Raw genomic sequence first — 70,221 nt, forward strand, 5'->3', positions numbered from 1 at the left:
GTTTAATCTCCATATATACTTACCTCTGAACTTATGTCAGACATGGTTCAATTAGCGCATTCTCATTACTGAATCATAAAATTCTTTGTTTTGAAGTTCTACTCCAGAATGTGGACAAACAGCAAGACTGACAATTCAGTGAGAGAGTGCTACACTGTTGGAGGTGGGTTTTGTTTTTGGATGAGATGTTAAAACAGGGCCCAGCTTTATGCTCTCAGATGGGCATAGGAGATCCCAGCTCCAAAGATGTGTAATAGCATTAGAAAACATCTGATTTATCCCATGGCCATTGCTTTGAAGGGAAATTGAAGGATTCTTCTCAGTGTCCTGGCAAGATTTATCCTCAGTCAATATCACAAACACATGATCAGGTCATTATCGCACTGCTGTTGAAAGAGATTTGCGGTGGGCAAATTGATCATATTTCTTATAAGAATGATTGCAATTTCATTAATACTATTGACTGTAAAGTACTTTGAAATGTCCACGGGTCATGAAAGGTGTAAGACAAATACAAGGCTTTCTGGACTTGTTTGAATAATCACTACGTGCGTCACTGTGAATTTTGAAGCAATCTCGACACGTGCTTCAGTCTGAACACTGTTAAATAATGCTCAGTACCTGGTGAGATGTGAACAAGTGGACAGACAAGGACACAATTTCTGTTCAAGTTCCTCCTAAATATGTTACTATTTGGACCAGTAATTTGCTTGCGGCTGTTGATCGATCAAAAACGCAAAAACGGTAAATAACCCAAACTGCGTCCTAATGATCGATGCTATTTAACGAGATATGGACGTCTGACTTTGCCTGCAGGGTTAATACCGTGACATGTTGTGGGGGGCGGGGATTTGGCTTCATAAACGGTTAGATAACAATTGGAAACTTTCCTGCTTAATACTGTCATTGTTCGTGCAGATTTGCTGGATTTGATACGTTAGCCCAGAAAAAAACTCATTTCATTTCTGGAGTTTCACTACACACGCTTCGAAACCCTGGATTTGAGAGAATGTAACCGAACATTGTGTATTTGGATAATTGTCGATGTGAAGTCATGTAAACCTAATGGCCCATGTTTGCATTGCATATGGTAGATACCAGAGTGACTAAACAGAATCCTTGAGAGGATTGGGTCTTTTATTCATTTGCTTAAAAAGCCAGCTATTTTCACGAAGTCCTAAAACTCAAGAACATACTCTCCTACTGATACTATGTTGCACAGTGATACAACAAATTACAGCTGTCATAATGGTGGAATAAGCATTGATATCCAGAACGAATATACTACTAACCCTGAGTAGATAAGCTGAGCAGCAGGGAACATTTAAAAATGTGCAGAAGTCCTTACCCACTGAGTCCATCTGCTTGCATTCATCTCTTTAGTATTTTGCAGGATGGATTCTGTCATGAAGCAGTTATTCGTATTTATTCCACTGACCTATATATGGTTTTGGTCTGCATATGTTCCAGTTTCAAGACAAGAATTTTCTCTGTAGCCTGCTAAGTAGGGCTGGAGTATTTCATCACTCTCTCAATGTGTGCTTTGTTGAATGCTGAAGTTCCTGACTTTGACAAGTATTGTTGACATTTTAAAATGATTTTTCCTCCCTTTTTGCTTCTCTAGTCATTTCCATTGTGTGCCTGTTACACAGTAGCAGTGCATGCTCATAGCATAAAAAAGCACAAAACAAGAAAATGGCATTTCAACCTTTAAACGCATTTTTTCCATCAATCATGCACAATTTGAACTTTTATGGAGTCTGTCCAACTTGTTAATCTCTTGAATGAAGTTTGTGTCGTTTTTACTTGTCATCCAAAAGTAAATCAGCAAAATTTCAATGCCTATGTAAGCATACAACCACCATTATTCACCCTTAATAAGATTTTCTTCTGAGGAATTCTATGATCATAGCTCATAACTACCATGCTGCAAAGGGTACTTCATAGAAAATAGGAGCATTTGTAGACCACTTGACCCTTCAAACCTGCTCTGCCATTCAATATAATCATAACCATTCCTGTTCCCGCTTTCTCCCCATACTCTTTGGCCTGTTTAACCCCAACAACTGTATCTATGTCCTTCTTGAAAACATTCAATGTTTTGGCCTCAATGGCTTTAGGTGGTATTTAATTCCACAGGCTCCTCACTCTCTGGGTGAACATGATGAGGAGATGCCAGTGTTGGACTGGGGTGGACAACATAAAAAATCACACAACACCAGGTTATAGTCCAACAGGTTCATTTGGAAGTACTAGCTTTCGGAGCACTGCTCCTTCGTCAGGTACCTAGTGGGGCAGGATCATAAGACAGGGCAGAAGTGAGTACTGCAGATGCTGGAGATTCGAATCGAGAGTGTGGTGCTGGAAAAGGGTTGACTGAAGGGCTTTTGCACGAAACATTGATTTTCCTGCTCCTCAGATGCTGCCTGACCTGCTATGCAGCAGCACACTGTCAACGAGGATCATAAGACAGTCGATCTTGTCCCACTAGTTACCTGATGAAGGAACAGTGCTCCGAAAGCTTGTACTTCCAAATAAACCTGTTGTGTGATTTTTAACTTTCTCTGGGTGAAGACATTTTTCCTCATCTGAATCCTAAAAGGTCTACCCTATGTCCCTAGACTGGGACCCCTGTTTTTGAACAGCCTCACCATTGGGAACATCCTTCCTGAATTTACCCTGTCTAATCCTGTTAGAAGTTTATAGATACTCTATAAAATATCTATAAAATATGATTTTTCTATGAGATGGCAAGGTGGATCAGTGGTTAGCACTGCTGCCTCACAGCACCAAGGACCCAGGTTCAATTCCAGCCTTGCCCGATTGTCTTTGTGGAATCCTTGTGTCTGTGTGGTTTTCCTCCAGGTGCTCCGGTTTCCTCTCTCAGTCCAGAGATGTGCAGGTCAGGTGAATTGGTCATGCTCAATTGCGCATAGTGTTAGGTATATTAGTTAGGGGTAAATATAGGGTAGGGGAGTGGTTTTAGGTAGGTTACTCTTCGGAGGATCGGTGTGGACTTGTTGGGCCGAAGGGCCTGTTTCCACACTGTAGGGAATCTAATCTAATCTCACTTCATTCTTCTACACTCCATTGAATATAGTCCTAACTGATTCGGTCTCTTTCCTAGCTATTCTTTTAACCATGGAAGAATACAGTAAAAAAGGAAGCCATTCGGTGTACCACGCCTATTCCAACCTGTTTGTTTACTCAAAACATGCAAGCCTGTTCCTGACCAGACATTTATTGATTTTGCAAAACATAAATTAAATAACACAACATCAATTGGAACTGCGTTGCAATTATGTACTGTTTTATGAAAAAAAACTCTGTGACTTAGAGCTTGTAAATAAAATTCTCATGTAATAAAGTTATGCAAGTACCGTCCAAGTTACCTAGCCTACTTCCACTATAGTTATTAATGAACATTTCAAAGATGTGGATCATATTCTTTCTGAATGATTCCATCTCCAATGAGAAAGAAGTTCAGCTCTGCACATTTTTCTTCATAGTCCTAAATCCAGATGATCCTTGCTACTCTTTGAACTTTAATCAATGCTTCAGCATTCTTTTGAATTTAGGGTGCCCAAAATGTTATATGACCTCTCTAATTTTCTATAGAAGTTATGAAAACCTCTTTTCAATTAGAATCAAATGCATCAGAATATGTAGTTACCCTTGTTCATAATAGCTTCTTATTGATTAGATAATTTTAATGCATGCCCAAATGTCGCTATTTTCTTTTAACCTTTGCTAATATTTATCCCTTCAATTTCTAATCATTTTATGTCTCCTGTTTTAACAATTCTTATCTTATATTTGTGCATGTTAAAATCTCTCTGCCTAGAAACTTAATTCTGATGTGAAGAAAGTGAATAATTACAGAGAAAGAGAGTTTGATATCTTTGTTGGCAACTTCCTGGTGAAGATTTCTGAACAAGTTTGGCAGCTTGGCTCTCGTTACAGCCTACAATCCAATTCAGCCTATCTCTTCGTCAGTCATTGGTTGCCTTTCAGATGGCGATTTAACTGCTATTGTAGAAGATGCCACAAAAGCAAAAGCAACATCTTTTGATAAGATTCTCTAATGTCCTATTGAGAAACCATGTGGGGTTAAATCTGCTTCCATATGTAGAGATGTGACTAGATTGAGCATTTGCTTGTTATGACTGAGTCTTCTGAATCTTGCATTTGTTTCAACAGCCTGGCGGATATGCCACAAGAGGCATCCCTGCTTTACAGGGATGCTCAAATGCCACAATTATTGGATCTGATGTTAACTTTGTCCAAGTAAATGAATTTTGAATGAGTTAGAAGTGTTTTCCTTTGGATTTATTGCGAGGCATGAAGAGAATTGTTCAATTTCTGGATCATGAGTTTGGGAAAATCTCAGTTTAATTCTTTGAGACCCCAAATTCTCAGCTCATTCAGATCAGTTATCTGGAATCAGACATTTTAATGAAAACGCTTCATATTCTTGTGTCCATTGTAGGTCACCCTCATTGAGTTACTGCATTTTGACAGAATTCAGATGGATTACAGGAAATTTAATGATATTGAGGTGCCAGTGTTGGACTGGGGTGGACAAAGTTAAAAATCACACAACACCAGGTTATAGTCCAACAGGTTTATTTGAAAATACGAGGTTTCAGAGTGCTGCTCATTTGCTAGCTACCCGATGAAGGAGCAGCGCTCTGAAAGCTTGTACTTCCAAATAAACCTGTTGAACAATAACCTGTATTGTGTGATTTTTAACTATGGACATTTAATGTTGAAGATCCTCTTATTTTTGGAGTATAACCTATAATTCCAGCTTTAACAGAGAACTTGCATTAATTAAACACTTGCACACTTTCTTAAGTTGTTTTTAAATATCTCATAGCCAAGGTATTATTTTTGTAATCACTGACATTACATGGTAGTTACCTTGTGTGTAACATGTTCCCTCAAACAGCAATGAGGTAGATAATTGACTGGTTACTTCATTTTTGCTGTGCTGTAGAAATCCAACTTGTATTCACCAAAGGAAAACATTACTATTGTTTTTATTTCATGTTATAAATTTGGGGAAATGTTATGATCCCAACTGATGGTAATGCTGAACAAGTCAGATCCCAGAATGAAATCCTCCTAATAGAACATATGTTTAATTTTTGTAGTTGGTGACTATGATGGTTAGTCATTGAACATATGTACACAAGGCTTCAAATGGTTTTTAACAAAATAAGACAGGTTTATTACACAAAAGAAGAAAATCAAATAAAACGATGTATGAGAGTTTAGAAAGATCTTCACGTAAACAGCAAAACAAAGTTTCAACCTGTTTCCCAGCAATCTCCTTTATACATGCTCAGTCTCAGAGAACCATCACTCCTAACTCAACTCTTTAATTTCTGACTTACCTGATTCTTTTCTGTTCTCCTTCTTGAACAGCTGAGACAGTTTCATGACTTCTGTTCAGTTCTGACAACTTGAAAACTTCTACGCAAACTCTCACAATTTGGAGGCGTCACAAAATAAAACCCTTCCATTAGGGTGAAATTTTCTTCTAAACTGAAAACTTGATGCTTCTGTTTTGAAGTCAAAATAAACTTATGGCCTCTGACCTGTTTTCTCTTTCATTGTAAATTCAGCAGTTTTAACATTTTATCGATTAACATGTCAGATGTCCTGCTAGGCACTTGCGTAACTCACCTCCTAAGTTCCCAAAGCCTGTCCATGATCCAAAAGGCACAATCAGGAGTATGATGGAATGCTCTTCATTTGCCTGAATGGGTGCAGTTCCTATAGCAACCAAGAAGTGTGACACCCATTCAGGACGAAGCAGCCCACTTGATTGACATATCTTCCATATCTTAAGCATTCACATCCTTCACTATCACTGCGCAATAGCAGCAGGGTGTACCATCTACAAGTTGAGTGAGTGGGAAATTGCACGGCAGATGCAGTATAATGTGTATAAATGTGGGGTCATAGACTTTGGTATCAAAAACAGGAAGGCAGTTTATTATCCAAATAGCAATAGATTGAGAAAGTGGGAGCTGCAACAAGATCTGGGAGTCGTTGTACACCAGCCCTTCAAAGTAAGCATGTAGGTGCAGCAGGTGGTGAAGAAGGCAGTGGTATGTTGGACTTCGTAGTAAAGAGATTTACGTACAGGAGCAGGGATGCCTTGCTGAAATTATGTAGGACCTTGGTGAGACCACACCTGGAGTATTGTGTGCAGTTTTGGTCTCTTTATCTGAGGAAGAATGTTCTGGCTGTATGGAGTGCAATAAAGATTTACCACACTGATTCCTGGGATAGCAGGACTGTGTGAAGAGAGAATGGATCAGTTAGGACTATTTTAACTGGGGTTTAGAAGAATAAGGGTTGGGGGGTATTGCTTCGAAACCTATAAAATTCTAACAGGATGAGACAGGGTTAATGCAGGTCCCCTATGGGGAAGCTAGAACCAAAGTGACAATTTAAGGATACGGGGTAGACCTTTTCAGATTGAGATGAGAAGAAATGCCTTCACCCAGACAGTGGGGAGCCTGTGGAATTCACTGCCACAGAAAGTGATTGAGGTCAAACCATTGAACGTCTTCAAGAAAGAATTAGATCTCGTTCTTAGAGCTAAAGGGATTAAAGGTTATAGGGAGAAGGGCCCAGGAGACTGAGTTGGATGATCACCCACGATCGTATTGAATGGCAGAGCAGGCTGAAAGGGCTGAATGGCCTACTCCTGATCCTATTTTCTACGATGCATTGCAGTAACTCACCAAGGCTCTTTCGACAACTAGTACCTAGAAGGACTAGCTGCATGGAACCCCATCATCTGAAAGTTCCTCTCCAAGCCACTCCCCAACTTGACTTGGAAATATATTGTCGTTCCTTCACTTTCATTGGGTTAAAATCCTGGAAATCCCTCCCTAACAGTACAGTGGCTGTTCCTACACCCAATTAATGCAACGGTTCAATCAGGGACAAATTAGTAAGTTAACAAACGAATTAGGGATAAACAACACGTGCTAGCTTTGCCAATGACACACGCATCTTGTAAAAGAATGAAGATAAAGTTCCACCTTTCTCCAAACATTTCAGAATCAGTTAAAGGAAAATGCCATGTTGAATCATCAAATAAAATGTAATAAAAAATTAATATTTCTACACTTCAGAACATTTTTGAATCCCCGGTATTTAAGGTAGGTCTCGTACAATGTTGACATGCATCCCCCCTTTTGAATGAATTGTCTCATTGTGTCAAGATTTATTTCAAAAACTGAATATACGTTGTGGAAAGCAAGCGTTAGGCCAACATTCCATTTGCCTTCCGTATTACCCACTGAGCTTGGATGATAACATTTTGTGATTCGTGGATGAGGACTCCTAAATCCCTCTGTGCTGTAGCTTTCTGCAGTCTTTCTCAATTTAAATAATATTCAGCTCCTGTATTCTTCCTGCCAAAGTGCATAACCTCACATGTTTCCACAATACATTCCATCTGCCAAGTTTTTGCCCACTACGTTAGCCAGTCTATGTCCATCTGCAGACTTTTTGTGTCATCCTGACTGAAATAACTCCACAGAGACTGGTATCCCGTCACCAAGTCACCCTTTATTTTCACATGAACAGTCCTTGACTTATAATATCTTCTCATACAGAGTTGGGCACCAAAGTGTCAATATCTCTGACACTCACCATGTTTAACCTCCGCCATTTCCGTCATCTACAGTCAGATCCCATCACCAGAAATACATTTCCCTCCTCACCCCTATCTGTGTTTTGGAGAGACCATTCCTTCTGCAACTCCCTCGTTAGGTCCACGCCCCACACCAACCCACTCTCCACTCCCAGGACCTTCCCCTGCCGTCGCACGAGGTGTGAAACTTGCACCCACACCACATCTCTCACCTCCGTCCAAGGCCCCAAAGGATCATTTCAACTCTGGCAGAGATTTTCCTGCACATCCTCCCTCCTCATTTACTGCATCCGTTGCTCTCGATGTGGTCTCCTCCATATCTGGGAGATCGAGTGCCAACTCACGGAGCAGTTCAGGGAACACCTCTGGCTCACACGAACTAACCAACCCCACTGCCCTGTGGCCAACCACTTCAAGTCCCCTTCACACTCCCCTAAGAACATGCAAATTCTGGGCTTTCTCTATCGCCAAATCAAAGCTACCCACCAAATCCACTGGAGGAAGAACACCTCATCTTCTGCCTCGGGATCCGACAAACATCAACAATGACTTCACTAGTTTCCAAATCTCCCTTCCCTCCACCTTCTCCTAGATCCAACCTTCCAACTCGGCACTGCTCTCTTAACCTGACCTACCTGTACATCTTCCTTCCCACCTATCTTCTCCTTTAACCCCCCCTCCCCCCCACAAACCTATCACAATCATCTCCTACCTACATCCACCTGTCACCATCCCACCTACCTTCCCCCTCCAGCCGTACTCTCCCACCCCTATTTACCTCTCAGCCCCCTTTCCCTTCCATATTCCTGATGAAGGGCTTATGCCCGAATCATCGACTCTCTTGCGCCTTGGATGCTGTCTGACTTGCTGTGCTTTCTCCATCACCACACTTTTTGACTTTTTTTATATATCGACCAGAGCTCCCTGATTGGACCAGATTAACAGCCCCAATTGGGGAACTCATATTGTATGAGGTCCAGTTGGCTGATCTTGTTACAATCAGTACACTCACCATTTGCATTTCCCCTCAGTCAGATAACCTCTGAATTGCCAAAATCTTTTAATATCTGGATTTTTAAAATCTAAAATCAATTCTTGATTACACTGAACCAAAACCAAGCTAATGATCCTCAATATTTACACTTCCTGTCGTAAACCAGCACAGTACCAACAATCTTCCATTCACACTCTTGGGTTTCCTGCTGCATGACACACACTGTTATGGCAAGACCAAGTAATCTAGTTATTCTTTAAGTTTTCAGAAAAGTAATCAACCACATGCCATGATTTTAAAATCCAAACTCTAAAAAATTGTAAATATTTATATGATAAATCAGACATTTTTCATTACAAAAGAGAGGGCCAATTCAGACTTGGAAGAAGGAGGCTTTGAACAGACACTCACTCTTGGTTACTCTCATGCACTCCCTAGCAGCTAATTATAGTGGAATATTGGACCAAACGTTTGGTTTCGTCACCCTTATCTTCGCTGTGCTACAGTGGCTCTCAGTACACCAGTGCCTAATCTTTAAAATTCTTATCCCCTTGTCAACTCCCTCCATGGCCTCTCCCCTCCTTCCCTATCTCCATATAACCTACAGTCATTCAACATTCCAAGGATTTGACATTCCTCCAACTTTGGATTCTTAAGTATCCACCATTCCTTTTATCCAATCATTGGTGGCTGTGCCATAACAACTGATACCCTAAATTCACACCGGAATCTTTTCTAGGGTAGAAGTGACCTATACAAGAAGGACTTGAATTGGAAAGGGACCAATATCCTGGCAGGAAGATTTGCTCGTACTACTTGGGAGGCTTTAAACTGGTAAGAGGGTAGGGAGGGGACCCAGAGAGATAGTGAGAAAAAAGATCAGTCTCAGGCTGGTACAGTTGAGAAGAGGAGAAAGCCAAGTAGTCAAGGTAGGCGAGAGCAAGGCAGAGAATTAGGTAAGATTAATAAACTAAACTGCATTTATTTCAATGCAAGAGGCCTGACAGGGAAGGCAGATGAACTCAAGGCACGGTTGGGAATATGGGACTGGGACATCATAGCTATTACAGAAACATAGCTCAGAGATGGACAGGCCTGGCAGCTTAATGTTCCAGGATACAAATGCTACAGGAAGGATAGAAAGGGTGGTAAGAGAGCAGGGGGAGTGATGTTTTTCATCAGGGATAGCATTACAGCTGTACTTAGGGAGGATATGCCTGACACTATGCCCAGTGAAGTTACCTGGGTGTAACTGAAAAATAAGAAAACAATTGTCACCTTATTGGGATTGTACTATAGGCCCCCCCAATAGTCAATGAAAAATTGAGAAGCAAATTTGTAAAGAGGTCTCAGATATCTATAAAAATGAGTCAGTTATAATGGTAGGGGATTTTACTTTCCAAACATAGACTGGGACTGTCATAGTCTTAAGGGCTTGGATAGGGAGGAATTTGTTAAGTGTGTACAAGAAAACTTTCTTATTCAGTATATGAAGATATCTACTAGAGAAGGAGGAAAACCTGACCTACTCTTTGATTGAGTAGGGGAGCACTTTGGAGCCAGCGACTGTAAATTACTGATGGAAAAGGATAGACCGGATCTAAAAGTTAAAGTTCTAAATTGGAGGAAGGCCAATTTTGACAGTATGAGGTAAGAACTTCCAAAAGTTGATTGGGAGAGGCTATTTGCAGGTAAAGGGACAGTTGGAAAGTGGGAGGCCTTCAAAAGTGAGAAAATGAGAGTCCAGAGACAGTATGTTCCTGTTAAGGTGATGGGCAAGGCTGGTAGGTGTAGAAAATGCTGAATGACTAGAGAAATTGAGGCTCTCGTTAAGAAAAAGGAGACATATGGTAGGTATAGACAGCTAGGTTCCAGTGAATCCCTCAAGGAGTATAAGGGCAGGAGGAGTATACTTAAGAGAGAAATCAGGAGGTACATAGGGGGAATGAGATAGCCTTGGCAAATAGGGTTAAGGAGAATCCAAAGGGTTTGTCTCTGTGGGAAGCTAGGGAAGTGATTGCTGGGCCTCTTGCTGAGATATTTGTATCATCGATAGTCACAGGTGAGGTGCTGGAAGACTGGAGATTGGCCAATGTGGTGCAATTATATAAGAAAGGAGGTCAGGAGAAGCCGGGGAACTATAGACCAGTGAGCGTGACATTGGTGGTGGGCACATTGTTGGAGGGAATCCTGAGGGACAGGATTTACATGTATTAGGAAAGGCAAGGACTGATTAGGGATAGTCAACATGGCTTTGTGTGTGGGAAATTGTGTCTCACGAACTTGAGTAAGCTTTTTGAAGAAGTGACAAAGAAGATCAATGAAGGCAGAGTGGTGAATGTTGTCTGTATGAACTTCAGCAAGGCAATTGACAAGATTCCCCATGGTAACTGCTTAGTAAGGTTAGATCAAATGGGATCCAGGGAGAGCTAGTCAATTGGATACAAAGTTAGCTTGAAGGTAGGAGACAGAGGGTGATGGGGGAGGGTTTTTTTTTGGACTGGAAGCCTGTGACCAGTGGTCACAAGGATCGGTGCTGGATCCACTGCTTTTAGTCATTTATATAAATGATTTGGATGTGAACATAGGAGGTATGGTTAGTAAGTTTGCAGATGACACCAACATTGGAGGTGTAGTGGACAGTGAAGAAGATTACCTCAGAGTACAATGGGATCTTGATCAGATGAGGCAACGGGCTGAGGAGTGGCAGATGGAGTTTAATTTAGATAAATGTGAGGTGCTGCAATGCAGGACTTATACACTTAATGGTGAGGTCCTGGGAGTGTTGCTGAACAAAAAGATCTTGGAATGCAGGTTCATAGTTCCTTGAAAGTGGAATCACAGGTACACAGGATAGTGACGAAGGCGTTTGGTACACTTGCCCTGTTTTGGTCAGTACATTGAATATAACTATTAGGAGGTCATGTTGTGGCTGTACAGGATATTGTTTAGGCCACTTTTGGAATACAGTTCTGGTCTCCTTCCTACAGGAAAGATGTTGTTAAACTTGAAAGGGTGCAGGATAGGATTTAAAAAGATGTTGCCAGGGTTGGAGGATTTGAGCTAGAGGGAGAAGCTGAATAGGCTGGGGCTGTTTTCCACCCTTTTCCTCCTTTCTGACCCTCTTTAAAAGGTACCTCTGTGACCAAGATTAGGGCAGACCACCTGACCTAATCCTTCTGAGGCTTTGTTAGTTTTTAATTCATTCCTCCCCAATGTATCCTAGCAGGTTTTACCATGTTAAAGATATAGTGTAAATGCAAGGTGTTATTTCTTTATTTCGACAGTGGTGGAAAATCATGTGATTTGCAGCTACTGCTTTCACCAGCTTAGCATTTTTACATCAGTTACAAGAATAGATTTTGCAGCAGCATACAAAATATATCAAGTATATATGGCTTGTGAGGCTCTACAATGTATTTGCTTTTTTCTATTGAATATTGCCAGCTAGAGTACAATGGATGAGAGCAGATTATGCAAGTCTATTATACTGAGAGTTTATTCCAGTACATCCTGCTGATGTTGACACAGTTAATGCCTGGGCTTGAATTCTCCAGGCTTCTACTGGTTGGAGAACTAAATAAATACTGTCCGAATAGTAACATATCTCTGGCCTTTCTGAAGAGCATTGAATGTCCTCCAACCCCTTCTCCCTCTCAAAAAAATTGGTAATTGCCTAAACTTAGTTATATTCTTATCTCAAATATCAAAGACTCAGTGTCAATGAAACAGTATTTATTGTGAGCAAGATAATTAATTCTTCATAATTTAACCATCTAAATAAACCTGCAGTTGTATAAGGTCCTATATGATAGTGTGATATTGTGAGAGAACTGCATCACTTAGCATTGATTACAGTTTTTTATAAAGTGAGCAAGGCCACTTGCACCAGTCTGGTACTAATCCATGCAGGCCTCGAGGTTTCCTGATGAAGGGCTTTTGCCCGAAACGTCAATTCTCCTGCTCCTTGAATGCTGCCTGACCTGCTGCGCTTTTCCAGCACCACACTCTCGACGCGAGGGGTCCATGTTTGATTCCTGTTCCATCATGAGTTTACTGGCCAGTAGGGTTGTACATGTGGGCGGCACGGTGGCACAGTGGTTAGCACTGCTGCCTCACAGCACCAGAGACTCGGGTTCAATTCCTGCCTCAGGCGACTGACTGTGTGGAGTTTGCACGTTCTCCCCGTGTCTGCGTGGGTTTCCTCCGGGTGCTCCGGTTTCCTCCCACAGTCCAAAGATGTGCAAGTCAGGTGAATTGGCCATGCTAAATTGCCCGTAGTGTTAGGTAAGGGTAAACGTAGGGGTATGGGTGGGTTGCGCTTCGGCGGGTCGGTGTGGACTTAGATTAGATTAGATTACTTACAGTGTGGAAACAGGCCCTTCGGCCCAACAAGTGGACTAATTCACCTCAGCATTCTGGGCCAATTAAAGGAGAAACCCCTATTGTTATTGCTCTTAACTTTACTGTTTTTTTAAATTATCATGTATACCTAAGTACAATGAAAATCTTGGCTTGCGAGTAGTAGAGGCAGATCATAGTAAACAAGAACATACAGATCATAGGGTGAAAACACTTGGAAAAGGCATGCACAGGGTGTGCACGAAGTTACATTGCACAGGGTGTGCACACAGCAAGATCAATATTAACAAGATCAACATTACTTGAAGTTAGAGAGTCCATTCATCAGTCTAATAGTGGCCAGGAAGAAGCTGTTCCTGAACCTGCTGGTGACTGTGTTCAAGCTTCTGTATCTTATGGAAGAGGTTGGAGGAGAGCATTACTGGGTGGGATGTGTCTTCCTGATGTTGGCAACCTTTCCACAGCAATGACCCATGTAAGTGGAGTCCATGGATGGAAAGTTGGCCTCTGTGATGGTCTGAGCTGTGCACCCAACCTCTGTAGTTTCTTCCAGTCCTGGGCAGAGCAGTTGCCATACCAGGTCGTTATGCACCGGGACAGTCAGCTTTCAGTGGTACATCTGTAAAGGTTGGTGAGGACCTTGTGGACATGCCGAATTTCCTAAGCCACCTGAGGAAGAAGAGGCATTGTTGTATCTTCTTGACCATCACATCTACGTGGAAAGTCTGGGACAGATTATCGATTATCATCACTCCAAGGAACCTGGCGCTCTCCCCCCTCTCAGCCTCAGTTCCGCTGATGTAGGTGGGGGTGTGTTCTCCTTCTTTCTCTCTGAAGTCAATGATCAGTTCTTTAGTTTTGCCGACATTGAGAGACAGGTTGTTATCATTGCACAATGTCATCAAGCTCTCTATCTTTTTTCTATATTCTGACTCATCGTTGTTTAATATCCGGCCTACCATGCTGGTGTCATCAGCAAACTTGGAGATGGCATTCAGTCAGAATTTGGCAACACAGTCACGGGTGTACAGGGAGTACAGTAGGGGGTTGAAAACACATCCTTGGTGGGGGGTTCCAGTATTGAGTGTTATCATGGAGGAGATGCTGTTGTCTATCCTCACTGATTGCAGTCAGTGGGTCAGGAAGCTGAGGGTCCAGTTGCAGAGGGCGGAGCTGAGACCTAGGTCTCTGAGTTTTGAGATCAGTCTTGAGGGGATAGTGGTGTTGAAGACGGAGCTGTAGTCAATGAGCAGGAGTCTGATGTAGGTGGCCTTGTTGTCCAGATGTAAAAAGTGAGGTCTGCAGCTGCTGGAGATCAGAGCTGAAAATGTGTTGCTGGTTAAAGCACAGCAGGTTAGGCAGCATCCAAGGAACAGGATGCTCCAGGGATAAGTGCAAGGCTAGGGAAATGATGTCAGCTGTGGACCTGTTACGTCAATCTGTAAATTGGGGATCAAGGCAGGCTGGGAGACTGGAGTTAATGTGGGCCATGACTAGCCTCTCGAAGCACTTCATGATTGTGGCGGTCAGAGCCACTGAGTAGTAGTCATTAAGGCACATTGCATGTGCTATTTTACCTAACCACTACTGTGGTATCTGAAATAACTCCCCAGAGGCTGGTAACACGTCACCAAGTCCCCCTTTATTTCCGCGTGGAGAGTCTTTGCCACCGAACCAGCTCTCAGAGTGAACAGAACCTCTGACCCTCCTGTTTATCTTTATTTTTTAAAAAGTGAAGGGGAGGGCAGGGATTAAACATCTCCTGTTTATTTTTTTTCTTTTTCTTTTTTCTTTTTTTCTTCTTTTTTCTTTTTACCCCACACTACCGCAGTAGTGCTTATTTTCTCCCCAAACCATCCTGTTTATATCTGTCAGCCAGGACCCCCTAATTGGACCAGGTTAATAGCCCTAATCAGGGAACTCATACTCTGTGAGTTCCACCAGGTTGACCCCATTACAGTCACTGCAGTGTCAAGTGAGAATAGGATCAGAGGCTTTGTTGCTTGCAACGGTTAAATAGCCTGAAAATGTGTTGCTGGAAAAGCACAGCAGGTCAGGCAGCATCCAAGGAGCAGGAGAATTGACATAGCAGGAGAATCGACGTTTCAGGCATGAGCCCTTCTTCAGGAATAAATAGCCTGCCAATTTCACTGTCATGGTTCATACATTAAGGACAGCCATCTAGGTTCCCACAGAACTGTACCTCAGTGACTTCAGGAGTGGAGAGAGAATTGTGAAATCACAATTGGAAAAGATAATGTACACAATGTTAGGTCTCACTTGAGAAGTAAAGGCAACAATCCAGTCTCAGGGTTCAACTGCCAACAACTCAAAGTTTGCTTTCCTAGCTTATAATGTCTTGTAAATTACTTCATTAGTTTACTGCTAGTCATCCCTGGTTAATTAGGTTACTGCTAGATTACCCTGTCATTATACTTGCATAATTTACTTGTGAAGTTTTTTTAAAAACTACCTCCAGTATTAACAGCAGTGTGAAGTAAGAGTGTCTGTAGGTTAATGGTAGTGTTGGAAATTTATCTGTCTTAACAGAAATGTGAAGTTAAATGAACACCAGTAGTTTATAACATTTAAAAACATCAGACAACTGAAAGTAAAGTAGAAAATTGTCAGAGTGCTTGTCTTATTTCTTTATTAGTTATACAAATGAGGTAAAATGATGTATACAATTTAAATAATACTGAAAAAGTTATTACTGTTTAAAACTAAGATTAAAACTAAGATAAGATTAAAACTAAGTCAGAAATGAAATGTGGTGATAAGCTTTACTCGTTCAAAATCAACATACAAATTGATTATCACAAGAAACAGAGTTGTCTGCTATTTAATAATACCAGTAGTATTGAATGGGTGCAAGCATTAGCAGTTTACACATGCAAGTAAAATGGTAGCCTCTTTTAATATGTGGATCAATTGCACCTCTTCATACACGTTCTGAAATAATATCTCCTCCCTATGTTGTGTGATGATACACTGTCAATCTACCACAGCACAGATTGATGAACGATCCATCGCTGATAGAAAAGCCTTACCCCTGCATAACCTACCCCTTTGCTATAACACTGAAATGTTTTACTCTGAAGGAAAATACTGAGTGACATATCAGAACAATTTACAACACAGTTTCCACATACTCAGTAAAATGCTGCTCAATATCCCACACCTTCAGTACAAATCATATAATGAGGCACCATAGAACTGCCTTTACAGTTCACAGTAACTGATATACTGATGGCTCGATACAATAATAACTATTCGAATTTTCTGTTAATATCAAATTTGTCCTTTGTTGACCAATCCTGATGGGGCTAACATGGATGTCATTTCAAACTTTTTTTCAACAATCCTTCCAAATAGATCCATATCTAATATCTGTTATTAACAGGAGAATCTGTTTGATTTTGTTCAGTAGAGCACAAAACAGTTGTAAAATGTAGAATGCTTATTATGACCTGATATAAGACCATAAGACATAGGAGCAGAAATTAGGCCATTCAGCCCATCGGGTCTGCTGCTCCATTCAATTATAGCTGATAAGTTTCTCAACCCCATTCTCCCCGTAACCCTTGATCCCCTTGATAGTCAAGAACCTATCTATCTCCATCTTAAATATACTCAATGGCTGCTACAAGAATAGGAAAATTTAGATATTAGATAATTTATCATAGGATCATTGCAATGATTTAATAATCAAATCTCAACTTCTTGTGAGGAAAGAGTAGGCCTAAAAAGTTAAAGTTCCTTTCCCAAGAGCATGTCATGTTTCATTAACTGTTCATCCCTGGGAGTCGCGTTCATATCCAGCCCAAATTAGTGAAAATTAGTTCAATGGTAATTGTGAAACAGGGTATTCTCGATCTAATTCCCTGTGGAGATGAGTGGACAGCACAAAATCCAACAAGTTGACAATCCATGCAGAAGGACAAGAGAAATATTACACTCGTGCTCCTCCTAAGTCTGGGATTAAGGCTAACTGTTGAGTCAGAGTAGAATACTTTGGTGCTATATGCAAATTTAAAGTGCTTTAGACTGAGTGACAAATTTTGAAATTATCCTATTTCTTTAAGAAATCCAGAGGACTGGAGAACTGTAAATGTTACACCCTTGTTCAAAAAAAGTGCAAGGATAAACTGAATAACAAAAGGTAATCAGTTTAACCTTTGTATTGGGACGATTTTTGGAGATGATCATTCAAATTAACAGTCACTTGGACAAAAAGAATGGACCAAGTAAGAAAAGATTTATTAAGATTTATTGTCGAACTAACTTGCTGGAGATTTTGAAGAGGTAACGGAGAAGGTTGATGAGGATAAGGTAGTTGATGTGATGTACATGGACTTCCAAAAAACATTTTGAAGTTTGCACATTCTCCCCATGTCTGCGTGGGTTTTCTCCATGTGCTTCCACAGTCCAAAAATGTGCAGATTAGGTAGATTGCCTATGCTAAATTGTGTCCAGAGATGTGGATTAGCCACAGTAAAGGTGAGGTTGCAATAGAGTGGAGGGGGGGGATGGGGGGGAGCTAGTTTGGGTGGGATGCTCTTCAGAGAGTCAGTGCAGATTCGACAGGGTGAATGGCCCCATTCTGCATTATAGGGATTCTATGATTCTATTTGATTAGGTGCCACGTAATAGGCTTGCCAGCACAGTTAGAGCTCATGGAATAAAAAAAGCAACAGCAGCGTGAATATGAAAGTGTTTGAGTGATAGGAAACAGAGTGGTGGTGAATAGTTGATGGACTGGAAGATTATGGGGACAGCATTGGTGTTAGGACCCCTGCTTTTTCTCATGTAAGTGTATGATCTAGACTTGAATGTACCAAAAACAATTTCAAAATTTGTTGATGACACAAAACCTGGAAGCATTAGAAATTATGAGATGGTTTGCGGTGAGCTTCGAGAGCGCATAGAATTGGTGGACCCATGGCAGTTAGAATTTAATGCAGAGAAGTATGAAGTGATTCATTTTAATGGGAAGAATGAGGAGAGGCAAAATGAAATAAAGAGGGTGCTGGAGCAGAATAACTTCAGGGTACATGCGCACAAATCAGTGGAGGTGGGAGGACAGGTTGAGAATGTGGTTAATAAAACATATTAGACTCTGAATTTTATAAATCAGGTCACTGAGTACAAAAGGAAATTATGATAAACCTGTTTAAAGCACTGGTTCAGCATCCACTAGAGGATTTATTGTATTTATTGTATTCACTCATGGGATATGGCTGCAAATGTGTTGCTGGTCAAAGCACAGCAGGTTAGGCAGCATCTCAGGAATAGAGAATTCGACGTTTCGAGCATAAGCCCTTCATCAGGAATAAGAGAGAGAGAGCCAAGCCGGCTGAGATAAAAGGTAGGGAGGAGGGACTAGGGGGAGGGGCGATGGAGGTGGGATAGGTGGAAGGAGGTCAAGGTGAGGGTGATAGGCCGGAGTGGGGTGGGGGCGGAGAGGTCAGGAAGAGGATTGCAGGTTAGGAGGGCGGTGCTGAGTTGAGGGAACCGACTGAGACAAGGTGGGGGGGAGGGGAAATGAGGAAGCTGGAGAAATCTGAATTCATACCTTGTGGTTGGAGGGTTCCCAGGCGGAAGATGAGGCGCTCCTCCTCCAGCCGTCGTGTAGTTGTGTTCTGCCGGTGGAGGAGTCCAAGGACCTGCATGTCCTCGGTGGAGTGGGAGGGGTTGCCCTCAAGTAAGTGGTAATGCGCTGTCTTCTTGAAACACTGCCATCCATGTCCTGTAGGTAGACCCACAATGCAACTAGAAATGGAATTCCAGGATTTTGACCCTGTGACACTGAGGGAATGGTGATATATTTTCAAGTCAGGATGGTGAGTAGCTTGGAGGGGAACTTGTGGCTTGTGGCATTCCCATGTATCTGCTGCCCTTGTCCTTCTAGATGGTAGAGATCACTAGTTTGGCAGGTATTGTGAAAGGAACCTTAATGTGTTGCTGCATTACATGTTCTAGTTGGTACTCAGTGCTTCTACTGAATGCCAGTAATAGAGGGATTGGACGCTTGTGGCTATAGTGGGCTGCTTTGTCCGAGATGGTATCAAGCTGCTTGAGTGTTATTGGAGCAGCACTCATCCAGGCAAGTGGAGAATATTCACACTCCTGACTTGTGCCGTGTAGATGGTGGAGATTTGGAGAGTCAGGAGGTGAGTTACTCCTGCAGGATTCCTAGCTTCTGATCTGTTCTTATAGCCACAGTATTTATATGGCTATTCCAGTTCAGTTTCTGGTCAATGGTAACCTCCACAGTTCATAGAATTCACAAATTTAGTTTTTTTCCGTTCATAGGATTCCTACACTATGGAAACAGACTACTTGGCCCAACAAGTTCACACCGACCCTCTGCAGAGTATCCCACCCAAACCCATCCCCCTATCCCTTTAACTCTACATTTCCCCTGACCAATGAACCTAGCCTACACATCCCTGAACACTTTGGGAAACTTAGAATGCCCAATTCACCTAGGCTGCACATCTTTGGATTGTGGGAGGAAACCGGAGCACTCGGAGGAAACCCACGCAGACACAGGGAGAATGTGCAAACTCCACACAGACAGTTGCCCGAGGCTGGAATTGAACCCGGGTCCTTGGTGCTGCTAACCACTGAGCCACAGTGCCGCCCCACATCATTGAACATCAAGGGACAATGGCTAGATTTTATCTTGGTGGCAATGATGATGTGGTGTGAATGTTACTTGCCTCTTTTCAGCCCAAGCCTGGGTATTGTCCAGGTCTTGCTGCATTTGGACATGACTGCTTCAATATCTGAGGAGTGATGATTAGTACAATCATCAGCGAACATCAGCTGACCTTATAATGGACAGCAGGTCATTGATGAAGCAGCTAAAGATGACTAGGCCCCACACTTTAGAAAAGCTGTTAAGGCTTTGGAGAGAGTGCAGAAAAGGCACATGAGAATAGCTCCAGAGAATAGGTGTTTCATTTACATAGATAGATGGGAGAAGATTGGAAAAGAGAAGGCTCGTAGGTGATTGCAAGGAGATATTCATAATTATGGGGGCTGTGAACTGTAGCTTAGGTGAAACTGTACCAATTGGTGAAAGGATCAAGAATTAGAGGACACTGTTTTAAGGTGATTGCCTAAGCAGCAACAACAACGTGAGGAAAAACTTGTGGTTAGGAAGTAGAATGCACTGCTTGTGAGAATGAAGGGGCAGATGCAATTACGGTCTTCAAATGAGAATTGGATAATAAACTGGAGACAAAATATTTACAGAGCTACTGGGAAGAGGCAGAAGAGTGGGCACTGCAGAGAACAACATGAGCTTTATGTCCAAGTGACTTCCTTCTGAGCTGCAATCATTTTATGGTTCCATGATTTACTAAGAGTTATTTAAAGTGTTTTTAAAAGTTCAACAATGCGAATTAAACCATTGAACTTTTCTTTGGTCTATTTTTCATAATGTACCATTTACAGCAAAATTAAAGATGACTGATAATCTAGCTAGCAATTTGGAAAGGTTTTAAAAGACTTTGGGACAATTATTGCACCACGTCCTGTTAAGCAGCTAGGAGATGTCAACATTGTCATACTAATTACTATTATGGGTAAGAAGCTCTATGAATAATTGTTCAGTTTAAGACAGATGAAGACAAGCTTGACATAGAGTTTGTTCTTAATAAGATGATACAGGTTTGTTTCAAATAAATTTTAGAAACATTGCAACATCCCAGAGGTACACAGTGTCAAAAGAAAGGAGGCGTATCCTGCATGGGGTTAGAAATTGCGAGTACACAACTGTTCCTTAAAGTGCTATAGAGTGTGGAGTGAACCCTAAAGTAATAGAACTTGGCCCAATTATTACAAACTGCATACTTAACCAACTTTTAGCATTTTGTTAAAAGGAAACATTCATATTTTGTACAGATTTAAAGGAATTGATTATTTGGGGTTGTGTACACTTTTTTGAGATTTTTGAAAAAATTATTATTAAATCTTTGGCTTCCAGGTTTTCAAATATTTGTCAATCTTAGAGTCTGACCATAGAATTTCAGCTACTGGCTTTATCACATAACCCTTCTTATCTTTGGAAGATTGCGGAATAACACTGCATTTGATAAAAGCAAAATAGTGTGGATGTCGAAATAAAAGCAGAAAATGTTGAAAGTACTCAGCATTGTCTGTGGAGATGCAAACAGAGTTAACATTTGAGGTCATCGTCCTTGTTTAGAAAGGACGTTGATATGAAACTTTAACTCTCTCTAAAGATGCTACTAGACCTGCAGAGTATTTCCAGCATTTTCTGTTTTTAGTTGTAACATTACTTATACTTTTATTTCAGTTTTTGCTACCAAAAAATATTACTAACCAGTAAAGGATCAAGGGATTAATGACACAAAATATGTTTACTGGAGTTGTTAAGCTTAGCCGGTTCATCAAGTAACGCAGTGTGAAAATAGATCTTGTTATAAATCTGAAAATTAATTTGCTTCCTAAGATTAGTTTTAATGAGGATATTATGCATTTTCTTTTTAATTCACAAACAGTTTGAAGAGTTTCCTGTTCTGCTCTAAGGATATCAATGGAAACTGTTCCCTTGTACAACTTATCTCTCACTGTCCCACTGTAAAATACACAAACTATCCTTTACTTTCCACCCAGCATTTATCTCCTATTCTAAAATGTTGAGCTCTTGTTGGGGCATAGTTTCACTGGTGCCAACATACAGGTCCAGTGATGCTGGGATATGGTTTTATGAGCTATCTGGTGAGAGCGACAAAAGAAATACATAAATGAGCTGACTTTTCATTATTCAATGAGGCCAGTGTACATGGGAATAGTCAGTGCTCACAACCCTGTTTATGGGTCATTCAACCATGGCAGAATTTCAGCCCAGCTGATCTTCATTTACACACTTTCTAATCAACAAGAGCAGAAACTTGTTGTTTTTCTTAAGTGAAGTCCTGATAATAATAGTTGCGTCTGAGTTGGTGACCTTGTGCGATCAGCTAACTCAGCACACACTGGGGGATTTGAACTTGGAATTTTCTGGTCTATACGCCTCAGGACAATGTTAGCCAATGCATTCATCAACAACACCTCCCAGGGTGCCAAAACTAATTGTTAATGTTTGTGACAAACCATGTCTCTAGCACAGATTCAAAAAGACAACCCAGGCTATCTATATAGGTATGTGGAAAAATAAATAGTGTGAACTTTAACTGTGATCCTGCACTTTTGCAGTCTGTTTTGCTCGCATTGCAGACTGTGTGACTGTCAGTAATGATGAACGGGACACACTGGCGGTTTCCACAATCTCGATATCTTTGCATGTGATACAGGCAATGAGCTTTTCTTGAGAGGCACTGGAGGCAAAAAAGAACTCATAAGAAATGCCACCAAGGACAGCACCAAGGATTGGACCAATCCAGTACACCTGCAGGAACAATGAATAGAAAGTTACAATTAAGAATATGAGCACACAGTGTTTTATTGGGTGGTATATTTGTGCTACAATTTTTTTTGTTCTTGGGGTGTGCGCATTGCTAGTCTGGCCAGCATTTATTTCCCATTGCTGACCGGCCTAGTGGTGGTGAGCTGCCTTCTTAAACTCTGCAGTCTGGATGGTGTAGAGACACCCACAGTCCTATGAGAAAAGGAGTTCCAGGATTTTGACCACTGAAGGAACGGTGATATATTTCCAAGTCAGAATGGTGAGTGGCTTGGAGGGGAACCTGCAGGGGCTTGTGGTGTTCCCATGTATCTGCTGCCCTTGTCCTTATGTTTGGAAGTTGGAAGCGATTGTGGGTTTGCAAAATGCTGTCTAAGAAGCCTTAGTGAATTACTACAGTGCATCTTACAGATGGTACATACTGCTGCTACTGAGTGTCAATGGTGGAGGGAGTGAATGTTTAAGGTGCTGGATAGAGTCCCAATAAAGTAGGCTACTTTGATTGGATAATGTTGAGCTTTTTGAGTGTATTTGGAGCTGCAGACATCCAGGCACGCAAGGAGTATTCCCATCATAGTTCTGACTTGTGCCTTGTAGAAACTGGACAGACTTTGGAGACTGAGGAGGTGAAATGCTCATCTCAGAATTCCATGCCTAATGTTGTACAAGTCTAGCTTCATTCAGGTATGAACTACTTCAGTATCTGAGGAGCAGCAAATGGTGAATGTTGTATAGCCATTAGTGAACATCTCTATTTCTGACCTGATGTTGGAGGGAAGGTCATTGATGAAGCAGCTGAGGTGCTTGGTGTCCAACAATTATCCTTTGTACTACACCATAACTCCAACCAGTGGAGAGTCTTCTCCCTGATTCCCACTAACTCTAGTTTTGCCAGGACTCCTTGATGCCACACTCTGTCAAGACACTATCTCAATATCAAGGCAGTCATTTTCACTTCATTGCTTGGGTTCAGCTGTCTATGCTTGGACCAATAAGGAGGTCAGGAACTGAGTGACCCTAGCAGAACCCAAACTGAGCATTGGTGAACGGGTTTTTGCTGAGTAAATTCTGCTTGATAGGATTATTGGTCATACCTTTCTTCACTGCTGATGATTAAGAATAGAATGATGGGCCAGAAATTGGCAGGGTGGAATTGTCCTGTTTTTTGTTTACGGGCCTTGATTGGGGAATTTTCCACATTGCTGGATAGATGCCAGTGTCGTAGCTGTATTTGAGCAGCTTGATTAGATGCTTGGCTAGTTCTGGAGCACATCTTCAGGATGAATGCTGGAATGTTGTCAGGTTCCACAGCCTTGGCTGTATCCAGTGTGTTCTTAATGTAACATAGTGGGGTTGGTTAGCTCATTGGCTGGATGGCTGGTTTGAGATGCATAGTGATACCGATAGCATGGTTCAATTCCTGCACAGGCTGAGGTGACCATGATAGACTCTCCTTCCCAATCTCTTCCTCACCTGAGGCATGGTGACCTTTATCTTGATCATAACTACATTGAATGAAATTGCCACTTGCGAATCTGGGGACCTCTGCAAGAGGCCAAGCTGGATCATCCAATTGGCACTCCTGGCTGAAGCCTGTGACAAATGCTTCAGCCTTATCTTTTTCACTGATGTGCAGCACTCCCTCATCATTGAGGATGAGGATGAAGATATTTATGGAGCTGTCTCCTCTTGCAGTGAGTTGTTTAATTGCCCACCAACATTCAAGACTGGGTGTGATCGGACTGCAGAGTTTAGATCTGATCCATGAGGATCATTTAATTTAACTTAACGTAACGGCTTTGATGACACTGAGTAAATGTCACTTTTGAATTGAAGGACAGCTAACAATGAATAGTTCTGAGTTTTTGGTGGTTGCTCACTGGGCTTCTGTAAGGGTGAATATTGCATTTTCAACCAAAAATACAGGAACGGGCATTTCATTAATGACCATGGACAACTGCCACTGAACACCCTGTCAATGATAAAGGTCAAATGCAACACTTGCATAGTGATCAGCACCATAAGAACACAAATGTCACATTACTGAAGTTAATCTTCATTGGAGGAATGTTTGAACTGATGTGGTTTGTGGGGAATTGATGTGACATTGCTCCAAGTCTTTGTTCTGTAAGCCAACAAGGAGAAATTGACTGTATTTGGCACTTCCATGGACTGAAAACTCACCAAAAGAAAATAATACTTAAAAGAAATGTTCTGGAGTAATAGTATATCACAAAGCTAGTCCCTTTTTTTCCCTAAAAGCTGTTCCTTGGCTCAAGGAGACTCTGTCCTTGATATTTTTCAGAGGGGTAATAAACCGGGCTGGGTTCCGATCAGTCTGGTTTGGTACAGAGATGAAAAAGATTTTGAGAGGTCTTTTGTTTATATGTAAACAGATGAGACTTCAGGCCAAAGTAACTATGCCTTACAAGTGACCTGTATAAAGAAAGCTCTCTAGCTGAGCTGAGCAGTTTTAGTTCAGTCTTGAACTGGCTGGAAGTTCAGCAGGAAGCTGTGTGGAAAGTCTCTTTCTCTCTCTCTCTTTCTGCCCTTCAACTTCAACCTATAAGCAGGCGTTCCATTTATTCTGGTTTTTAAAGGGAGGTTGCTTATTGGGACTGTTGCGTATATTCGGAAAAGCATAATTAAATCTACTTTGATAGGCTGAGTTCTGTAGGGGTTCTTTATTCTGTTCTTTGTGTTTCATTGTGTAATTTTGTGAATAAATTTTTGTCTGTTTTAAAATCTAGTAGTCAACCTGGCTAACTTAATCCGGGTAATTTTCACTACACACTTACCAAAACAAATTGCAAAGTTATGGTCTGAGCTGCTTGCTTTAGAATGTTTTGAGTGGTCTGGCCTAGTCCATAACAAGTAACAAAGTGTAAATAGTAGAGAGAGGAAAACCAGCAATAAACCTGAAGGCAACCTAAGGGAATTTCAATGCAAGCAGTTTTGAAATCAGAAACAGAGTGTTCACTACACGAACCTTTATAGGAGAGCAATATTGGAGATTACAACACTTCAATACCTGAGATTACAAACTTGTTACTGTTTTGAACATTTACCCCATTGCTCATTCTGCCACCATATGCCTCATTCTTTTCTCTCTCCAAAAATATATTTAATTACCTCTTAATTATCTTTAATTACCATTGATAGAGTCTGCTTTAATCACCTTTTTTGGTAACTTATTCCACAACATTATTACCTTTTGGGTGAAAAGGTTTCACCTTGCAAATGACTGCCTTTCAGTATTTAATAAATATTGGAGCCTTTAATTGTAATTACTGTGACATTGGCCTCTCAGATAATTTGTACAGAAATCATTATGACTTAGAATATCAGTGACTTAAGTAGGATTTAAATATTAATCAATCGAAACCTGCATCCTCATTCTAAGTGATTAAAGACTTCACAGCCATCTAGGTTTGTCTAATACATCACATCAGTTGTATGACACTTTAATTAGATTAGATTACTTACAGTGTGGAAACAGGCCCTTCGGCCCAACAAGTCCACACCGACGCGCAACCCACCCATACATTTACCCCTTACCTAACACTACGGGCAATTTAGCATGGCCAATTCACCTGACCCGGCACATCTTTGTGACTGTGGGAGGAAACCGGAGCACCCGGAGGAAACCCATGCAGACATGGGGAGAACGTGCAAACTCCACACAGTCAGTCGCCTGAGTCAGGAATTGAACCCAGGTCTCAGGCGCTGTGAGGCAGCAGTGCTAACCACTGTGCCACCGTGCCGTCCAAATCTTTTACCTATAAATGCTGTGTCCTATGTTTCCTGCCCCACTAGCTACCTGACAAAGGAGCAGCGCTCTGAAAGCTTGTACTTTCAAATAAACCTGTTGGACTATAACCTGGTGTCATATCAAATTTAACTTAAATATGATGGAAATAAAGTTTTCCCCAAATGTCTGATGGCAGGGAAAACCCAGGTAATACAGAGCTGGGATTTAAATTCTTATCTAATTCCAATGCAGTTGAAAAATAATTCTCTCTTCTGACCTGTGATGAGGTCCAGTTCCAAGTGTTCTGGTAACCTTCAACTATCTCACCTTAGTAGCCTTTCTTAGCAATGTGAAGCCAAACAGGAAGTGCTTGCAGATTCTTTCATCATGGTCCTAATTGAACCAGTTCAGTCCTCACCTGGTGTCCACACAATTGCATTTATCAATACAACTGCAAATGTGTTGCTGGTCAAAGCACAGCAGGTTAGGCAGCATCTCAGGAATAGAGAATTCGACGTTTCGAGCATAAGCCGATGAAGGGCTTATGCTCGAAACGTCGAATTCTCTATTCCTGAGATGCTGCCTAACCTGCTGTGCTTTGACCAGCAACACATTTGCAGCTCTGATCTCCAGCATCTGCAGACCTCATTTTTTACTCGCACATTTATCAATACAGTTCAGTGAATAATGATTAGAAATGTAAATTCTGAATTATTTTTCTCCTCCTAAGGGGCATTGAGGCAAATTCTGGTGACCCGCTCTCCCACAACAAGGCTAAATCATCAACTCCCATGGTGTGTATGGTTCATTACACCACAAGTTTTGCATTTATACCTCTTGAGTAATTGAAGTTACATTTCTATCACTTCTGAAATAAATTTAAATCAAACTTAAAATGACACTTTGTTGAGCAATATTCCATCAATATCAGCTAACACTAGGGACTGAGAGACAGAGAAAGCTAGAGATTGAAACACCAGGTTAAATGTTTTCACCACTAGAACATAACAAGCATGTGGATGTGGAACTGATCTGTGTTGCATTCAATCGTCCAGATTGCCTGATGTGTTATAAACTGCATGTGAACTTCATCAAGGCCCTGATCAGTTTGCAAGTGAACAGCGTTTATCATATTGAATTATTTGATTTTTTTGCACCAGGAATACATTGTGCACTTGATTTAACATTATAAAATGGGTGACACAGGACATGTCTGGCCCTTGACAAACTGAGTGCTGTATTTTATTTGCTGTACTTTGCACTATTGCATTTGATTTTCTGAATTATCCATCCTTGGATTTTTGCCTGCTGCATTTTACTTGCTGTGTTTTCACTTTTTGCATTTACTTGCTGCATTTTTGCATTTCTGCACTTGCCATTTCTAGATTTTTAATTGCTGCTTTTTGCTTCCATCATTTCTGCTTAAGTGTGGGCATTGCTGGCAAAGCCCTTCCCAAATGGCATTTTTCTCTCTGATAAAAATTCCTTGGTCACTTTAAGAGGGATGTTTATTATCATCCAATGTTGATGTGGGATTGGATTGACATAATCATTGAAACATAGAATCCCTACAGTGTCGAAGCAGACCTTTCAGCCCATTGAGTCCACTAACCCTCCAAAGAGCAGCTCACCCAGACTCCACTCTTCACTATCCCTGTAACCCTGCATTTACCATGGCCAATCCACCTAACCTGCGCATCTTTGGACCATGGGAGGAAACCAGGGCACCCAGAGGAAACCCATGCAGACATGGGGGGAATGTGCAAGCTCCACACAGACAGTTGCCCGAGGGTAGAATTGAACCCGGGTCCTTGGTGCTGTGAGGCAGCAGTGCTGACCACTGAGCCACCGTGCTGCCCTTATTGGTTAGAAAGACTGAACAGCTGGGGTTTTAGCACAATCTAACAATTTCATGGTTCTTCTTCACTGGTAACAGTCTTTTATTTCCAGTTTTTCAAAAACGAATTGAAATTCTCAGACTGCCATGGTGGAATCTGAATTTATGTTTTCCAGATTACTGGTTCAGACCCCTAGTAACAACCAGAAGTGTAAAATATCCATTACCTAATTCATTTATGATGCACATTTCCCACTTAGACATCATGAGATACAGAAAATCTATCTGATTGTGTTCAAATACTTGCTCTATCTTAGTAATTGTGGATTGGAAGCAGCGCCACCCTGAAATAAATATTCAAAACCTACTTTTTTGTACCAAATAGATTTCAGAAACAAAGATTAAAAAAATCTTTTTTTAACAAGAGCACTTGAGGATATAGCTAATCACACCAAATTCCTTTAACTACCTTTGCCAAGCTTTGCGTTTTGCATTCTACTTGAAAAATGTTATTATTTGTATTAAACATCTGTGCTGCGAAGGTCACAAAGCTTCAGTGAAGGCATTTACAGATGAAAATGCTGCCATATGAAGTGGGCATTATAAGCCTTTGCTTACCCAGTGATGCTCCCAGAATCCGGTGATTATCGCTGGTCCAAGAGACCTTGCAGGATTCAGGCTGCCTCCTGAAAACTTACCCTACAGAAAATAAGCACAGAAATCAGTGAGCCCTACTAATTCCTTGAAGTTAAAGGGAGCACATTACAAAATTTGCATTCCCCTCCTGGTGCTTTGCCTAGTCCCATTGCTTGTCACAAATTCAGATGCACTTTCTCAAACAGTGTGGCAAAAGTGAGGACTGAAGATGCTGGAGGTCAGAGTCAAGATTAGAGTGGTGCTGGAAAAGCACAGCAAGTCAGGCAGCATCTGAGGAGCAGGAAAATCGACGTTTCGGACAAAAGCCCTTCATCAGGAATGAAGGCAGAGAGTCTCTGTGGTGGAGAGATAAAATTTATGTCTTTTCCAGCACCACTCTAATCTTGACTCGTTCTCTAACAGTGTCTGTACATAACAGTCAGCCTTTGGAACTGCCTGCCTGGAGTCCCTGATATGCACTCTTGCTCTCTCTGGTCTGGGCATGAATTAAAATGAAAATTTTATTCCATTCAATTTCAGATGATTTCAGTGACAGCGCAGGAAAAAATCCCAAATTGTTCCTATACTTAAAGGACAAATTCAGTATGGTTAATCACCTTAGAATCCTAAATTTTATAAGGGAGTGTCTGTACACTTACTATTGCTTTTCAAACATCCCTTGCTGTCTTGTTTTAAGTTTTAAAACTGTTGACTAATAGATATTTTTGTTTGTATGTTTTTGAAGCTTTAGCAGGACAATTTCTGCCATACCACTGTGAGATCTTTTATTTCCTATAATCCATTCTTGTGGCATCCCAGCATATGATGGCCATCCTGGAGACAGTTGTGTGTAGTGGACTGACACATATTCAGATCAAGATTGAGACTCTCCAAACTAATTTCACATGGGCCTTGTTGCTGAGCTAGCATTATGATTAAGTAAATGTATTGTGTACAAACTTCTTGTAACACACAGAACTCCTGAATGAAAAGTTAGGAATCAAACCAAAACTTTCATCTGTTCAGTCTTGTAGTGTCCTGTGTTTCCAATTAAAATTCACAGCTTATGTGCTTAACTTACACTGGATTTGGCTTCTAAAAGCACAAATTAATGGAGACTACTTATTACTTTTATTGTGATCCCAGCCGATATTATAACTGGACAAGTCAGATTCCAGACTGAAAAACGGCTTGATAGATTATATATTTTCTGTTTTAACTGAGGTGGTCTTTCATTGAAACACACACAGGTGTTGTAGATTTGGTTTAACAATAAAATGCAAGTTTATTATGCAACAGAAATGAAGGCAAAATTGAATAAATCAAACAATTTACATGTAACACACATTTAAAGTTTTGAAGTGTATGATAAACTACAATCCCATTAATCCAATGCACTCCTTTATAGTGCTCAAACAACACAGAGAGATTTCCTTTCTCTATTACACATAGGATTTAGTTGTGACTTCAGTTTCTGGTCTTGAGCATCTGATTGCCTCTTCCTTGAGCCTTCATACAACCAAGCTAAGATCTTCTCAGCTTCAAATGACCCTTTCAAGGTTTTAAACAAGCACTCTGGTCTAGAATATTAGAACTGAATTCCTTATACCAAGGCACCCTATTTCTTAACAGTTGTAAACAATCTCCCTTTCTCAGGAGCAAGTCCTTTACACATCCAGACTTCTGCAAACTACCAAAACAGAAACCCAAATGTGTTTTCCAAGCAGTAAGTTTTCCCTAAATCAAAAGAAAAAAACCCAACTTTCTAAGCTGAAAGGCTCCTACACAGCTATTTACTTGTATTTGTAAAACAGCTATTTGTAAAAATGAAAACATAACCCCATCACACACCAGGAGCTCTCTCTCTTTCACTGTTTTTTTGTAAAATAAATCACCATGGCTACAAAAATACCGACAAGTGATCAGTTAACCCTTCCAGGCACACGCGCACCAAAACCTACATGCCAGTAACTGAACTCCAGACTAAAATAAATGATATCAAAGTATGTATAAATTACACAGTTTACATCACGCTACTAAATTGAAAATTAGTCTAGTGTGTAATGAGTACTCATTACCGTCTGTCATTCACTATCGAGGAAGCTGTTATGTACAATGCAAACTAACAGTTTTAATGCAGCAGATATTTGTGTTTCTTACCGATGCCATGATTCCTGCTGTCAGACTGAGAGCTATTGCCAAACTGCCAGGTTCTCCCACCTCCCTGCGCCGGTGATCATCCACAGCAAATATCGTGAAAACTAATTGGAATGTGGCAAAAATCTCCATTGCAAGCGCTTGGCCAGCATTTCCATCCTTGTTGATCTGCTCAGAAACACAAGAAATCATACAAAATTGAAACTCCCAGAATATATAAAGGAGATTGAGATTGTACATTTTATAAATAAATAATATAAATGCAATTTTATAAATACATTTAAATGTTTACATAGACATTATATATTGCACAATTAAAGTCTGGGAAATGCATAATGTTCCTGAATGGATTTCAGTACGGGTGGCACGGTGGCACAGTGATTAGCACTACTGCCACACAGAGAACTGGGTTCAATTCCCACCTCAGGCAACTGTCTGTGTGGAGTTTGCACATTCTCCCTGTGTCTGCGTGGATTTCCTCCGGGTGCTCCGGTTTCCTCCCACAGTCCAAAATGTGCAGGTTAGGTGAATTGGGTATGCTAAATTGCCTGTAGTGTTAGGTGAAGGGGTAAATGTAGGGGAATGGGTCTGGGTGGGTTGCTGTTCAGAGGGTCGTTGTGGACTTGTTGGGCCGAAGGGCCTGTAAGTAATCGCATCTAATCTAAAGGCGTTCGACAAGGTTCCCCATGGGAGACTTGTTAGCAAGGTTAGAACTCATGGAATAAAGGGAGAACTAGCCATTTGGATACAGAACTGGCTCAAAGGTAGAAGACAGAGGGTGGTGGTGGAGGATTTTTTTCAGATTGGAGGCCTGTGACAAGTGGAGTGCCACAAGGATCAGTGCTGGGTCCTCTATTTTTTGTCATTTACATAAATGATTTGGATGCAAGCATAAGAGGTACAGTTAGTAAGTTTGCAGATGACACCAAAATTGGAGGTGTAGTGGACAGCGAAGAAGTTTACCTCAGATTACAACAGGATCTTGATCAGATGGGCCAATAGGCTGAGAAGTGGCAGATGGAATTTAATTCAGATAAATGCGAGGTGCTGCATTTTGGGAAAGCAAATCTTAGCAGGACTTATACGCTTAATGGAAGGTCCTCAGGAGTGTTGCTGAACAAAGAGACCTTGGGTGCAGGTTCATAGCTCCTTGAAAGATGAGTCGCTGGTAGATAGGATAGTGAAGAAGGCATTTGGTATGCTTTCTTTTATTGGTCAGAGTATTGAGTACAGGAGTTGGGAGGTCATGTTGCGGATGTACAGGACATTGGTTAGGCCACTGTTGGAATATTGCATGCAATTCTGGTCTCCTTCCTGTTGGAAGGATGTTGTGAAACTTGAAAGGGTTCAGAAAAGATTTACAAGGATGTTGCCAGGGTTGGAGGATTTGAGCTATGGGGAGAGACTGAACAGGCTGGGGCTGTTTTCCCTGCAGCGTCGGAGGCTGAGGGGTGATCTTATAGAGGTTTACAAAATTATGAGGGGCATGGATAGGATAAATAGACAAAGTCTTTTCCCTGGGGTCGGGAAGTCCAGAACTAGAGGGCATAGGTTTAGGGTGAGAAGGGAAAGATATAAAAGAGACCTAAGGGGCAACTTTTTCATGCAGATGGTGGTGCATGTATGGAATGAGCTGCCAGAGGAAGTGGTGGAGGCTGGTACAATTGCAATATTTAAGAGGTATTTGGATGGGTATATGAATAGGAAGGGTTTGGAGGGATATAGGCCAGATGCTGGCAGGTGGGACTAGATTGGGTTGGGATATCTGGTCAGCATGGACGGGTTGGATCGAAGGGTCTGTTTCCATGCTGTACATCTCTATGACTCTATGAAATGCATGTGTATATAGATAAAGCCTATTTCAAAAAAGAGCAGCAGAGTTATCCGTGTCCCACCCAATATCAATCCCTCACCACAAAAACAGATTGTCTGGTCATTATCACACTGTGAACCATATTCATCATCATATAAATGTTAGTGGAATATGGTTTAGCCTGTGATGCTGACACAACTAAAGCAGAAAGAACAGAAGACCAAAAAAATGTAAATTTGCATTTTTGATTTTTATAAATACAGCACAGAGCAATGATGTAATGATACATTTCTGTAACACACTTTGGTTTCTGTTTCAGCCTTGATGTGTCTCATACTTCCATAATTTGAAAATAAAAGAAGTCCTACCACAGACTTAGGAGGCATACCACTACTTACCTCGCAATCACTTGAAAAACAACAATTTACCCCATTTATTTGCTTTTCCCCCATGACATTTATCAATTCATGTGGTCACAGGATAGATTTTTGTCTTTATTTAGGTGATAATCTAGTGGTGCAGATTCTGCTTGTGTCTCTTATGTGGCACCTTATTCAATGCTTTCTGAAAGATATAAGTACTGTACCTCTTTGTGTCCCGCCTATGATAGAAACAAATGCCAGAGTTTGACTTGTTCTTTTCTAATTTAATTAACTGTAATTAAGCAGTTAACAATTAACAATGAACCACCAGCTCCTCAGGTCCAAGTTCAGCTTTTACAGATTTCAATCAGTTGTAGGTTTCTGTGAATTAACATGAACTATCTAACCTGAATTATCTCACCTGAACTCCTGTTTGAAACCAAATTTCTACATGAATCAGATCTCACGCTTTGCTCCCCACTTTGGTAAATTCATTTTATATGAATACTTTTACATTGTTTAGTGTCATTAAGGGGTGGTATTGTTGGTAGGTCTTATTTGTCTCTTGAAGGTTATTGAGGTAATATTTTCCCAGGAATTTCCTATTAGTGTAACTGATCCTGTTGTTGTGTGAATGTGCAAAATGAACATTAGTAAGTGCAGGAAATCAGAGAAATTGGCACTGTGATTTTCTTAATTTATTTATAGAGTGTTGCAAGTTATCGTGTAAGAGAGTAGATGAGAAGTAGTTCCACAAGAAACACTAATCCAAAGGAAGTATTGAGGAGGGGAATGAGGACAGAAAACACAGCTGGAAATGATTTAATAGAAATAAAGGGGAGTTTGAGTTGGGGAATAATGAATAAACAAACCACTGGAAAAAGGTTTAATAGAAGGAAGTTAGGAACTAGACCATTGAACCTAAAGGTTGCAAGTTCAAATCCCACTGTGGTAAATTGTGAATTGAATAAATCCCGTAACTTGTGGGAACATGTGATGATTGCTGCTAGATTATTGCAACAATTTTCAAGAAAGGAAACAGTCTGTGACTGATTTTATTCATTCACAGGATGTGGGCATTGCTGGCTTGGGCAGCATTTATTGCACATCCTGAATTGCTCTTGAGGCTGTAATCCTCAGGACCAGGCTGACATTTAATAGCCATTGAATTAGTTTGGCAAGCTCTCTACCTTCTCGGTGCAAATAGGAAGAAGCATTAAATGCAGCTGCCTTCTAAACTGAAACACAATTTTGTTTGCAGCACCATGGTAAATTGTTTTTTTTTGTTGCGTTTTATTGTTTAGTTTCTAATCTCCACTTTGGGGAAATACACCTCACTTGTAAACCAACAGGGAAAATGTTATAGTAAATGCAGGAATATAAATAGACTTACCATGTTAACTAAATGCCTTGATGCTGACTTGACTGGCAGTGACATGTAGATTATCCCTGATCCAATCACAGCTCCAAGACATTGAGCCAAAAGGTAGGACACAACCTGAAGGAAATCCAGTTTCCTGGTGCACAAGAACGCAAGTGTGACAGCTGGGTTTACCTGAGCACCGCTAATCTCTCCGAAACAGTGAATCAGGCTGACAGCAGAAAACCCCGCAGCTACAGCCACCTGCATCAAGGCTGGAACCTCGTCCTCCTGTCCAGGGGCAGAGGCACCCAAAATCACTGCAACCAAGACCAGGGAACCAACCAGCTCTGCTAAAACTGAACGCCAGAACCTGCGACTCCTCAACTCCTAAGACAAAAAGGACAGTGTCACTGTGAAAATTATTTTACTTTTTAGATTTTATTTCCTTGCAGATTTTACATTGACATATATAGAATTTTACAGAATAGAAACAGAGCATCCAGCCCAACTGATCTGTGCTGGTGTTTATACTCCACTGGAGCCTCCTCCCACCCCTTTTCAACTAACCCTCTCTAATCTTCTATTCCTTCCATCCAGGTGTATACCAAGTTTCTCCTTAAAGGGAAATGGATCTTGACTTAGCCACAAGAATGTAATGATCTTCTCTGTGCAGTTTCCTACTATTTTCAACATTTATTCCATTGACTTCCACTGCTATTGCTATTATTACTGAGGTAAACCTTCCTCTCTCCTCCAAGCCCCACCAAATGCCTGTTATTTGCAGTAGTTTCACATTCCTTCATAAGAATGATTTTGATTTGACTCCTGAATCAGGACTGCAGCCTTTGCCACACAAAACGGTATCTATCTTAAGTGAAGCCGGCAGAGCTTTTCCACAAAAACCCAGCCCAGACCCTGATCTCCACATAATATTCAATGACACCAATAGATGTCTGACAGGCCCTAGTCAGCGAGTTTTTGATGAGTAAACTGTTGATGTTTTCTTGCAAAACAAATGAGATCCTGGGATATTTAATATTTCAGTTAAAGAATGGCTTAAAGATGTCAGGTGTGAATGTACAGGGCAATGTTTCAATTCTGATCTTGTACAACCCATCATTTTGGTTTGAATCTCTGCTCACTCCAGTTTATTTCGGTGCTGAAGTAATTAACATCAACCAGTAATGGGCTGTTTCCATCTTTTTCCTTTCTCAGTTATTCTCTTTACTTTTCTCTCACTATCCTAAAATTTGTACAGTTAAAAATGACACAACACCAGGTTATAGTCCAACAGGTTTAATTGGAAGCACTAGCTTTCGGAGTGACAATCACCTGATGAAGGAGCGACGCTCCGAAAGCTAGTGTGCTTCCAATTAAACCTGTTGGACTATAACCTGGTGTTGTGTGATTTTTAACAGTGTACACCCCAGTCCAACACCAGCATCTCCAAATCATGACTACTAAAATTTGTACAGATTTGTACAAGCGTCAAAATGACTTTTGCCCACCATGCCAGGAGACACTTGCAGTTATACAGTTTGTGAGTTATCATTACAAAACTGGGATAAATCAGAAAGGTTATGCAAGATAAATCATCCACTAGTCAGAAGAAACTGGATGGATTCTAAAACAGCCAGCTGATTCACTGTCACCCACAGTGAATTTATATCCCTGGATCTCCACTCTCTTTTCACTTTGTTCTCTCTGTTTCTCTCTTCACTTCTTTCTATCTACATGACAAACGTCATGAGGAGTAATGTCATTACCATGTAACACGGCCATTTTGCAGAAGACATGCACAGATGATTAGGTTTTATATCTGCTTTCAACACCACACAGAGAAATAGCAGATTCTCCATTACGAATACAGACTTTCAAGCTGTCATTGTCCCCATGTTGAAGCTTTATGAATGTTACAGTTTTTATTGAATACTGCTACTACAACATTCTTATCTGTCAGCTCAGCAGCAAGATGAGGCCAAGCAATCCTACAGGAGCTATGTACCATTTATACAGTGTAATTACAGATTTTCTTTACGAGATGTGCACCATTTATGCCACTTCTGCATCCACCTTGGAAAATAAACACCAGACTATCCATCTTCAAAATATCTAATTCAGGAATTAAACATCAGCTCTGTTAACCTGAACATGTCAATTAATCAATCTACAGCCTCTGTGCATAGGATAGAACATTGCATGTGCAAAGGAAAATGGTAATTTTCCAAATTGGTAATGTACACAGTTCAAAATGAAGAGCAATGCATTACATTAATCTTGTACAAAGATTCATATAAAGTAGCAGATATGCATGAAGCGCTAACTATTAAATTGATGTGCACTACATTCATTTACTTTTTTATCTCCCATTTCTGTCAATATTTTTCTGTTTTTCTCTGTCTCTGAGTTGCTTCTTGCCTCTTTATATCCATTTATTTAATAGCCCGGTATTTATTCTCTTCAGTTATTGCCAAATTTAATATAAGTTTCAAGATTGATCCATTGTCTTTTTGTTTATCTCTGTCTCTTCGCAATGCTACATATCCTGCTATTTCTGTCTCTTGAATACCATCTTTATTCATAATTTTAGTCTTTCAAGCTAATGTCTACAATTTTACTCTTTTAATTCAGCTATTCATGTTTTTCCACGACCCTGTATCAATCTATTTTAATTTTCCTCCTTTCGTTAATCCACCAAGCGAACAGAAATCTCTGGATAATTCAAAAATGCAGGTATAAAAGCTGTAATCGGCAGAAAACCAGTAAGCACTTCAAACCACTTGTTAAAGTACGCTTGAACAAGATCATTTAGTATCCTATGATGGACAAACTAGAAATAAACACTAATTGCCATCAAGCTGTTAATATTCCTTGGTTGGGTGGGGAGAATTAAACCATTTTCCTTACCTCTCGGAAGGACATGCTGAGTCCCAAGCAGAGATGCTTCTTGTGATTTATCTCACTCCAGAATAATTTTTTCTGAGCTGTGTCTTTCAACAGAGCTACAAGGGATCCTCAAAGCGCTAACGAATTGGACACACAAACAAATTGGCAAACCTCTCACTTTCCAATGCAACAAATAATTTTAAATTCTCCAGCCAGCTTCCTCCTCCTCTGGTGGTGGCAGCCTTCTGCCTTGTAAGGTGACAGTTTGCACTGTGGTGGTGTTTTGTGTGAAACATCACCTGCTGTGACTCAGAAGCCCTGCTGCTACATGGCAGTCAGGGCTGTGAAGATGCAGGACTCACTGGCCTCCGTTTACTTTGGGTCCTCTTCTTGGCCAGCTGAACTTTATGTTTCTGTTCATCCCTTCCAAAGCCCTTCCTGACAGTCGGCATCCAGAGTTCATAGCTGTCAGCAAACATCTCCCAACTGTCAACATCAATTTCTGCCAAATTCATATCTTTCTAGAGGGTGTCCTGATAGTGGAGGTATGGACACTATGGAGTTTTTGACCCAGTGGCCAGTTTGCTGTACAGAAGGTCTTTGAGTAGACAGCTATCATCCATCTGATGAACATGGCTGAGCCAGCTCAGGTGTTGTTGCCTTACCAATGAATGCATGCTGATGGAATTAGCACACGCTGGGACCTCTGAGTTGGTGACCTTGTCTCTGCCATCACAACAGGGAGGCGGGGGGGGGGGGGGGCACCGATTTCCCCCTGTTTGCCATGTTCGGGACAAATGTTGGGAACTGTGCAGGGCAGCTGTGGAGTGACGGTGATTGTCCAAGTGCATGACAGACTTTTAAAGATGGTGCGGGCACAAGGGATTTTGGTGATTTGTGGGATATCCATTGAGTAGTGGCATGTTCTAGGAATGGCACATGGTAAGAGGGGTCTAGAATTGGACGAGAGATGCCATCGGGGCAGGGTAAGTAATTCTTGCAGGAAGTTGGGTAAGATACATTGATATAACTCACTTGGTCTCATGATGAAAACCCTCCAACAAATTTCAACACTACTCAGATTTAGCCAACAAATGTGGTTTTCAGCCATTAGTTTCAGCTGTTAATTGATAACATTTATAATAATTAACAGCATAACGTAGAATTAGTGGGAAACAGTGTGATGAAAACATGCTGGTTCACAGACCCACTGTTAGAACCTGAAAAAGGACAAGACTTGAATAGCCTCCTTCTCATCCCTTTGTACTCCCATCAAGCAGTTGGTAGGAAGTCACATGTTATCTTCACAGATAACAGCATTAGATAAGCAAATTCCTGTGGCGTCACCATTGGCTCCTGGTTCTGTAGGAGCAATGATCTACTGGAAAGCAGATCTGCTATCAATCAGATGAGGGAAGCTATATATAGTACTTGTTCATATTTGATAGCCACACTTTGGATGGTGGGAAGAGATCCTGCTCACAAGGCAAACTTCTGCGCAACATGGCCGAATCTAATCAATCCTACGCTGGCAGGTTTGGCAGCCACTCTCACACACTGCAAACTCCCATGAGTAGCAATGTGTCAATGGCCAGATAATTTGTTACAGTGATATTTGTTGAGGGATAAATCTGCTCTTTTTCAGCTATTATTCTGGATCACTTACACAAACCCAAGAGTGCAGGAGAGACCTCAGTTTATCACTTTATCTGAAAGATGGTATCTCCAATGTGTGCCTCCCTGGTGTGAAACTTGAACCCACGAAATTCTGAATCTGAGGTGAGAGATCCTTTCACATTCCAGATCCTTTTACATAAATTCAGGCTGTCACCATTTTCCTGTGCAAAGGAAGCATCAGTTGAACAAGATGATCAGGTTGTTTTGGGTGCAAAGATTCTACTCAATACTCAAGTGGGCATCAGGGATCTTCATGCCAACCCCACAGCTTTCTTGAGAAAGAAGGATTTGCATAATGTTCACCTGATATCTGAACACAGATGCATCATTTGGAACAGCAATGACTGTTATCTTGGAAGCAGCCATGACATTTTTACTGTGTGACATCTGATGGTGCCTGCAACAACTTATTTATGGCACCTTTCTTGTAATGAAACATTGCAAGATCCTTCAGGAACGCTATAAAACAAAGTTTGATACTGAGCCACTTCGGGTCAATAGGTCCAATGAACAAAAACTCAAAGAGGTAGGGTTCAATAAGTATCGTAGAGGAGGAAAGTGAGATGGAGGGAGGGAGGGAGGGAATTCCAAAGCCTTGTGTTCTAGATACCTTGAAAGTGTCCTGCCTATGGAGGAGCAGTTAAAATTGGGAATGCACAAAAGACCAAAATGAGAGAAGTGTGGAGATCTCAGAGGGTTGTGGAGGGGGGGCTTTGGGGAGATTATTGAAACTGAGAGGGGAAAGGCCATGGAAGGATTTGTAAACAAGGATGAGAATTTTAAAATCAAGACATTGCTTGACTGGAAACCAATGGAGATCAGTGAGCATAGTGGTGATAGAGGAACAAGAATTGCTCTGAGTTAAGATACGGGCAACAGAGTTCAAGGTGACCTCAGGTTTATGGAGGGTAGGATATGGGAGACTAGGCAGGAGCGCTCTGGAATAATCAAATCGAGACGGCGTGGATGAGGATGACAGCAGGCAAGTTGAGACAAGCCTGAAGTTGAGCACTGTTATGGAGGTAGAAATAAGTGGTCTTCGTGATGATGTAAATATGAGGTCAGAAGCTTAAGCCAAGATCAGATGATACAGCATTATGTGTTCCTCAGACAAATGTGTCACAAGTTTTTTTGGGAAAGCTTTACCAATGCTCGTAGTCTATTCAAAATAAGGGTAAGCCTTTCACAATGTTTGGTGTGAACTGCCTGCACCCTCCCCAAGTCTCAAATGTGTACATCCCCAATTTGGCACAACTGTAAAATAAGGGTTAATCTTCTTGGTCCTGGCATTACTGAACCACAGAAATCACTCATTCCGCAAGCTTCTCAGTTTGAGATGGCCGAGTGAATCATGAATATGATGAGAGCTCTTGAACAAGGAAAATTATACTAAAATGCAGATTTAAACATAAATATTGAATTGATGTACTGTGTTTTCAACAAAAAGCAAACAACAAGCAGACATCACCTCTTTTGAAGTACACAAATACATGATCAGTGTTTGATCTACCTTGTGCTGAATCATATGGTCCTAATGAAATGAAATGAAGCCTGCAATGTTAATAGAGCTCAAAAATGAAAGCTGCATTGCAAGGATTAGATACAGTTTAAAAAGCTCTTTTTAGTTACAACAATCTAAATTAGTATATGTTGATAACCCTCGGTGTATATTGTAATAAGTAGTCACCAGCCTAATTAGAATGCAACATTCATGTTGTTCGGTAGGCAAGCTTAACTTTTTCTTCTTGCTTGTGTTGTGCTCTGGTTCAAAACCCCACCCAAATAAATTTGCCATTTGTGAGCTTGATCAGTCAAGGTCAGTAGACTATTTGACCAGGTAATACCTCACAGCTAAACACAATTCTGGCCCTACCCAACAACGATGTCTGCAAGCAAGGCTTTGATTCCTGAGCCTTGTTGCAATAACTGAGTTATTAAGTGCATAAAGGCAGACTCTTTTTTTAAAGACCATTGCTGTTGTTGAGAGCATTGTTGTTTTTCTTTATTTTTCTCATTTTTGGTTTGAAATGTGCGCTGAAATTGAGAATGGGATTTCAAACTTTGAGCAGTAGCTTATTTGGGAAAGGAGGAGAGAGCAAATAAACTGATGTTTGTTTATCGGACCTGGCTTGGAAAAATCATTGCTGGTTAATTTTGGTCCTAAAAACACTACAGACATTTCAACACTAAGATATGAGAAGGTGACTAAACAGGTGGATGAGGGTAAAGCAGTTGATGTGGTGTATATGGATTTCAGTAAGGCATTTGATAAGGTTCCCCATGGTAGGCTACTGCACAAAATACGGAGGCATGGGATTGAGGGTGATTTAGCGGTTTGGATCAGAAATTGGCTAGCTGAAAGAAGACAGAGAGTGATGGTTAATGGAAAATGTTCATCCTGGAGTTTAGCTACTAGTGGTGTACCGCAAAGATCTGTTTTCGGTCCACTGCTATTTGTCATTTTTATAAACAACCTGGATGAGGGTGTAGAAGGATGGGTCAGTACATTTGCAGATGACACTAAGGTTGATGGAGTTGTGGATAGTACCGAAGGATGTTGCAGGTAACACAGGGACATAGATAAGCTGCAGAGCTGGGCTGTGAGGTGGAAAATGGAGTTTAATGCATGTAAAAGTGTGAGGTTGTTCACTTTAGAAGGAACAACAGGAATAAAGAGTACTGGGCTAATGGTAAGATTCTTGGTTGTGTAGATGAGCAGGGAGATCTCAGTGTCCATGTACATAGATCCCTCAAAGTTGCCACCCAGGTTGATAGGCTGTTAAGAAGGTATATGGTGTGTTAGCTTTTATTGGTAGAGGGATTGAGTTTTGTAACCATGAGGTCATGCTGCAGCTGTATGAAATGCTGCTGCAGCTGCACTTTGAGTATTGCCTACAGTTCTGGTCACTGCATTTTAGGAAGAATGTGGAAGCTTTGGAAAGGGTTCAGAGGTGATTTACTAGGATGTTGCCTGGTATGGAAGGAAGGTCTTACGGGGAAAGGTTGAGGGACTTGAGGCTGTTTTCATTACAGGGAAGAGGTTGAGAGGTGACTTAATTGCGACATATAAGATAATCAGAGGGCTAGATTGGGTGGACAGTGAGAGCCTTTTTTCCGAGGATGGTGATGGCTAGCATGAGGGGGCATAGCTTCAAGTTGAGGGGTGATAGATATAGGACAGATGTTAGAGGTAAGTTCTTTACTCAGGGAGTAATAGGGGTGTGGAACGCACTGCCTGCAACAGTAGTAGACTCACCAACTTCAAGGGCATTTAAATGGGCATTGGATAGGCATATGGATGAGAATGGAACAGTGTAGGTTAGATGGGCTTCAGCTTGGTTTCACAGTGCAGCGCAACATCGAGGACAGAAGGGCCTGAACTGAGCTGCAACGTTCCGTGTTCTATGTTCTATGTTCTATGTGTTATGCAAGCAAGATACTATCCCATGTATCTGTAATACAACACATCATTCAAAGATTCCATAAACATTGAAATAGTTATTGAACTGGCAAATAAGAATTCTCTTATTTTCTTCTAACTTATCTGTTCTAAGTTAACTGTCTGTGTGTGAGAATGGGGTTATGAATAAAGAAGATTGAGTTTAAATCACAGACATTAATTGGATGACCTTGTTGTTTAACTTTGCTCTGCTAAGGTTTAAGTATTAATAATAAATTGTTTTTTTTTGTTTAAACTATAGACTTGGTTTCCTAAATCTGTTTTTCAGAAAGTCTGGTTAGGAACAACAGGCCATCTGATTTCAGCTTCTCCCTCTCAAACTGCAGGGTGAATTCATCATATTATGATCATGGCCCCATCGGGGTTCCTTCAACTTAAGCTCCCTAATCAAGTCTACCTCATTACACATCACCAAATCCAGAATTGCCTGTTCTCTAGTGGGCTGTACCACAAACTGCTCCAAAAGACCATCTCGTAGACATTCCACAAATTCTGTTTCATGAGATCTGCTATCAACTGGATATTCCCAGTCCACCTGGAGGTTGAAGTCCCCTATGAGTATTGTAATAGTATCTTTCATATAGGCCTTTTCTATCCCCGGGTTATTTTCTTCCCCACATCCTGATTACTGCTCGGAGGCCTGCACACAACTCCCATCAGGGTCTTTGTTTTCCTTTGCGGTTCCTCAACTCCACCTACGTCGATTCTACGCCTTCCAACTTGACATCACTTCTGGCTATCAATTTAATTTTGCTTCTTACTAACAATGCAATCCCACTCCCTCTACCCATCTCCTAGTCCTTTTGATAGGATGTGTAGCCTTGGGTATTTTAATTCCCAGCCCTAATCCCCAAGCAGCCATGTCTCTGTAATATCTATAACATTGTACCTGCCAATTTCAGTCTGTGCAACAAAGTTCATTTACCCTGTTTCATACACTGTGTGCATTTAAGTACAACATCTCAGTCCTGTGTTGACTGCCCACCTTCTCATGGTTGTCCCCTGACCTTCTGAGCCTGAAGTTAGATTCCTGATCCTTTCCATACTCTCTATCCTATTACTTGTTCTGGAAACTTTAAAAACCTCTGTAGTGCCCCCTTTAACATTTTCCATGCAACCAAACCCCCTACTGCACTATTTAGTTTTGAGCCCTACCTACAGCCTGAGTTATGAATTTTCCAGGACTCTGGTCCCAGCATGATTCAGGTGAAGCCCTTTCCGTTAGAACAGATTCTTCCTTTCCCTGGTACTGGTGCCAATGTTCCATGCATGTGAACTGTTTCTCCCACACTAATCTTTCAGCCATGCGCTTACCTCTTCAATCATGTTGACCATGTGCCCATTTTCTCGTGACTCTGTTAGTAATCTAGAGATTATTACCTTTTTCAGTTTTGATTTTTAATTTAGCTGCTCATATTCCGTCAGCAGAACCTCTTTCCTCTCTCTACCTACAGAAACCACAACAACTGGATCTTTCTTCTCCTGCTCCAAGTTCCTCTGCAGCCCAGGTGAGACATCCTGAACCCAGGGAACCAGGCAGGACACATAGCCTTTAGGACTCTTGATCCTGGCCACAGAGAATAATGTCTATTCCCCTGACTGTACTATCCCCGATTACAGCTACATTTCTGTTTTCTATCCACCCACTCTTGAATGGTTCCCTGTATCATGGTGCTATGGTCAATTTGCTCATCTGTCCCACAGCCTCCACTCTCATCCACACAGGGAGTAAGAATCTCAAACCTGTTGGACAAGCTCAAGGGCTGAGAATCATTCAGGACTACCTCCTGGATCCCTCTACCTGCCTCGTTCCTAGTCACACATGTCATCAAAATGTGAGATCTACTTGTGGAAGTGACAGGTGACCATGAATTAAAGGATCCAGAACTGTAACTCTTCCATCCATGGGTTAGTTCTGCAGTTTGAGATGATTTTTCCACAATTATAACACAATTCAAATGTTTTCTAACCTGTTGTTACCAATTTAAATGAGTTTAATTGTCTTTAAATTGCTTTTTCCCAATAAATTGGCAGAGCTGGCAAATGGGACTAGATTGGGTTGGGATATGTGGTCAGCATGGACGAGTTGGACTGAAGGGTCTGTTTGCGTGCTGTACATCTCTATGACTCTATCTGATTAAGGTTTCTGATTATTATCAACTAACAGTTAGCCATACAAACAAATTTCACTGCACACCATGGAGAAACTAATTTTGCTCTGGGTGCAACTGAGTGTGTGCCTCTCTCTTCCTAAACAGAGTGTAATTTCTCAAACTGAAATTTCTACCCTTGGATTTTCATTACCATTTGAAGTATTTAATCCTGATAAATTTGGAGACAGGTTACTATGTTTAGATGAGCTAGCTGTGATCACAGTTGTTTGTGAGGAGAGATGCTTGGTATTATGCTTGTTGTTGGCCAGGGTCGATGGGCAGGAATAAAAGCATTGGGAACAAAGCAAAAGGAGCTGAAGGTCTGCACAAATTGTTTTCACTCTGTTGGTGGCTTTCTGAAGTACCATTGAATATCATGTTGTCATGGTGACATGGTCCTTTCATTTCAAAGCATAGGAGAAGCTCCATCCCTCACAAACTGCAGTTACCCTGGAAACTGCTGCCCACTGTTTTTTTTGTTGAGCTTTAGAGACACATCAACTGAATTTACAAGGAAGGCGGAACACTGCTTTATGAATAGTAACCCATGGCAAATCCATCAAATAAACAGAAACATCAAACATCAAATGGTGTGATTAGATTTAATATTTTATCGACTAAGGCCCCTTCCATGACATGGATATGATAATTATACATGGACTGCTTATTGGCAACCTTAGGGAAAGTGAGCTGTCTTGTCACATCCCTGACTGACTAATACTTGTGTATTAACGACTTATGAGCAGTTTTAGACTTTCAAGTCAGGAATTGCTGCTTCAGGCTGTTTGTCTCCATGAATTCTAATTCAGTGAGCCACAGCTCATCACTAGATTAAATTATACCCCGAATGCACAATAGCTGGTACATATAAAAAGGGCTAAGTTAGTACCATTTATGATATTAATTAGAGCTGCCATCTTATACCAAGTCTAAAAATGAAACAGCGGCTGAATAGGAATGGGCAGAATGGCTTCTCAGATTAAGGTGTCAGGCTTGGTCATTGAAAATGTTACCAGTCTTAACAAATACCCATTCCCCCAGATCATGTCACATAGAAATAAGTGGACAGGTAAGATTTCTACACTAAAGAACAAACAGAAAACACTGAAATTACTCAGGCAGCATCTATGGAGAAAAATTGAGTATGTGCGGAATTCTTCCATGTTCTGGAAGTGATTATTTTTCAATGAAATTCAATGGGCAGTCCACCACACCCCGTGCCAACATTTCTTAAACAGCCTTTTCCTCTTCAGCTCATTAATTATGCAACCGTCCTCAATGGCACCCAACTCCAGAATCGTGCGGCAAGAGAGATGGAGGTGCTGTCTATTGCTGGCAACAGTCTCACCACTGGTGCCAAATTTACATTCCAGCTTCACAGCATTTCATGAATGACCTATTACACTGTGATCCTGCACCACTGTAACCCAACAAATGGCTCTCGATGCCCAATTTCTTCTGCATCCAGCATCTCCACCCCACTTTTGTCTGCTCCAGTTGTGAATATTAATGATGCAAACATTCTTTAGGGGCTAAAACGCAAGGCCCACTAGATTTGTCTTGGCATCAAGATCTCACCTTCATGATACAGGAGCCTGCAAGTTTTCCAGTGCGTACACACCATGGCAGCTTACAGGATACTGTGAAGTTTGTGAAAAGATTTGTAGCTCAGGTGCTCGTTGTTGTGATGACACACAGATGACGAGCAACATGAGTTTGACTGGGACAGCACTACTACTATAGGGCAAGCCAAACAGAGAACAGCCAGGGAATTCCTAGAGCATGGCACTCATCCACAGATTCTATCAATAAGTACATCGATTGGACCCAATATACCGGTCACTGCAGCGGACAGCTGGAACTGACAACCAGAAGCGGCAGAGACAAACCACTATAAATGCCGGTGGAAAGATCACAGAAGTGCTTCACAGGAGGCTCCCAAGCACTGAGGATGTCACCTAGACAGGGGACAAAACGTCTGCAACACAAATTCCCAGCTCGGTGAACAGAACCACAACAATTACAGGATACCTGGTGGACAACACTGGAATTTGACGTGGATGGTCAGAGTTAAACTGAATATTGATGGAGTGGAAGGCTTTTCCATTGATGACTGCTGCAGGATAGCGATAGAGCTGAGGTCTCAAAGCCTGCAGTCTATAGTGCCTGGCTGCTGGGGGAAGCCAGCGATATTAGTCAGTGCCAGTGCCTGAGTTGTTTCACTCACCTCGTTGTGGAGAAAGGATATAAACTGGTGTAATCTGGAGAAACTGCAACACCGACAGCCCGGATCCATTCTGGACCACAACCTGGGAGATGCCCCAAATGTCTCCAGTTGTTCGTTGGAACAAGCCGCTGACATAACGTTTCAGGGCAGATGTGATCTTAATGGGCATTGGGATGGAATGATTCTTCTGAGTGGACATTCAGTTCCAGCAGATGATCCAGTTCAGCAATGATGACCTGGGGTATTCTTAGTCCTTATCTTTGCTTGGTTCCTGAGAATGCAAGTGATGGCAATAATGAAGCCAGTAGATTCAAGGGTTTGGTTCACTGTCCTGTCTCCTTGGATGATCTACACATGCTGCTGGAGGCTGGCTGTTCTTGTTGGGCTCAGTCATGCTGCTGTAATCGACTCCAACTTCCCATTTTCCCCAAGAATACATGAACTGTCCTGGTCAAGTCCCTAACAGTTCATACCCAAATCTCCAGGACTGACCAAAGCCCACCTTTTGGACTGACATTGGATGAACTTCTTGACTGACTTGTGGTAGCCCTTCACTCCACTAAGGACTTGTCCCCTGTGGTGTTTAGACATTACCATTTGGTTGCAGTATATTCAGTGAGTTTGCTGTAGAAGCTGCTGGCTCATGCTGTGGGTGTGACACTGTGCTATATGTGATATATCTACCACTCCCCATCTTGACAAGCTGCCTGCCTCTCTCTCTGTCCTTCCAAAGCAATGCCAGCCACAGAGGCTGAGATGTGTGTGCGTGTCCCTGTGTGCGAAGTGACCTGTCAGAAGTACACAAATCATAAGCATCCATGAGTTCCAAATGAAGTCCTGAAGGGCTGAAGTGATGTGTGAAAGCAGTCATGATGATGTGGTGTCTAGATTAGAGTGGTGCTGGAAAAGCACAGCAGGTCAGGCAGCATCCGAGGAGCAGGAAAATTGACGTTTTGGGCAAAAGCCCTTTATCAGGAATGATGAAGAGCTTTTGCCTGAAACGTTGATTTTCCTGCTCCTTGGATGCTGCCTGACCAGCTATACTTTTCCAGCACCACTCTAATCTAGACTTTGGTTTCTAGCATCTGCAGTCCTCACTTTTGCCATGATGATGTGGTGTGGCTGGTGGCTTGTATGGACATAGGTTGGAAGAGGACATGGAATATGGGGGAACTGAGTAGTGAGAGTGGAGTTGTCCAAAGACCCACTGAAGCAAGCAGTGCCACCAGGTAATTCTCTGCTTTCCATTTTAGGAACTACCACCATCGAGTTTCTGAAGGAAGGAGGGGAGAATTGGGAACTGCACAGAAATGAGGTGAGTCTAGCTAATAATGAGATGCAAATACATGGAACTAAGTTAGTTGCCACTCTTTAGGAAGGTTCAAAACTCAGCACTGAAACCCTTTCAGAGGAAACATCAGCTTTTTTTTCTCGCTATCAGCAATCTGATCTTTTCAATGTTGCCATGTTCTCTCAACTTTCCCGCCATTGCCCAGGCTGTTCTTTAAGATCTTTATTTGTCCATTACTATCACCTTTTGCCTTGCATAGTTCGTCAAGTTCTGATGAAGGGTCATCAACCTGAGATTTGAACTGTTTCTTTTTCCACAGTAACTGTCTGACCTGTTGAATATTTCTAATTTTTTTGCCAAAAGATTTAAGATTTCCAAAAGTGAAATTGAATTGAAAAACAGGATTACATATTGGTTATACATTCTTTTGATACTAATTTTGATTCATGATTCTACAGTTTTTAAAATACAGAGGGAGATCCTAAGATGAAACTCTCAGTGTAGAAGTACCTCCCTTTATCATGGACTGTTCTTAAAACTGCACTTCATTTAGAATAGGCCACAGGAGTCTAGGTCTTTTGTGAATGAGCTGTAGTGATTGCCTCATGACTCAGAATCTGAAAATGCAGAAGCAATGCTTTGTAAAATCAATGAAGATTTACAATACAGAAGGAAGCTAACTGACCTATAGTCTCAGTGCTGGCTATCTGCAAGTGCGACATGCCCAGTCCCCACCAGTGTTCCTGCTAATTTTGTTTTTGTTTGTACGACCACTCAGTTCCATGGACAGCAGCGGCTTGTGGAACTGGAAGTCAATGCATGGCATTGGCATGTCGATTTTAGGAGCAGCTGTCAGAGAATATTGGTCCCCACTCCTCAACCCTTTCCCTGTAGTCCTGCAATTTTTTTTCTTTTCAGATAATTATCAATTACCCCTTTGACAGCTATAATTGACTCTGCTTCCATTGCACTTTTTGGTAGAACACCACAGATCATAACCACTCACTGCATAAAAATGGTTTTCCTCATGTCACCTTTGGTTCTTTTGCCATTCATCTTAAATCTTGTTCTTGACCCTTCAGCCAACACGAACAGGTTTCTCTAGTCCAATCTGTCCAAAGTTTGAATCCTTCCTTTAAATCTCCTCTTAACTTTTTCATCTCCAAGATTAACAGCCCCAGTGGCTCCAACCTTGCTGCTAAATGTCTGGAATCACCTTGTAGGTCTTTTTTGCATCCTCTTCAATGTTGTCATTTCCTTCCTTAAGTTTGGTGCCAGCTGTGATCACAGTTGTTTGTGATATCGCTGTTTGTGAGGAGAGATGCTTGGTATTATGCTTGTTGTTGGCCAGGGTCGATGGGCAGGAATAAAAGCATTGGGAACAAAGCAAAAGGAGCTGAAGGTCTGCACAAATTGTTTTCACTCTGTTGGTGGCTTTCTGAAGTACCATTGAATATCATGTTGTCATGGTGACAAGATCTTTTCATTTCAAACTCAGCCATCATTTTATAAAGGATCCTTGCTTTTTAACTCTGTTGGCCAGATTTTCCTATTGAGGCAGATGGCTCAAAGTAGGATATTTCCCAACTCAGCAGACCCACTTTGATATAAAGGACCTTGTAACACAGGCTGAGAAGACTGGTGAGATTGAATCAGGCCCATAAGCTCTTGGAGCAGATCAGAAGAGGCCACAAAATTGGGTGACTGCTAAAGCAGTTTGGTTAGAAGGCCCATCTCTGTTCCCTCAGACTTTGTCCCAATTGTTTAAAAGGCTGTTTGACCCAAAAGCCTTCACCTCTCACCCACCACCCATTTTCCCTCATAACTTGATGTCCCCTCCATAGCTGCTTATAACCCTCATGCCACCTCTATAGCTCCACATGCCCCCATGGAACCTCCAGGTCCTCTAATACCCCCATTCCATCTCATACTTCCCCCCCCCCCCACACCGTGTCACTTCTATAGCTACTTACTGAAAATCTGTTATGGGCAGATCTTAGGAGCCATTTGAGTCAAGGAGCCATACAACACAGAAACAGGTCCTTCGGCCCTATGGAGATTAAAAAAAACCCTTAACTTTTAACAGACGAAAAGAACTTGCACTCATTCACACTTGATAGTGAAGAAAGAAACTTACATTCATAAAACCCATTCAAAAATTTAAAATTCCCTCAAATGGTCAATCTGTTAGGAAAACAAAATTCTAATTACTAAACACATGCAAGAGAGTTAATCCTTTAACAGCCTCTTAAAACCGAACTCAGCCTCTGCTGTTGAGATGAAGAGTGCTTTTTGCATTTTTGAAATTCAACCAAGTGTTCAAAATGGGCTCAGCTTTAATAACAATCCTTGGGAAATGTCAAGAATGAAGTCTATTGAAATTGCAGGAACAGATGGCTAATCATTTCTTTTAGGCTAGATGGCCTGTCAATCAATTCATCCCAGCAGTTTGTTTTTCTCTTCACTCTAATTGAAAGCTGAAGACTGCTTTTCCTCATTTTGGAAGGGCTGGGGATTTAAATAACTTTTCAACATTTCAACAGAATTTATCTGCCTTTCAAGATTGTTTCTGCCTCCCCCATAAATTCATAAAAATCCTACTCTGTGAGTTAACACTTGGAACAGCTAAAATGGGGTCTGTTTGAACTCCCCTTGAATTTTAAATGGCTCTGCCAGGGTTTGGGTTTCCTTCCTGTGTGATTCACATCCTGACCCTTTCCCCGACCAGAAGAAAATAGAAGCTGCCAGAAATGGAAGTGAGACTTCTGCATCTGAATTGAATTGAATTGAATTTAATTTATTGTCACGTGTACCGAGGCACAGTGAAAAGCTTTGTCTTGCGAGTAATACAGGCAGATCACAGAGTTAAGTAGCATAGGTAGTAAATAACAGGTAAGCAGAAGCAAAAACAAAAACACAGGTACAGGCGAATGTTAAGAGTTTGAGAGTCCATTCAGTATTCTAACAGCAGTAGGGTAGAAACTGTTTCTAAATCGGCTGGTGCGTGTGTCCAGGCCTCTGTACCTTTTCCCTGATGGTAGAAATTGTAGAAAAACATTGCCAGGGTGGGATGGATCTTTGAGAATGCTGGCGGCCTTTCCTTGACAGCGGGCCTGGTAGATGGATTCTATAGATCTGGGTCCAGCCCATCGTTTTTAAAGATTTCTGAAGTTGACTTGATGCTGCAGAAATCCAATCCAATGTCTTTATTTATACAGTCCAGGATCCTGAACACTTATAGTAACCACTCCCTCAACCTGTCATACCGCCTTCAATTCTTTGTATACATATATCTCCCATCCCTCTGCTCCTGCACTCTCTTTAGAAGTGTATTCATTATTTTATATTGCCTGTCCTCATTCTTCCTATCAAAATGAATCACTTCACACTTCTCTGCATTAACTATCATTTGGCACTTGTTCACCAACTTGTCTATGACCCCTTGAAATTTGTCACTATCCTTCTTACAGGTCACCATACTTTACATTTTTGGATCATCTGCACATATTTAAATTATACCCTTTACACCAAAGACTAGGTTGTTAATACACATCAAGAAAAGTAACTCTAACACCAATCCCTGGGAAACCACACTGTACACATTCTCCAGGCCAACAAACAGCCATTCAATACCAACTCCTGTTTCCTGTTATTCAGCCACCTACATATCCATGTTACTACTGTCCTTTCTTTATGAAAGAAGTTGAATCGCTTGTTAAGAGGAAGAAGAAGGCTTATGTTAGAATGAGACATGGAGGCTCAGTTCATAGAGTCATAGAGATGTACAGCATGGAAACAGACCCTTCGGTCCAACCCATCCATGCCGACCAGACATCCCAACCCAATCTAGTCCCACCTGCCAGCACCCGGCCCATATTCCTCCAAACCCTTCCTATTCATATACCCATCCAAATGCCACCTAAATGTTGCAGTTGTACCAGCCTCCACCATGTCCTCTGGCAGCTCATTCCATACACGTACTACCCTCTGCGTGAAAAACTTGCACCTTAGGTCTCTTTTATATCTTTCCCCTCTCACCCTAAAGCTACGCCCTCTAGTTCTGGACTCCCCGACCCCAGGGAAAAAAACTTTGTCTATTTATCCTATCCATGCCCCTCATAATTTTGTAAACCTCTATAAGGTCACCCCTCAGCTTCCGACTCTCCAGGGAAAACAGCCCCAGCTTGTTCAGCCTCTCTCTATAGCTCAAATCCTCCAACCTTGGCAACATCCTTGTAAATCTTTTCTGAACCCTTTCAAGTTTCACAACATCTTTCTGATAGGAAGGAGATCAGAATTGCACGCAATATTCCAACAGTGGCCTAACTAATGTCCTGTACATCCGCAACATGACCTCCCAACTCCTATACTCAATACTCTGACCAATAAAGGAAAGCATACCAAAACGCCTTCTTCACTATCCTATCAACCTGCGACTCCACTTTCAAGGAGCTATGAACCTGCACCCAAGGTCTCTTTGTTCAGCAACACTCCCTAGGACCTTACCATTAAGTGTATAAGTCCTGCTAAGATTTGCTTTCCCAAAATGCAGCACCTTGCATTTATCTGAATTAAACTCCATCTGCCACTTCTCAGCCCATTGGCCCATCTAGTCCAGATCCTGTTGTAATCTGAGGTAAACTTCTTAGCTGTCCACTACACCTCAAATTTTGGTGTCATCTGCAAACTTACTAACTGTACCTCTTATACTCGCATCCAAATCATTTATGTAAATGACAAAAAGTAGAGGACCCAGCACTGATCCTTGTGGCACTCCACTTGTCACAGGCCTCCAGTCTGAAAAACAACCCTTCACCACCGCCCTCTGTCTTCTACCTTTGAGCCAGTTCTGTATCCAAATGGCTAGTTCTCCCTGTATTCCATGAGATCTAACCTTGCTAACCAGTCTCCCATGGGGAACCTTGTCGAACGCCTTACTGAGGTCCATATAGATCACGTCTACCGCTCTGCCCTCATCAGTCCTCTTTGTTACTTCTTCTAAAAACTCAATCAAGTTTGTGAGACATGATTTCCTGCGCACAAAGCCATGTTGACTATCCCTAATCAGTCCTTGCCTTTCCAAATACATGTACATTCTGTTCCTCAGGATTCCCTCCAACAACTTGCCCACCACCGAGGTTAGGCTCACTGGTCTAATAGTTCCCTGGCTTGTCTTTACCACCCTTCTTAAACAGTGGCACTACGTTTGCCAACCTCCAGTCTTCCGACACCTCACCTGTGACTATCGATGATACAAATATCTCAGCAAGAGGCCCAGCAATCACTTCCCTAGCTTCCCACAGAGTTCTCGGATACACCTGATCAGGTCCTGGGGATTTATCCATTCTTAACCGTTTCAAGACATCCAACACTTCCTCCTCTGTAATCTGGACATTTTGCAAGATGTCACCATCTATTTCCCTACAGACTATATCTTACTGTGTTGGGCACTTGAGAGTTACAAGCTGGCCAGGAAAGACCTAAAGAGAAAACTAAGAAGAGCCAGGAGGGGGCATGAGAATTTGTTGGCAGATAGGATCAAGGAAAACCCTAAAGCTTTCTATAGGTATATCAGGAATAAAAGAATGACTAGAGTAAGATTAGGGCTAGTCAAGGATAGTAGTGGGAAGTTGTGCATGGAGTCAGAGGAGATAGGGGAAGCGCTAAATGAATATTTTTTGTCAGTATTCACACTGGAAAAAGACAATGTTGTCAAGGAGGATACTGAGATACAGGCTACTAGACTGGATGGGATTGAGGTTCACAAGGAGGAGGTATTAGCAATTCTGGAAAGTGTAAAAACAGGTAAGTCACCTGGGCCGGATGGGATTTATCCGAGGATTCTCTGTAAAGCCAAGGAGGAGATTGCAGAGCCTTTGGTTTTGATCTTTATCTTGATCATTGTCGACAGGAATAGTACCAGAAGACTGGAGGATAGCAAATGTTCAAGAAGGGGAGTAGAGACAACCCTGTTAATTATAGACCAGTGAGCCTTACCTCAGTTGTGGGTAAAGTGTTGGAAAAGGTTATAAGAGACAGGATTTATAATCATCTAGAGAGGAATAAGTTGGTCAACACAATTTTGCGAAGGGTAGGTCGTGTCTCACAAACCTGACTGAATTCTTTGAGAAGGTGACCAAACAGGTGGATGAGGGTCAAGCAGTTGGTGTGGTGTCTATGGGTTTCAGTAAGGCATTTGATAAGGTTCCCCATGATAAGCTATTGCATAAAATATGGAGGCATGGGACTGAGAGTGATTTAGCGGTTTGGATCAGAAATTGGCTGAAAGAAGATAGGGTGGTAGTTGTTGGGAAATGTTCATCCTGGAGTTCAATTACTTGTGGTGTATGGCAAGAATCTGTTTTGGGGCCACTATTGTTTTTCATTTCTATACATGACCTAGATAAGGGCATAGAAGGATGGGTTAGTAAATTTGCGGATGACACTAAGGTCGGTGGAGTTGTAGATAGCACTGAATGATGTTGCAGGTTACAGAGGGTCATAGATAAGCTGCAGAGCTGGGCTGAGAGGTGGCAAATGGAGTTTAATGCAGAAAAGTGTGAGGTGATTCCCTTTGGAAGGAGCTGATGGTAAGGTTCTTGGTCGTGTAGATGAGCAGAGAGATCTCTATGTCTATGTACATAGATCCATGAAAGTTGCCATCCAGGTTGATAGGGTAGGGTTGCCTTGTTAGTTAAGAACAAAATTAAATCTAATGCACTGAATGACATAGGGTCGGATGATGTGGAGTCTGTGTGGGTGGAATTGAGGAACCACAAAGGCAAAAATACCATAATGGGAGTTGTGTACAGACCTCCTAACAGTGGTCAGGACCAGGGGCGCAACATGTACCGGGAAATAGAGAAGGCATGTCAGAAAGGCAAGGTCACGGTGATCATGGGAGACTTCAATATGCAGGTAGACTGGGTAAATAATGTTGCCAGTGGAAGTGGATCCAAAGAAAGGGAATTCATGGAATGCTTACAGGATGGCTTTTTGGAACAGCTTGTCATGGAACCCACAAGGGAGCAGGCTATTCTGGACCTAGTGCTATGTAATGAACCAGACTTTATAAAAGATCTTAAAGTAAGGGAACACTTATGAAGCAGCGATCATAATATGGTAAAGTTCAGTCTGCAGGTTGAAACAGTTAAATAAAGGTAATTATGAGGGCATGAGAGAGGAAATGACGAAAATCGACTGGAAGCAGAGCCTAGCGGGGAAGACAGTAGAGCAAAAATGGCAGGAGTTTGTGGGTATAATTGAGGACACTGTACAGAGGTTCATCCCTAAGAAAAGAAAGATTATCCGGGGAGGGATTAGACAGCCATGGCTGACAAAGGAAGGCAGGAAATGTATTTAAGAAAAAGAGAGATCATATAAAGTGGCCAAGAACAGTGGGAAATCAGAAGATTGGGAAGGCTACAAAAACAAACAGAGGATAAGAAAGAGAGAAATAAGGAAGGAGAGGATCAAATATGAAGGTAGGCTAGCCAGTAATATTAGAAATGACAGTAAAAGTTTCTTTCAATACAAAAGAAACAAACGACAGGCAAAAGTAGACATTGGGCCACTTCAAACTGATGCTGGAAGGCTAGTGATGGGAGATAAGGAAATAGCAGGAGAACTTAACAAGTACTTCACAGGGGAAGACATGAGTAATATCCCAACAATTAAAGGGAGTCAGGGGGCTGAGTTGAGTATGGTTGCCATTACAAAAGAGAAAGTGCTAGAAAAGCTAAAAGGTCTTAATATTGATAAATCTCCTGGCCCCGATGGGCTACATCCTAGAGTTCTGAGGGAGATGGCTGAGGAAATAGCAGAGGCGTTGGTTGAGATCTTTCAAAAGTCACTGGAGTCAGGGAAAGTCCCGGATGATTGGAAGACCGCTGTTGTAACCCCCTGTTCAAGAAAGGATCAAGACAAAAGATTGCAAATATAGGCCAATTAGCCTAACCTCGGTTGTTGATAAAATTCTAGAATCCATCATTAAGGATGAGGTTTCTAAATTCTTGGAAGAGCAGGGTCGGATTAGAACAAGTCAACATGGATTTAGTAAGGGGAGGTTGTGCCTGACAAACCTGTTGGAATTCTTTGAAGTGGTAACAAGTCGGTTAGACCAGGGAAACCCAGTGGATGTGGTCTATCTAGACTTCCAAAAGGCCTTTGATAAGGTGCCACACCGGAGGCTGCTGAGCAAGGTGAGGGCTTATGGTGTTTGAGGTGAGCTACTGCTATGGATTGAGGATTGGCTGTCTGACAGAAGGCTGAGAGTTGGGATAAAAGGTTCTTTTTCGGAATGGCAGCCGGTGACAAGTGGTGTCCCGCAGGGTTCAGTGTTGGGGCCGCAGCTGTTCACGTTATATATTAATGATCTGGATGAAGGGACTGGGGGCATTCTAGCGAAGTTTGCCGATGATACAAAGTTAGGTGGACAGGCAGGTAGTACTGAGGAAGTGGGGAGGCTGCAGAAGGATCTAGTTTGGGAGAGTGGTCCAGGAAATGGCTGATGGAATTCAATGTGAGCAAATGCGAGGTCTTGCACTTTGGAAAAAAGAATACAAGCATGGACTACTTTCTAAATGGTGAGAAAATTCGTAAAGCCAAAGTACAAAGGGATCTGGGCGTGCTAGTCGAGGATTCTCTAAAGGTAAACATGCAGGTTGAGTCCGTGATTAAGAAAGCGAATGCAATGTTGTCATTTATCTCAAGAGGGTTGGAATATAAATGCACCGTTGTGCTACTGAGACTTTATAAAGCTCTGGTTAGGCCCCATTTGGAGTACTGTGTCCAGTTTTGGTCCCCACATCTCAGGAAGGACATACTGGCACTGGACCGTGTCCAGCGGAGATTCACACGGATGATCCCTGGAATGGTAGGTCTAACATACGAGGAACGGCTGAGGATCCTGGGATTGTATTCATTGGAGTTTAGAAGATTAAGGTGAGATCTAATAGAAACTTACAAGATAATACATGGCTTGGAAAGGGTGGACGCTAGCAAATTTTTTCTGTTAGGCGAGGAGACTAGGACCCATGGACACAGCCTGAGAATTAGAGGGGGTAAATTCAGAACAGAAATGCGGAGACATTTCTTCAGCCAGAGAGTGGTGGGCCTGTGGAATTCATTGCCGCAGAGTGCAGTGGAGGCCGGGACGCTAAATGTTTTCAAGGCAGAGATTGATAAATTCTTGATGTCACAAGGAATTAAGGGCTACGGGGAGAATGCGGGTAAGTGGAATTGAAATGCCCATCAGCCATGATTGAATGGCGGAGTGGACTCGATGGGCCGAATGGCCTTACTTCCACTCCTATGTCTTATGGTCTTATGGTCTTATGGTTGTTAAGAAAGCGTACGGTGTGTTAGCTTTTATTGGTAGAGGGATTGAACTTTGGAGCCATGAGATCATGCTGCAGCTGTACAAAATTCTGGTGCGGCCACACTTGGAGTATTGCGTACAGTTCCGGTCACTGCATTATGGAAAGATTGTGGAAGCTTTGGAAAGGGTTCAGAGGAGATTTTCTAGGGTGTTACCTGCTATGGAATGAGGGTCTTATGAAGAAAGACTGAGGGACTTGAGGCTGTTTTTGTTAGAGAGAAGAAGGTTGAGAGGTGACTTAATTGAGACATACAGGATAATCAGAGGGTTAGATAGGGTGGACAGTGAGAGCCTTTTTCCTCGCTTGGTGATGACTAGCACGGGGGGACATAGCTTTAAATTGAGGGGTGATAGATATAGGACAGATGTCAGGGGAAGTTTCTTTACTCAGGGAGTAGTAGGGGCACGGAACGTCCTGCCTGTAACAGTCGTGGACTCGCCAACTTTAAGGGCATTTAAATAGTAATTGGAAAACATATGGATGAAAATGGAATAGTTTGTGAGAAGATTTGTAGCTCGGTGCTCATTGTTGTGGTTCTGTTGTGGAAAATGGAATAGTTTAGGATAGATGGGGTTCAGATTGGTTCCACAGGTTGGCGCAACATTGAGGGCTGAAGGGCTTATACTGCTCTGTAATGTTCTATCAGCTGTATTTTTCCATGGCTTTAACCTTTCAGGTAAACCTGTTATGTGCCACTTTCTCAAATGCTTTTTGGAAGTCTATGTACACCACATTAACTGTATTACCCTCATCTACCTTCTCTACGAAACACATAAGCATATGAGCCATATCATAATCTCAAATCAAGTTAGCTAAACACAATTTTCCCTTAACAGATTTGTGCTGACTTTTATCAATGAATCCACAATTGTGTTCCTTTTGTCCCAAATTATCATTTCTAAAGTCTTTCCACTGTAGAGTTTAAACTTACTGGAAACATACTGATCTAGAAAGTTTTCGTGAACACTTGTTTACCTTAAAACAAACATGGAGCTTTACAATATAAGGTGGTTGTAATGTAAAAATCTCTTTTCTGGTGTCCATGCTGCTTCCATAGCTACGCTATGTGCTGACTGTTATCATGGAGTGGCAATTCTCGACATCAGCATCTGAAATGCAAGGCCACCATTATGAACAATAAACTGGAGCTATCACTCACAGATCTGCTGTGCTGGCAGAGCTTTGAGTTCCAGCACGAACAAGATCAGCAAAAGCCCAGTGTTTTTGACCACCTTTTGATAAACTCAATGTTATCCCCCTTTTGCAAACAGAACAAAGAAAAGCAAAAAAAAAATCACATCAGCTAAATCCAGACATACCACTTTCCTCTGACGCTGTGGCTCATACCCATTGTTCTGACAGCTCTAGTTTCTGGAAAGATGTTTTGTTCTCTTTGCTTACCATCCACTGCATTTTTATTTTTTTCTCTCTATCTAGTTTGCTGACTCAGAGAAAAAAGAACAAACAATTGATATGCTGCATGTTCAAACAGATTGTAACAAAAGAAAGGACTCCGAAGGATTGTTTCCTAAACTGTGCCCTGTACCACTTGTCACATTTTGCACAGTATGCTGACCCCATGTCACTGCAGAGCTCCCAGGTCACACAGAACCACCCTAAAGTTACTGTGTTAATAGACAGGGATGATCAAACCTTCAACACTTAGTCTGTTTCATGGACACACATTAAGACCTATATAGGTTAAATTGTATAATAATTTGGGCATCAACATTGATTTGGTAATGACATATATGATTGGCTTTGGACTATTTGAATTTCCTGAGTTTTCCCACACAAAGGTTAAACAAATAGTTCCTAGGGAACTGCCAGTATTGAGCCATATGCAGCAAGAATGAGGAGAAAAGAATGAATTAAACAAATTACATCGAAAAGTACAGAGAAGAAGCAATGAAACAGTTGAGGGGGAAAGGAAAACTGAATTGTTCTCTAGGGACTCTCAGTCATTTTTAATATCTCGCATACTCCCCAGACCTTGAGTGTTTATCTGAGGATGTTTTTTCTTGGTTTCATTTATTAATTATTAGCTTAACAGCTGTTTCTGTCACAAATCACTTATCAGAGACAGGAAAAACCTGAACAACAAACATGTGTTGCAGACATGTGACATTATTATTCTACAGTTTCCCAATTGCTAAATATTTCTCCATATACAGGCAACATCAAAATTTGATTTAATTCCAAATTGCTTCCCAAAGCAAGCTGAATGCGGAAATGAAACCAGCCCTCTGAGATGTGCAATGAGTCCCTCAGTGATACAGACCAGAAAAATGTTTCATTCAATCCCTGATCTATTCACAGATAGCTGATCTCATTTGATCTGCAATGAACGCTTCCAAATGCATTCACAGTCCTGTGGAAAAGGTAATCTATAATTCCTATAGATGATCCCAATCAGGTAATCATGCTGAGAATCCATCCGTGGACCTGGATCCAGAATTGGACTCAGCCATGTTAGGTCCATCATTTTTCAGCAGACAGTGTCCAGTGATTGTATCTGTTTATCTCTGGAAAAGCACTTCTAACTACAAAGAGAAAACTGGATTTTGTGATTGGAAGTATTCTTTTGTATCACAAACATTATGGATTCTCTCCTCACATCCTCAGCTGAGAACAGAAGAACATAAGAAACAGCAGCAGGAACAGCCCCTCAAGCCTGACCTGATTCTGTAAAATCATGCTGATCTGTCCCAGGCCTTAACTCCTCTTTCATGCCAAGTCATCTTAGCCCTCAACACCTTGATGTTTTTTAAAAAAGTCCTCTTTAAATACTTCCATTGATCTAGCCTCTAAAAGCTCTTGGGTGGAGAATTCTAGTCATTCATTCTCAGGGAGAAATTCCTTTCCAGCTCAGTTTTAAATAAGTGTCCACTTAATCTGTAACTATATCCTCCAGTTCAAGATTCCCCCCACTTGTGGAAACATCTCTTCAACATTTACCCTGTCAAACCCCCTCAGAACCTTGTGTGTTTCAATAAGGTCACCCTTCATTCTTCTAAACTCCAATGAGCGAAGGCCTAAGCCTAATCTGTTTTGCAGTTCCCGATATGTCAACCCCTTCATCCCAGGGATCAAGTGAGTGAATCTGCTTGGAACAGTCTCCAATGTTAGTATATCATTTCTTAAATACAGAGACCTAAACTGTCCACAGTACTCCAGACAGGCCTCACCTACACCCTGTCCTGCTGTTGATAAATGGAACTGTTTTCCATCACTGATTAACAGAAACAAAAGTGGAGAATGATATTAAAATAGAGGAAATCGACAAAATTTCTACAAGAAATCCTTAGTTGTAAAAGTTTAATGAAATCATACAGCTCAGAAGGAGGCCATTCAGCCCATTGTGAATGTGGTGGGTCTCTGAAAGAGCTCCAATTAGTCCCATACTCACATTTCCATTGTTTATTTTTCTTGTCTTATCCCTCATTCAATATAAAGTTTAAAACCGATCAGAGTATACAGCAATAGCTGGTGAAACTGTCTGAATCCTTTGGACCTTGAAAGCTGAATTTGATCAAAAGTCAACTAACTGTCAATTTTAGGGAGTTTCATGGAGGGTTTCTCTCTGTGAGCTATCGAGAGTTATCTCATGCAATTCTCCATTACTCACTTTGCTATGTGTGCCCACGACCTTAAATGCTGCAGTCATACTGTTGTGTGCTCACTGCTGCCCAGATCTTCCAGGATTTCTGCAGTGGCACCATATTTAAAACTCAGCTATGCAAATTGTGGCAGCCACCGCCTCCCTGCACAGAGTGGGAGGGTACCGAAAAAGAAAAGCTTCTAGGGTATATTGGTGATATTAGTGACACTTCATTGGAATTATAATCTCACCATCATTAAGATATTGCTCTTTACAGTGTAGTTGCAGTCGAGAGTGTGGTGCTGGAAAAGCACAGGAGGTCAGGCAGCATCTGAGGAGCAGGATTCCTGATGAAGGGCTTTTGCCCAAAACACCAATTCTCCCACTCCTCGGATGCTGCCTGACCTGCTGTGCTTTTCCAGCACCACGCTCTCGACTCTACTGTCCAGCATCTGCAGTACTCATTTTCGCAGAGTGTAGTTGCAGCTTCAAGACTGATGGTACAGAGGATACTCATCCCTCATACAGATTTACTGTCAATAAATGATGACCTTGCCTAACTCATAACAGTTGGAAGCTACAGTTAATTAAGTTAACAAATTATGTCCTGAAAGACTTGTTGAAGCTTAATCATGCTGAATGTGATGCTCAGTGTCCTTATCTTCCTCCTCAGAAGGAGACTATTATTGGCCACCATCACAGTGGCCCCGATAGTTCCTTTGACTTTCAGTAGGCAGACTGCCCCTCAAGGCCCACCCCCACCCTACTGACTACGGTGGACAACTCCAACTAACGAGTAACGAGACCCCTGATCTGTGTGCAGTACCTGACTAACATAGCATTAATCCCCAGACTTGTTGCACTGGACATACAGGACCCATGCTCCCTGGACTGTAATGTGAAGAAACGCTGAATGCTGAAAGCGTGAATTATCACGTCCAGTCCTTTGGGCTAAGAGCATATAATGGCCTTGAGTGACTGTCATGGGACACCCTGACTGACAACAGTCACCTGGGAGAAAGTGAGGACACTCAGCAGATGTCTGAGTTGAGAGTTGAGAGCGTGGTGCTGAAAAAGCACAACAGGTCAGGTAGCATCTAAGGCACAGGAGAATCAATGTTTCGGGCTTAAGCCCTTCATCACCCTTGAATGAAGACCACTCCCATAGACTTTGAGACATGGCTGAGAAAACTGCGCATGCTGTAAATCAAAAACATAAACAGAAATGGCTGAAAAAGCTTCGCATCTGTGAAGAGAAATCAGAGTTAACGTTTCGGGTCTAAAGACCCTTCATCAGAACTAGACCAGTTTTGGGTCCTCCAGTTCTGAGGAAGGGTCACAGGACCCGAAACGTTAACTCTTTTTGTTTGAGGCATGGCCATTTGGTTGAAGCATGTGCACGATGTTTTCTGTGTAAACTGCTGGTACAAACTATAGCATGGTACCGTACAGAAACACATCCACTCCCTTGACTGTTCGTTGCTGAGAACCATGACCAGCTGCCTAGCTTAATGTCTGAGTTAAATGACAAGGCAACACAGAAGTACTGTTCTGAATGAGACCGCAATGCACAAAAAGCCAAGCAAAGATACAATGAGTATCCAAGTCGAGGCAAATTGAATGAGTGCGAAGACAGCAAGCAAAGAGCCTTGAGATGCACCCTGTTCCAATGCATGAGATGGCTGCACAAAATGGCCAAGCAGCAGCATTACAATGAAAGATGTCAACAAGCTCCAAGGTACAGTATTGAAGTGGTGAACTGTGTTAGAAGTGAGTCAGAGATATGCTATGATGACTGTGTCCGATGCCAACCTCCATAGAATTCTGTCTGAAGTAGAGGCCTAGAGAAACAAGTGGCAAGATGCAGCTGTCAGGTACCCACTCAGACTTTCATATTGGGAATCACTGCCATCTAGTTCCTCTCTGCTGCCTGGGAAAAAAGCAAACTACATTAAAATGAGGTGAGGTTAGGTAATAATGTGGTGTGAATCCATGCAAAGAGATCTCTTGCTGCTCATGAGCAAGATTCTCATGCCAACGTTCAAACCTGGGGTGGAAAATCAGACCCTTTTCTCTCAATAATCGAGAATCTAATTTTTCCAATCTTGCCATATTTTCCAAATTGACTTGCTATCGCCCACATTGTTCAGGGGCGGGGAAGATTCTGCTTGTAAATTTGTTCCACCCTTTAAAATTACTGATTGAAAAGCCTGTAAAATGATATTGCATTCCATAATGCTTTTACATACGCACCAATCATTTATGAGAATTTGTTGGTGAGTATCAGTGTGTAACAGGCTCCTTGCCCTCAGAGTTGCTTGTATGGAAATGGTTCTGGTTGCTGTACAAGATTGCCCATGAGAACAGGAGTTCCTGCTTATTGTATGCAGAAGCTGAAATCACCTCACATGAGGATGAAGGTCAAAGTCTCCTGAGGAGCCATTGATGTTAATAGAGAAAGTAACAGAATAGAGAGCATTGAGAAGAAGAGGCAAGAATCTGAGAATGGTGCATTTGAGCAGAGAGAGAATTTCATAAAACACTTAACCTACTGCTATTGACAGGAAATTCACTACGGCTCCTCAGACAGCACATTCCAAATCCACGATCACTTCCATCTCAAAGGACAAGGGCAGCAGATACATGGGAACATTGCCCCAAATTCCCCTCCAAGCCACTCACCATCCTGACTTGGAAATATCTCACTGTTCCTTCACTGTCACTATGTCAAAATTCCCTCCCTTAAGGCATTGTGGGTCTACCTGCAGCATGTGGACTGCAATGGTTCAAGAAGGCAGTTCACCACCACCTTCTCAAGGGGGCAACTAGGGACAGGCAATAAATGCTGGGCCCAGCCAGCGATGCCCAAATCTCATAACTGAATTTAAAAACAAAAGCAGCGTCAAGCTCTCCTAAGCTTTCATAGTTTTCTTCCAGTAATTTTAGTCAACTACAGACAGGGTTTTTGAGGATCTACACACAAAAAGGAGTTAAGTGCTTAAAATTATAAAGGATTTAGAGAGTGTAAAGAAAGATAAACTGTTGAGTTGACAACCAGATAGCACATACTTAATCAATTTAAATTGTGGGTATTTGTAAGAAATTCCTTCTATTGTTATGATGCTAACATGATGCTTGATGTTGTACTTTAGCATCTGTCTTTCTTTACTGGTACAACTTGCCGCCCAGGTTGAGAGGGTTGTTAAGAAAGCGTATGGTGTTTTGGCGTTTATTGGTGGGGGGATTGAGTTTCGGAGCCACGAGGTCATGCTTCAGCAGCACAAGACACTGGTGTGGCCACACCTGGAGTATTGTGTACAGTTCTGGTCACCGCATTATAGAAAGGATGTGGAAGCTTTGGAAAGGGTTCAGAGGAGATTTACTAGGATGTTGCCTGGTATGGAAGGAAAATCTTATGATGAAAGGCTGAGAGAACTGAGGCTGTTTTCATTGGAGAGAAGAAGGTTGAGAGGTGACTTATTGACACTTCTAAGATAATCAGAAGGTTTGATAGGGTGGACAATGAGAGCCCTTTTCCTCGGATGGTGAAGGCAAACACGAGGGGACATACCTTTAAATTAAGGAGTGATAGATTTAGGACAGATATCGGGGTAGTTTCTTTACTCAGAGAGTAGAAGGGGCGTGGAACGGGCTGCCTGCAACAGTAGTAGACTTGCTGACGTTAAGGGCATTTAAATGGGTATTGGACAAACATAGGATAGTGAAGATGGTGTTTGGTATGCTATCTTTTATTGGTCAGAGTACCGAGTACAGGAGTTGGGAGGTCATGTTGCGACTGTACAGGACATTGGTTAGGCCACTGTTGGAATATTGCGTGCAGTTCTGGTCTCCTTCCTGTTGGAAAGATGTTGTGAAACCTGAAAGGGTTCAGAAAAGATTTACAAGGATGTTGCCAGGGTTGGAGGATTTGAGCTATAGGGAGAGGCTGAACAGGCTGGGGCTGTTTTCCCTGGAGAGTCGGAAGCTGAAGGGTGACCTTATAGAGGTTTACAAAATTATGAGGACCATGGATAGGGTAAATAGGCAAAGTCTTTTCCCTGGGGTCGGGGAGTCCAGAACGAGATGGCATAGGTTTAGGGTGAGAGGGGAAAGATATAAAAGAGACCTAAGGGGCAACGTTTTCACACAGAGGGTGGTACGTGTATGGAATGAGCTGCCAGAGGACGTGGTGCAGGCTGGTACAATTGCAACATTTCAAAGGCATTTGGATGGGTATATGAATAGGAAGGTTTGGAGGGATATGGGCCGGGTGCTAGCAGGTGGGACTAGATTGGGTTGGGATATCTGGTCGGTGTGGACAGGTTGGATTGAGGGTTTGTTTCCGTGCTGTACATCTCTAGTATTGTATGAGTTGAAAAATTAAAAACTTCTTAACTACAATGCAGATCACAAGTTATTCTGTGACTAAATATTTAGTCTTTTTCCAAATAGCACAGTTATGGGAAACAGAATTTGAGACAGATACACAATTTAATTTTTTTCCTAAATATTAGCTATATTTTGCAATTACATTTTCATGTAAATAATTAAAACACATTTCTGTTACAGTTATTCAGGTTTGCATACACACACACACACTTTATAGAATGTAGAACCCACAGAGATTAGTCTCTTGGGTGCAGGCAATGTCCAGTTGTAAAAGAAAGACAGGTAGGGCAGAGACCAGAAAGTTTTTCAAAGGAAAGCTTGCGACCAGCACCACCTTCTGGCAATCCAGCTTAATTACACACTATACATTTTGAAATGTTGTCGACAACCCCCATGCAAAATGATCCATGTGGTTACTGAGACAAAACATGGACCAACCTCAACAGGCCGAAGAGACAAGTCCCAATAGTATACGATTAGTAATTATAATCACCTTATGCCCAGAAGTTTACTGTATTTGAGAAAAGTAAATAAATTGGTTGGAGTTAAAGTCCTAATGCATGCTGAACAGACAAGAGATGGAACATTGTCTAGCTACTGAGAATTGGTCTTCCTCATTTTTCAAATACATGCTCCCTTTGCAAATCTGTTTTGCAATCTTCATTATGCTTAAAAACAACTAAGGATATAGTTTATTGGAAATACATATCCTTGTGCTGTCATTTTAGTCAGTTATCTCCAAGCGAACCTTGTTGCTTTTATCGGAAGGACCTGAAGTGACAATACAAATCGTACAGGCAAGCATTTTCCTTTGGATACGAGTAGGTCAGAGAGAGACAAAGAATACAATTTCATATTATGCTCAAAAGACAATGCTGTCTTAATACTTCATGGATCATACTATTAGTTTTACATAGATCCCAGCCACCAGTGCAGTGATGAGGGGTTCTGTTAAACCAGAGCTCCCTGACAGCTCAGTTTGAATAAGTTTTATGCTTCAGAGATCTGTAGAGAGGAGACACTCCAAATTATCTCTGTGTGCAAGTTTCATTCGATGCTTTTAAATGGAACTTAGATAAATAAGGTGTTGCATTTTGGTAAGGTAAATCAGGACAGAACTTATACACCTAATAGTAAGGTCCTGGGAAGTGTTGCTGAATAAAGAGACCTTGGGGTACAGGTTCATAGTTCATTGAAGGTGGAGTAACAGGTTGACAGGGTAGTGAAGGCGGCATTTGGTACACTTGCCTTTATTTGTTAGAGGAGTTGGGATGTTAGATTGTGGCCACTGGTTCGGCCATTTTTGGAATACTGCGTTCAGTTCTAGTCTCCCTGCTGTAGGAAAGATGTAGTTAAACTTCAAAGGGTGCAGAGAAGATTTACAAGGATGTTGCCAGGGTTGGAGGATTTGAGCTATAGGGAGAGGCTGAACAGGCTGGGGCTGTTTTCTCTGGAGTGTCAGAATTTGAGGGGTGACCTTATGGAAGTTTATAAAATCAAGAGGGGATGGATAGGATAGATAGCCAAAGTCTTTTTCCCACAGTGGGGGAGTCCAAAACTAGAGGGCATAGGTTTAAGGTGAGAAGGAAAAGATATAAAAGGGATCTAAGGGTCAATTTTTTTCACACAGAGGGTGGTGTATGTATGGAATGAGCTACCAGAGGAAGTGGTGGAGGCTTGTGCAATGACAACATGTAAAAGGCATCTGGATGGGTATATGAATAGGAAGGGTTTAGAGGGATATGGGCCAAATTCTGGCAAACGGGAGGAGATTAATTTAGGATATCTGGTCGACATGGATGAGTTGGACCGAAAGGTCTGTTTCTGTGCTGTACATCTCTATGACGCTGTCTGCTCTAATGCTCATTAGTGCTTAACTGCAACTTATGTTCTTTTTCTCAGTTGCCATATCCAGTCTTAACTAATCACTCAACAGATGCTAGGTGCACATGATTAAATACTGAGCAACTGAATACCACAGAAGGGCCCTCTTGTGGCAGTGTAGTGTCCCTATCCCTGGACTGGGAGGCCCAGGTTCAAATCCCACCTACTCCAGAGGTGTATAATAACATTTCTGAACAGGTTGATTAGAAAATAGATTAACTCAAAACTTTTTTAAAAATTGAATACCTCAGAATGGAAGTTTGATTGTCATTTTGTGTTGAATTATTTTGGCTTGATGCAGCAGACCACCACATGGTCGGAGTTCTCTTTGACACTTTCCTTGCTGCTGAGTGTGTTCGCATCTCACTGGAGACAGAGGGCCAGGAGTTCATACCTCAGTTAAAAGATCCAAGTGAAAAAAATCGAAACTGAATCTGAACTCCGAACATAGCACTGAGGGAGTTCTGCACTTCTGAACACACTGTCCACTAGAAAGTACACCAGAGGCCCCATTAGTCCTACTGGGTCGATGCAAAACATCTTACAGCGTTTGTTTAACTGCCAATGAGACTTTCCTACGTGTCCTATTGAAATTTTACAAAATGTGAAAGACCAGAATTCTAGTTAATACTTATGACGCATTATTTTGTAGTCTTCCTTAAGGTTCAAGTAACGTTCAAACTCCACCGCCAAACCAGATTCCTCCTGTGATAATATAGACTCAAAACTTTAACAACTGTTCACGGATTGATTGAATGGACAAAGGTAAACTGTTACACACTGAAAGAATCAGTACTTTCGGTCTGCAAGAACAAACTTATACAGGAATTGAAAGTAAGTGAGTCATGCCTTGGAAGGAGGGAATTGAGATTACATAAATCAAACTGCTTAGACACCTGATTAAATTGGATGCTTTATTGCCACAAAGGACAAGGATTTGCCTGCAGAAGAATGTAAGGAGTTAATCACAGGAAAGCTGTGTCTTCAAACAGACAATTAAGGCCAAATGTAACAAGGAGCAAAGACGTTACTTCTGAGAAGAAGGCAAGCTGCGGACTTGCTGTAATTTGGATGAAAGGAATTTAAGAAATCATCAATAATATCACGTATACAAATTCTCTTCCTTTGGTCTAAAAATCGAACACCAGAACTCTCCCTTTAGCAGAACTTTGAAGAACAACACTGTACAAGGATTGAACCCTCTTAGGTAATAGTGAAGTTGGATTGTGAGGCTTAACTTGAGGGGTCTTATTTTGATTGCTAAATTAAATTAAGTTGTTTCAGTACTTACCATTTACCATTAACAACCTCTCCACCGATCAAAGTGGGAATGGAAGAGAAAATATAGGTAGTTCCGCTATAACGTGTCTTCTGTTAACACATATTGGCTGTAACACAACTGGGTGAATAGGTATTGGTTTTTCTAAAATGTGAACTTTTAAAGTGCACATTGGCTATAATGCAATAATATTGCTGACACTTCAAGTGTATTTGTATTGCGCAATTTTCGTAAAGCACGGGTTTGCACAGGAATGGAACTACCGCGTAACAGCAGAACTACCTGTATGCATGGATATATTTTACTGCTGATTCAGGGATCAAATCTTGGCTCTTCAGTAAGTAATAGTTATAATTTCTATGCATTGCTTTTCTCAGGAAAAATAAACAAAACGTATACCAGAAGCCTGATATCTCTTTATAGTGACTATCGATTGGTACAGGTTCAACAATGTAAACCAGACTTTACAAATAGATCCTATTTCAAAAGAAGTACAAAGGAGCAAATAAATAAATATACAATAAAGCTTTATTTGCATAGTAGTTAATATACAAAATGTACACAGCATACAAAAGTCCTGAACAGACCAGTGTAATAACAAAGGCAATCATGAGATGGCTAAAGATGAAAGATAAACTTTGCAGATAAATTATCAGATTTAGTAGAGACATTTACAGTAAGGTATTACAATAAGAATGGAAAATCTGAATGTTTCAATTAAGAACTTCTAAAACTATCTTACAGTGGAGAGTCAGGCTACAGTGTAGTTTTCTCTGTCATGCAAAGATTAAAATAAAAAGCAGAATACACAAGATTGGAATGGTTTAAAGTGTTTAAAGTTCAAAATAAAAGCTAAAGTGGGCAGTTCTTCTGTTTCTGAGCTGGAAGGCCCTTTTTGTAACCAATCCCACCCCCCGCCCCCAAGTCCCACTCTATGGCTTGTTGGCTACAAAAGAAGTAGATAAAGAGTGGAGCTGGAAAAAGCACAGCAGGTCAGCCAGCATCAGAGGAGAAGGGGAGTTGACATTTCAGGACAAATGAAGTCCTGATGAAAGGCTACAACCTGAAATGTCAACTCCCCTTCTCCTCTGAGGCTGCGTGACCTGCTGTATGCTTTCCAGCTCCTTTCTTTATCCACTTTGACTCTCCAGCATCTGCAGTTCTCACTATCTCCAAGTGGCTACAAAAGAACCCAAGCACCAGTGTAGGCAGGCCAGCATGTATCAGTGCCAGGCCCTAGTCCAGATAAATGGAGAATCTTAGCTGCAGGAAGGGCATCTGGCCATTAAACCACCCACCAAATCTTAAAACGATGGTTGATATGAACAGAGTTGACCAGAATTGTTAGAAGTTAACAGACAAACCAACCATTTGCAGCTCAAAATAGTTCAGTGGAGTTTCTATTTGTTGTGCAAGTTTTAAGGTTCTACAAATGCCTAACCAAGCATTAAAGGATGAACTTGGGACCTGAATATTTTTGATCTACGAAGTGTAGTGGAACAGTTTTATTAGGTCATTTACTTATTAGTAAATTGTTAACTGGAATTGTCAGGAGTATTAACATTCAATCTTTGTTGAGAGAAAAGGTTTTCAAGGTTT

The 70,221-nt window shown here is 41.5% G+C and overlaps 1 protein-coding gene across 1 annotated transcript; it reads right to left on the bottom strand.

Moving 5' to 3' along the window:
- Positions 1–22,242: 22,242 nt before the first annotated feature.
- Positions 22,243–37,317, bottom strand: LOC132805778 (aquaporin-4). The gene is made up of 5 exons (XM_060821024.1): positions 37,303–37,317; positions 34,426–34,782; positions 30,861–31,025; positions 28,683–28,763; positions 22,243–22,461 (listed from the first exon to the last, which is right to left on the bottom strand). The coding sequence occupies exons 1-5, from the start codon at positions 37,315–37,317 to the stop codon at positions 22,243–22,245; spliced, it is 837 nt and encodes a 278-aa protein (XP_060677007.1).
- Positions 37,318–70,221: the final 32,904 nt, after the last annotated feature.

Source organism: Hemiscyllium ocellatum, chromosome X, assembly GCF_020745735.1.
Source record: "Hemiscyllium ocellatum isolate sHemOce1 chromosome X, sHemOce1.pat.X.cur, whole genome shotgun sequence".
Lineage (NCBI taxonomy): Eukaryota > Metazoa > Chordata > Chondrichthyes > Orectolobiformes > Hemiscylliidae > Hemiscyllium > Hemiscyllium ocellatum.

What these genes read in the sequence shown, in the direction of transcription:
- LOC132805778 (XM_060821024.1), bottom strand. An exon ending in CAAGGCATTTAGTTAACATG is followed by an intron (nt 31,026 to 34,425) that starts GTAAGTCTATTT and finishes GTTTCTGAGCAG; the next exon opens with ATCAACAAGGATGGAAATGC. An exon ending in CAGCAGGAATCATGGCATCG is followed by an intron (nt 28,764 to 30,860) that starts GTAAGAAACACA and finishes TATTTTCTGTAG; the next exon opens with GGTAAGTTTTCAGGAGGCAG.